Source organism: Parasteatoda tepidariorum, chromosome 7, assembly GCF_982258835.1.
Source record: "Parasteatoda tepidariorum strain Cologne lab strain chromosome 7, Ptep-v5.0, whole genome shotgun sequence".
Classification (NCBI taxonomy): Eukaryota; Metazoa; Arthropoda; class Arachnida; order Araneae; family Theridiidae; genus Parasteatoda; species Parasteatoda tepidariorum.
This window is the reverse complement of record NC_141761.1, coordinates 6138130-6210218: the sequence shown is the minus strand read 5'-3', so window position 1 is coordinate 6210218 and position 72089 is coordinate 6138130. Positions and strand designations below refer to the sequence as shown.

General features: G+C 30.5%; 1 protein-coding gene and 1 long non-coding RNA gene across 16 annotated transcripts; one reads left to right on the top strand and one right to left on the bottom strand.

Moving 5' to 3' along the window:
• Positions 1 to 32794: 32794 nt before the first annotated feature.
• LOC147806783 (uncharacterized) lies at positions 32795 to 46578 on the bottom strand. 4 transcript variants are annotated; one of them, XR_015435208.1, is made up of 6 exons: positions 46484 to 46578; positions 44172 to 44321; positions 42420 to 42681; positions 40729 to 40813; positions 38983 to 39059; positions 32795 to 33245 (listed from the first exon to the last, which is right to left on the bottom strand). It is a non-coding gene; the product is annotated as an uncharacterized LOC147806783 (long non-coding RNA). The 4 variants fall into 4 exon arrangements; XR_015435209.1 differs by having other exon boundaries at positions 42574 to 42681; XR_015435210.1 differs by having other exon boundaries at positions 42592 to 42681.
• A 112-nt stretch (positions 46579 to 46690) lies between these two features.
• On the top strand, positions 46691 to 64152 carry LOC147806782 (pre-mRNA 3' end processing protein WDR33-like). Of its 12 annotated transcripts, none has more exons than XR_015435222.1 (9): positions 46697 to 46866; positions 49011 to 49370; positions 50501 to 50569; positions 50643 to 50747; positions 52674 to 52762; positions 55900 to 55982; positions 57379 to 57438; positions 59990 to 60048; positions 63160 to 64152. XR_015435222.1 is itself a non-coding variant. In XM_087167202.1 (6 exons), the coding sequence occupies exons 3-5, from the start codon at positions 50540 to 50542 to the stop codon at positions 52734 to 52736; spliced, it is 198 nt and encodes a 65-aa protein (XP_087023328.1). In that variant the 5' UTR covers positions 46691 to 46866; positions 49011 to 49370; positions 50501 to 50539; the 3' UTR covers positions 52737 to 52762; positions 62954 to 64152. The 12 variants fall into 12 exon arrangements, 1 of the variants encoding a protein (XP_087023328.1); XR_015435219.1 differs by having other exon boundaries at positions 62954 to 64152; XR_015435221.1 differs by lacking the exon at positions 59990 to 60048 and adding an exon at positions 62954 to 63044 and having other exon boundaries at positions 46698 to 46866.
• The last annotated feature ends 7937 nt before the right edge of the window (positions 64153 to 72089 follow it).

Below are 72089 nucleotides of genomic sequence, written 5' to 3'. Positions count from 1 at the left end.
TGAGAAAATGGCGAATAATGGGTAAAAACTGGAAAAATCCAGGAAAATTGGCTTATTTCCATTGTTGTAAATTATTTTTGCAATATATTCGACAGTTTCTAGTGCGTAAGGTGTTCTATGAGTAAAATTGTGCATCTTTCTTTGTTAAAGAACGCATAATGGAATAATAATAAAAATATAATAAATAAAATAAAATTGCGGGGTGGGGTTCGAATTTCGAAGCCGTCTAACTCCCTTTAATATTAAGTTGTAATTTTGAAACTCGGACGCTGTGTTGGGGTCTATGGTCCAAAAATATGTGCAGCAGGAAATTTTTATAGGTGAATTAGGGGGAGCAGGGGGGCCCCTCAAAGTTCTATTGAATAGCTGATAGAAAGAGGACTTTTGAAGAGAAATTGTGGCCGGTTTCACGTGTTCTAGTGGCATGGTGGTCAGGATACGGTACAAGTAACTGACGGCTGGAGCGAGGGGCCGCAGGTTCGAATCCCAGTGTTATCAACTTTTCAAAAAAATTTCTTTTTTTTCTTCTTCCGATTATTTTGCAATATATTATTATTTCAAAGTGTTTTTCCAAATCATAGAGGGTCCTACATATAGGAAATAATTTTTTTTTAATTGAGAAAGTTGCGAATAATGGGTAAAAACTGGAAAAATCCAGGAAAATTGGCTTATTTCCATTGTTGTAATATTTTTTGCAATATATTCGACAGTTTCTAATGCGTAAGGTGTTCTATGAGTAAAATTGTGCATCTTTCTTTGTTAAAGAACGCATAATGGAATAATAATAAAAATATAATAAATAAAATAAAATTGCGGGGTGGGGTTCGAATTTCGAAGCCGTCTAACTCCCTTTAATATTAAGTTGTAATTTTGAAACTCGCACGCTGTGTTGGGGTCTATAGTCCAAAAATATCTGCAGCAGGAAATTTTCATAGGTGAATTAGGGGGAGCAGGGGGCCCCTCAAAGTTCTATTGAATAGCTGACAGAAAGAGGACTTTTGAAAAGAAATTGTGTCCGGCTTCACGTGTTCTAGTGGTATGGTGATCAGGACACGGGACAAGTAACTGGCGGCAGGAGCGAGGGGGCGCAGGCTCGAATCCCAGTTTTGTCAACTTTTCAAAAAAATTTCTTTTTTTTTCTTCTTCCGATTATTTTGCATTACATTATTATTTCAAGGTGTTTTTCCAAATCATAGAGGGTCCTACATATAGGAAATATTTTTTTTTTAAATTGAGAAAATAGCGAATAATGGGAAAAAACAGGAAAAATCCAGGAAAATTGGCTTATTTCCATTGTTGTAAATTATTTTTGCAATATATTCGACAGTTTCTAGTGCGTAAGGTGTTCTATGAATAAAATTGTGCATCTTTCTTTGTTAAAGAACGCATAATGGAATAATAATAAAAATATAATATATAAAATAAAATTGCTGGGAGGCGTTCGAATTTCGAATCCGTCTAACTCCCTTTAATATTAAGTTGTAATTTTGAAACTCGGACGCTGTGTTGGGGTCTATGGTCCAAAAATATGTGCAGCAGGACATTTTTATAGGTGAATTAGGGGGAGCAGGGGGGCCCCTCAAAGTTCTTTTGAATAGCTGACAGAAAGAGGACTTTTGAAGAGAAATTGTGTCCTGCTTCACGTGTTCTAGTGGTATGGTGGTCAGGATACGGGACAAGTAACTGACGGCTGGAGCGAGGGGGCGCAGGTTTGAATCCCAGTTTTATCAACTTTTCAAAAAAAATTCTTTTTTTTCTTCTTCCGATTATTTTGCAATAAATTATTATTTCAAGGTGTTTTTCCAAATCATAGAGGGTCCTACATATAGGAAATAATTTTTTTTTAATTGAGAAAGTGGCGAATAATGGGTAAAAACTGGAAAAATCCAGGAAAATTGGCTTATTTCCATTGTTGTAATTTTTTTTGCAATATATTCGACAGTTTATAATGCGTAAGGTGTTCTATGAGAAAAATTGTGCATCTTTCTTTGTTAAAGAACGCATAATGGAATACTAATAAAAATATAATAAATAAAATAAAATTGCGGGGTGGGGTTCGAATTTCGAAGTCGTCTAACTCCCTTTAATATTAAGTTGTAATTTTGAAACTCGGACGCTGAGTTGGGGACTATGGTCCAAAAATATCTTCAGCAGGAAATTTTTATAGGTGAATTAGGGGGAGCAGGGGGCCCCTCAAAGTTCTATTGAATAGCTGACAGATGGAGGACTTTTGAAAAGAAATTGTGTCCGGCTTCACGTGTTCTAGTGGTATGGTGGTCAGGACACGGGACAAGTTACTGACGGCTGGAGCGAGGAGGCGCAGGTTCGAATCCCAGTTTTATCAACTTTTCAAAAATAGTTCTTTTTTTTTCCTTCTGATTATTTTGCATTATATTATTATTTCAAAGCGTTTTTCCAAATCATAGAGGGTCCTATATATAGGAAATAATTTTTTTTAAATTGAGAAAGTGGCGAATAATTGGTAAAAACTGGAAAAATCCAGGAAAATTGGCTTATTTCCATTGTTGTTAATTATTTTTGCAATATATTCGACAGTTTCTAATGCGTAAGGTGTTCTATGAGTAAAATTGTGCATCTTTCTTTGTTAAAGAACGCATAATGGAATAATAATAAAAATATAATAAATAAAATAAAATTGCGGGGTGGGTTTCGAATTTCGGAGCCGTCTAACTCCCTTTAATATTAAGTTGTAATTTTGAAACTCGCACGCTGTGTTGGGGTCTATGGTCCAAAAATATCTGCAGCAGGAAATATTTATAGGTGAATTAGGGGGAGCAGGGGGGCCCCTGAAAGTTCTATTGAATAGCTGACAGAAAGAGGACTTTTGAAGAGAAATTTTGTCCGGCTTCACGTGTTCTAGTGGTTTGGAGGCCAGGACACGGGACAAGTAACTGACAGCTGGAGCGAGGGGGCGCAGGTTCGAATCTCAGTTTTATCAACTTTTCATAAAAATTTCTTTTTTTTCTTCTTCCGATTATTTTGCATTATATTATTATTTCAAAGCGTTTTTCCAAATCATAGAGGGTCCTACATATAGGAAATATTTTTTTTTAAATTGAGAAAATGGCGAATAATGGGTAAAAACTGGAAAAATCCAGGAAAATTGGCTTATTTCCATTGTTGTAAATTATTTTTGCAATATATTCGACAGTTTCTAGTGCGTAAGGTGTTCTATGAGTAAAATTGTGCATCTTTCTTTGTTAAAGAACGCATAATGGAATAATAATAAAAATATAATAAATAAAATAAAAATGCGGGGTGGGGTTCGAATTTCGAAGCCGTCTAACTCCCTTTAATATTAAGTTGTAATTTTGAAACTCGGACGCTGTGTTGGGGTCTATGGTCCAAAAATATGTGCAGCAGGAAATTTTTATAGGTGAATTAGGGGGAGCAGGGGGGCCCCTCAAAGTTCTATTGAATAGCTGATAGAAAGAGGACTTTTGAAGAGAAATTGTGGCCGGTTTCACGTGTTCTAGTGGCATGGTGGTCAGGATACGGTACAAGTAACTGACGGCTGGAGCGAGGGGCCGCAGGTTCGAATCCCAGTGTTATCAACTTTTCAAAAAAATTTCTTTTTTTTCTTCTTCCGATTATTTTGCAATATATTATTATTTCAAAGTGTTTTTCCAAATCATAGAGGGTCCTACATATAGGAAATAATTTTTTTTTAATTGAGAAAGTTGCGAATAATGGGTAAAAACTGGAAAAATCCAGGAAAATTGGCTTATTTCCATTGTTGTAATATTTTTTGCAATATATTCGACAGTTTCTAATGCGTAAGGTGTTCTATGAGTAAAATTGTGCATCTTTCTTTGTTAAAGAACGCATAATGGAATAATAATAAAAATATAATAAATAAAATAAAATTGCGGGGTGGGGTTCGAATTTCGAAGCCGTCTAACTCCCTTTAATATTAAGTTGTAATTTTGAAACTCGCACGCTGTGTTGGGGTCTATAGTCCAAAAATATCTGCAGCAGGAAATTTTCATAGGTGAATTAGGGGGAGCAGGGGGCCCCTCAAAGTTCTATTGAATAGCTGACAGAAAGAGGACTTTTGAAAAGAAATTGTGTCCGGCTTCACGTGTTCTAGTGGTATGGTGATCAGGACACGGGACAAGTAACTGGCGGCAGGAGCGAGGGGGCGCAGGCTCGAATCCCAGTTTTGTCAACTTTTCAAAAAAATTTCTTTTTTTTTCTTCTTCCGATTATTTTGCATTACATTATTATTTCAAGGTGTTTTTCCAAATCATAGAGGGTCCTACATATAGGAAATATTTTTTTTTTAAATTGAGAAAATAGCGAATAATGGGAAAAAACAGGAAAAATCCAGGAAAATTGGCTTATTTCCATTGTTGTAAATTATTTTTGCAATATATTCGACAGTTTCTAGTGCGTAAGGTGTTCTATGAATAAAATTGTGCATCTTTCTTTGTTAAAGAACGCATAATGGAATAATAATAAAAATATAATATATAAAATAAAATTGCTGGGAGGCGTTCGAATTTCGAATCCGTCTAACTCCCTTTAATATTAAGTTGTAATTTTGAAACTCGGACGCTGTGTTGGGGTCTATGGTCCAAAAATATGTGCAGCAGGACATTTTTATAGGTGAATTAGGGGGAGCAGGGGGGCCCCTCAAAGTTCTTTTGAATAGCTGACAGAAAGAGGACTTTTGAAGAGAAATTGTGTCCTGCTTCACGTGTTCTAGTGGTATGGTGGTCAGGATACGGGACAAGTAACTGACGGCTGGAGCGAGGGGGCGCAGGTTTGAATCCCAGTTTTATCAACTTTTCAAAAAAAATTCTTTTTTTTCTTCTTCCGATTATTTTGCAATATATTATTATTTCAAGGTGTTTTTCCAAATCATAGAGGGTCCTACATATAGGAAATAATTTTTTTTTAATTGAGAAAGTGGCGAATAATGGGTAAAAACTGGAAAAATCCAGGAAAATTGGCTTATTTCCATTGTTGTAATTTTTTTTGCAATATATTCGACAGTTTATAATGCGTAAGGTGTTCTATGAGAAAAATTGTGCATCTTTCTTTGTTAAAGAACGCATAATGGAATACTAATAAAAATATAATAAATAAAATAAAATTGCGGGGTGGGGTTCGAATTTCGAAGTCGTCTAACTCCCTTTAATATTAAGTTGTAATTTTGAAACTCGGACGCTGAGTTGGGGACTATGGTCCAAAAATATCTTCAGCAGGAAATTTTTATAGGTGAATTAGGGGGAGCAGGGGGCCCCTCAAAGTTCTATTGAATAGCTGACAGATGGAGGACTTTTGAAAAGAAATTGTGTCCGGCTTCACGTGTTCTAGTGGTATGGTGGTCAGGACACGGGACAAGTTACTGACGGCTGGAGCGAGGAGGCGCAGGTTCGAATCCCAGTTTTATCAACTTTTCAAAAATAGTTCTTTTTTTTTCCTTCTGATTATTTTGCATTATATTATTATTTCAAAGCGTTTTTCCAAATCATAGAGGGTCCTACATATAGGAAATAATTTTTTTTAAATTGAGAAAGTGGCGAATAATTGGTAAAAACTGGAAAAATCCAGGAAAATTGGCTTATTTCCATTGTTGTTAATTATTTTTGCAATATATTCGACAGTTTCTAATGCGTAAGGTGTTCTATGAGTAAAATTGTGCATCTTTCTTTGTTAAAGAACGCATAATGGAATAATAATAAAAATATAATAAATAAAATAAAATTGCGGGGTGGGTTTCGAATTTCGGAGCCGTCTAACTCCCTTTAATATTAAGTTGTAATTTTGAAACTCGCACGCTGTGTTGGGGTCTATGGTCCAAAAATATCTGCAGCAGGAAATATTTATAGGTGAATTAGGGGGAGCAGGGGGGCCCCTGAAAGTTCTATTGAATAGCTGACAGAAAGAGGACTTTTGAAGAGAAATTTTGTCCGGCTTCACGTGTTCTAGTGGTTTGGAGGCCAGGACACGGGACAAGTAACTGACAGCTGGAGCGAGGGGGCGCAGGTTCGAATCTCAGTTTTATCAACTTTTCATAAAAATTTCTTTTTTTTCTTCTTCCGATTATTTTGCATTATATTATTATTTCAAAGCGTTTTTCCAAATCATAGAGGGTCCTACATATAGGAAATATTTTTTTTTAAATTGAGAAAATGGCGAATAATGGGTAAAAACTGGAAAAATCCAGGAAAATTGGCTTATTTCCATTGTTGTAAATTATTTTTGCAATATATTCGACAGTTTCTAGTGCGTAAGGTGTTCTATGAGTAAAATTGTGCATCTTTCTTTGTTAAAGAACGCATAATGGAATAATAATAAAAATATAATAAATAAAATAAAATTGCGGGGTGGGGTTCGAATTTCGAAGCCGTCTAACTCCCTTTAATATTAAGTTGTAATTTTGAAACTCGGACGCTGTGTTGGGGTCTATGGTCCAAAAATATGTGCAGCAGGAAATTTTTATAGGTGAATTAGGGGGAGCAGGGGGGCCCCTCAAAGTTCTATTGAATAGCTGATAGAAAGAGGACTTTTGAAGAGAAATTGTGGCCGGTTTCACGTGTTCTAGTGGCATGGTGGTCAGGATACGGTACAAGTAACTGACGGCTGGAGCGAGGGGCCGCAGGTTCGAATCCCAGTGTTATCAACTTTTCAAAAAAATTTCTTTTTTTTCTTCTTCCGATTATTTTGCAATATATTATTATTTCAAAGTGTTTTTCCAAATCATAGAGGGTCCTACATATAGGAAATAATTTTTTTTTAATTGAGAAAGTTGCGAATAATGGGTAAAAACTGGAAAAATCCAGGAAAATTGGCTTATTTCCATTGTTGTAATATTTTTTGCAATATATTCGACAGTTTCTAATGCGTAAGGTGTTCTATGAGTAAAATTGTGCATCTTTCTTTGTTAAAGAACGCATAATGGAATAATAATAAAAATATAATAAATAAAATAAAATTGCGGGGTGGGGTTCGAATTTCGAAGCCGTCTAACTCCCTTTAATATTAAGTTGTAATTTTGAAACTCGCACGCTGTGTTGGGGTCTATAGTCCAAAAATATCTGCAGCAGGAAATTTTCATAGGTGAATTAGGGGGAGCAGGGGGCCCCTCAAAGTTCTATTGAATAGCTGACAGAAAGAGGACTTTTGAAAAGAAATTGTGTCCGGCTTCACGTGTTCTAGTGGTATGGTGATCAGGACACGGGACAAGTAACTGGCGGCAGGAGCGAGGGGGCGCAGGCTCGAATCCCAGTTTTGTCAACTTTTCAAAAAAATTTCTTTTTTTTTCTTCTTCCGATTATTTTGCATTACATTATTATTTCAAGGTGTTTTTCCAAATCATAGAGGGTCCTACATATAGGAAATATTTTTTTTTTAAATTGAGAAAATAGCGAATAATGGGAAAAAACAGGAAAAATCCAGGAAAATTGGCTTATTTCCATTGTTGTAAATTATTTTTGCAATATATTCGACAGTTTCTAGTGCGTAAGGTGTTCTATGAATAAAATTGTGCATCTTTCTTTGTTAAAGAACGCATAATGGAATAATAATAAAAATATAATATATAAAATAAAATTGCTGGGAGGCGTTCGAATTTCGAATCCGTCTAACTCCCTTTAATATTAAGTTGTAATTTTGAAACTCGGACGCTGTGGTGGGGTCTATGGTCCAAAAATATGTGCAGCAGGACATTTTTATAGGTGAATTAGGGGGAGCAGGGGGGCCCCTCAAAGTTCTTTTGAATAGCTGACAGAAAGAGGACTTTTGAAGAGAAATTGTGTCCTGCTTCACGTGTTCTAGTGGTATGGTGGTCAGGATACGGGACAAGTAACTGACGGCTGGAGCGAGGGGGCGCAGGTTTGAATCCCAGTTTTATCAACTTTTCAAAAAAAATTCTTTTTTTTCTTCTTCCGATTATTTTGCAATATATTATTATTTCAAGGTGTTTTTCCAAATCATAGAGGGTCCTACATATAGGAAATAATTTTTTTTTAATTGAGAAAGTGGCGAATAATGGGTAAAAACTGGAAAAATCCAGGAAAATTGGCTTATTTCCATTGTTGTAATTTTTTTTGCAATATATTCGACAGTTTATAATGCGTAAGGTGTTCTATGAGAAAAATTGTGCATCTTTCTTTGTTAAAGAACGCATAATGGAATACTAATAAAAATATAATAAATAAAATAAAATTGCGGGGTGGGGTTCGAATTTCGAAGTCGTCTAACTCCCTTTAATATTAAGTTGTAATTTTGAAACTCGGACGCTGAGTTGGGCTCTATGGTCCAAAACTATCTGCAGCAGGAAATTTTTATAGGTGAATTAGGGGGAGCAGGGGGGCTCCTCAAAGTTCTATTGAAAAGCTGACAGAAAGAGGAACTTTTGAAGAGAAATTGTGCTCGACTTCACGTGTTCTAGTGGTATGGTGGTCAGGATACGGGACAAGTAACTGACGGCTGGAGCGAGGGGGTGCAGGTTCGAATTCCAGTTTTATCAACTTTTCAAAAAAATTTCTTTTTTTTTCTTCTTCCGATTATTTTGCATTACATTATTATTTCAAGGTGTTTTTCCAAATCATAGAGGGTCCTACATATAGGAAATATTTTTTTTAAAATTGAGAAAATGGCGAATAATGGGAAAAAACAGGAAAAATTCAGGAAAATTGGCATATTTCCATTAATGTAAATTATTTTTGCTATATATTCGACAGTTTCTAGTGCGTAAGGTGTTCTATGAGTAAAATTGTGCATCTTTCTTTGTTAAAGAACGCATAATGGAATAATAATAAACATATAATAAATAAAATAAAATTGCGGGGAGGCGTTCGAATTTCGAAGCCGTCTAACTCCCTTTAATATTAAGTTGTAATTTTGAAACTCGGACGCTGTGTTGGGGTCTATGGTCCAAATATATGTGCAGCAGGAAATTTTTATAGGTGAATTAGGGGGAGCAGGGGGGCTCCTCAAAGTTCTATTGAATAGCTGATAGAAAGAGGACTTTTTAAGAGAAATTGTGTCCGGCTTCACGTGTTCTAGTGGTATGGTGGTCAGGATACGGGACAAGTAACTGACGGCTGGAGCGAGGGGGCGCAGGTTCGAATCACAGTGTTATCAACTTTTCAAAAAAATTTCTTTTTTTTCTTCTTCCGATTATTTTGCATTATATTATTATTTCAAGGTGTTTTTCCATATCATAGAGGGTCCTACATATAGGAAATAATTTTTTTTTAATTGAGAAAGTTGCGAATAATGGGTAAAAACTGGAAAAATCCACGAAAATTGGCTTATTTCCATTGTTGTAATATTTTTTGCAATATATTCGACAGTTTCTAATGCGTAAGGTGTTCTATGAGTAAAATTGTGCATCTTTCTTTGTTAAAGAACGCATAATGGAATAATAATAAAAATATAATAAATAAAATAAAATTGCGGGGCGGGGTTCGAATTTCGAAGCCGTCTAACTCCCTTTAATATTAAGTTGTAATTTTGAAACTCGCACGCTGTGTTGGGGTCTATAGTCCAAAAATATCTGCAGCAGGAAATTTTCATAGTTGAATTAGGGGGAGCAGGGGGCCCCTCAAAGTTCTATTGAATAGCTGACAGAAAGAGGACTTTTGAAAAGAAATTGTGTCCGGCTTCACGTGTTCTAGTGGTATGGTGATCAGGACACGGGACAAGTAACTGGCGGCTGGAGCGAGGGGGCGCAGGTTCGAATCCCAGTTTTATCAACTTTTCAAAAAAATTTTCTTTTTTTTTCTTCTTCCGATTATTTTGCATTACATTATTATTTCAAGGTGTTTTTCCAAATCATAGAGGGTCCTACATATAGGAAATATTTTTTTTTAAATTGAGAAAATGGCGAATAATGGGAAAAAACAGGAAAAATCCAGGAAAATTGGCTTATTTCCATTGTTGTAAAGTATTTTTGCAATATATTTGACAGTTTCTAGTGCGTAAGGTGTTCTATGAGTAAAATTGTGCATCTTTCTTTGTTAAAGAACGCATAATGGAATAATAATAAAAATATAATATATAAAATAAAATTGCGGGGAGGCGTTCGAATTTCGAATCCGTCTAACTCCCTTTAATATTAAGCTGTAATTTTGAAACTCGGACGCTGTGTTGGGGTCTATGGTCCAAAAATATGTGCAGCAGGAAATTTTCATAGGTGAATTAGGGGGAGCAGGGGGGCCCCTCAAAGTTCTATTGAATAGCTGACAGAAAGAGGACTTTTGAAAAGAAATTGTGTCCGGCTTCACGTGTTCTAGTGGTATGGTGATCAGGACACGGGACAAGTAACTGACGGCTGGAGCGAGGGGGCGCAGGTTCGAATCACAGTGTTATCAACTTTTCAAAAAAATTTCTTTTTTTTCTTCTTCCGATTATTTTGCATTATATTATTATTTCAAGGTGTTTTTCCATATCATAGAGGGTCCTACATATAGGAAATAATTTTTTTTTAATTGAGAAAGTTGCGAATAATGGGTAAAAACTGGAAAAATCCACGAAAATTGGCTTATTTCCATTGTTGTAATATTTTTTGCAATATATTCGACAGTTTCTAATGCGTAAGGTGTTCTATGAGTAAAATTGTGCATCTTTCTTTGTTAAAGAACGCATAATGGAATAATAATAAAAATATAATAAATAAAATAAAATTGCGGGGCGGGGTTCGAATTTCGAAGCCGTCTAACTCCCTTTAATATTAAGTTGTAATTTTGAAACTCGCACGCTGTGTTGGGGTCTATAGTCCAAAAATATCTGCAGCAGGAAATTTTCATAGGTGAATTAGGGAGAGCAGGGGGCCCCTCAAAGTTCTATTGAATAGCTGACAGAAAGAGGACTTTTGAAAAGAAATTGTGTCCGGCTTCACGTGTTCTAGTGGTATGGTGATCAGGACACGGGACAAGTAACTGGCGGCAGGAGCGAAGGGGCGCAGGCTCGAATCCCAGTTTTGTCAACTTTTCAAAAAAATTTCTTTTTTTTTCTTCTTCCGATTATTTTGCATTACATTATTATTTCAAGGTGTTTTTCCAAATCATAGAGGGTCCTACATATAGGAAATATTTTTTTTTTAAATTGAGAAAATAGCGAATAATGGGAAAAAACAGGAAAAATCCAGGAAAATTGGCTTATTTCCATTGTTGTAAATTATTTTTGCAATATATTCGACAGTTTCTAGTGCGTAAGGTGTTCTATGAATAAAATTGTGCATCTTTCTTTGTTAAAGAACTTATAATGGAATAATAATAAAAATATAATATATAAAATAAAATTGCTGGGAGGCGTTCGAATTTCGAATCCGTCTAACTCCCTTTAATATTAAGTTGTAATTTTGAAACTCGGACGCTGTGTTGGGGTCTATGGTCCAAAAATATGTGCAGCAGGAAATTTTTATAGGTGAATTAGGGGGAGCAGGGGGGCCCCTCAAAGTTCTTTTGAATAGCTGACAGAAAGAGGACTTTTGAAGAGAAATTGTGTCCTGCTTCACGTGTTCTAGTGGTATGGTGGTCAGGATACGGGACAAGTAACTGACGGCTGGAGCGAGGGGGCGCAAGTTTGAATCCCAGTTTTATCAACTTTTCAAAAAAAATTCTTTTTTTTCTTCTTCCGATTATTTTGCAATATATTATTATTTCAAGGTGTTTTTCCAAATCATAGAGGGTCCTACATATAGGAAATAATTTTTTTTTAATTGAGAAAGTGGCGAATAATGGGTAAAAACTGGAAAAATCCAGGAAAATTGGCTTATTTCCATTGTTGTAATTTTTTTTGCAATATATTCGACAGTTTATAATGCGTAAGGTGTTCTATGAGTAAAATTGTGCATCTTTCTTTGTTAAAGAACGCATAATGGAATAATAATAAACATATAATAAATAAAATAAAATTGCGGGGAGGCGTTCGAATTTCGAAGCCGTCTAACTCCCTTTAATATTAAGTTGTAATTTTGAAACTCGGACGCTGTGTTGGGGTCTATGGTCCAAATATATGTGCAGCAGGAAATTTTTATAGGTGAATTAGGGGGAGCAGGGGGGCTCCTCAAAGTTCTATTGAATAGCTGATAGAAAGAGGACTTTTGAAGAGAAATTGTGTCCGGCTTCACGTGTTCTAGTGGTATGGTGGTCAGGATACGGGACAAGTAACTGACGGCTGAAGCGAGGGGGCGCAGGTTCGAATCACAGTGGTATAAACTTTTCAAAAAAATTTCTTTTTTTTCTTCTTCCGATTATTTTGCATTATATTATTATTTCAAGGTGTTTTTCCATATCATAGAGGGTCCTACATATAGGAAATAATTTTTTTTTAATTGAGAAAGTTGCGAATAATGGGTAAAAACTGGAAAAATCCACGAAAATTGGCTTATTTCCATTGTTGTAATATTTTTTGCAATATATTCGACAGTTTCTAATGCGTAAGGTGTTCTATGAGTAAAATTGTGCATCTTTCTTTGTTAAAGAACGCATAATGGAATAATAATAAAAATATAATATATAAAATAAAATTGCGGGGAGGCGTTCGAATTTCGAATCCGTCTAACTCCCTTTAATATTAAGCTGTAATTTTGAAACTCGGACGCTGTGTTGGGGTCTATGGTCCAAAAATATGTGCAGCAGGAAATTTTCATAGGTGAATTAGGGGGAGCAGGGGGGCCCCTCAAAGTTCTATTGAATAGCTGACAGAAAGAGGACTTTTGAAGAGAAATTGTGTCCGGCTTCACGTGTTCTAGTGGTATGGTGGTCAGGATACGGGACAAGTAACTGACGGCTGGAGCGAGGTGGCGCAGGTTCGAATCCCAGTTTTATAAACTTTTCAAAAAAAATCTTTTTTTTCTTCTTCCGATTATTTTGCAATATATTATTATTTCAAGGTGTTTTTCCAAATCATAGAGGGTCCTACATATAGGAAATAATTTTTTTTTAATTGAGAAAGTGGCGAATAATGGGTAAAAACTGGAAAAATCCAGGAAAATTGGCTTATTTCCATTGTTGTAATTTTTTTTGCAATATATTCGACAGTTTATAATGCGTAAGGTGTTCTATGAGTAAAATTGTGCATCTTTCTTTGTTAAAGAACGCATAATGGAATACTAATAAAAATATAATAAATAAAATAAAATTGCGGGGTGGGGTTCGAATTTCGAAGTCGTCTAACTCCCTTTAATATTAAGTTGTAATTTTGAAACTCGGACGCTGAGTTGGGCTCTATGGTCCAAAAATATCTGAGGCAGGAAATTTTTATAGGTGAATTAGGGGGAGCAGGGGGGCTCCTCAAAGTTCTATTGAAAAGCTGACAGAAAGAGGAACTTTTGAAGAGAAATTGTGCTCGACTTCACGTGTTCTAGTGGTATGGTGGTCAGGATACGGGACAAGTAACTGACGGCTGGAGCGAGGGGGCACAGGTTAGAATCCCAGTTTTATCAACTTTTCAAAAAAATTTCTTTTTTTTTCTTCTTCCGATTATTTTGCATTACATTATTATTTCAAGGTGTTTTTCCAAATCATAGAGGGTCCTACATATAGGAAATATTTTTTTTAAAATTGAGAAAATGGCGAATAATGGGAAAAAACAGGAAAAATTCAGGAAAATTGGCATATTTTCATTAATGTAAATTATTTTTGCAATATATTCGACAGTTTCTAGTGCGTAAGGTGCTCTATGAGTAAAATTGTGCATCTTTCTTTGTTAAAGAACGCATAATGGAATAATAATAAAAATATAATAAATTAAATAAAATTGCGGGGCGGGGTTCGAATTTCGAAGCCGCCTAACTCCCTTTAAGTTGTAATTTTGAAACTCGCACGCTGTGTTGGGGTCTATAGTCCAAAAATATCTGCAGCTGGAAATTTTCATAGTTGAATTAGGGGGAGCAGGGGGCCCCTCAAAGTTCTATTGAATAGCTGACAGAAAGAGGACTTTTGAAAAGAAATTGTGTCCGGCTTCAAGTGTTCTAGTGGTATGGTGATCAGGACACGGGACAAGTAACTGGCGGCTGGAGCGAGGGGGCGCAGGTTCGAATCCCAGTTTTATCAACTTTTCAAAAAAATTTCTTTTTTTTTCTTCTTCCGATTATTTTGCATTACATTATTATTTCAAGGTGTTTTTCCAAATCATAGAGGGTCCTACATATAGGAAATATTTTTTTTAAAATTGAGAAAATGGCGAATAATGGGAAAAAACAGGAAAAATTAAGGAAAATTGGCATATTTTAATTAACGTAAATTATTTTTGCAATATATTCGACAGTTTCTAGTGCGTAAGGTGTTCTATGAGTAAAATTGTGCATCTTTCTTTGTTAAAGAACGCATAATGGAATAATAATAAAAATATAATAAATAAAATAAAATTGCGGGGAGGCGTTCGAATTTCGAAGCCGTCTAACTCCCTTTAATATTAAGTTGTAATTTCGAAACTCGGACGCTGAGTTGGGCTCTATGGTCCAAAAATATCTGCAGCAGGAAATTTTTATAGGTGAAATAGGGGGAGCAGGGGGGCCCCTCAAAGTTCTATTGAATAGCTGACAGAAAGAGGATTTTTGAAGAGAAATTGTGCCCGGCTTCACGCGTTCTAGTGGTATTTTGGTCAGGACACGGGACAAGTAACTGACGGCAGGAGCGAGGGGGCGCAGATTCGAATCCCAGTTTTATCAACTTTTCAAAAAAATTTCGTTTTTTTTCTTCTTCCGATTATTTTGCATTATATTATTATTTCAAGGTGTTTTTCCAAATCATAGACGGTCCTACATATAGGAAATATTTTTTTTTTAAATTGAGAAAATGGCGAATAATGGGAAAAAACAGGAAAAATCCAGGAAAATAGGCTTATTTCCATTGTTGTAAATTATTTTTGCAATATATTCGACAGTTTCTAATGCGTAAGGTGTTCTATTTGTAAAATTGTGCATCTTTCTTTGTTAAAGAACGCATAATGGAATAATAATAAAAATATAATAAATAAAATAAAATTGCAGGGTGGGGTTCGAATTTCGAAGCCGTCTAACTCCCTTTAATATTAATTTGTAATTTTGAAACTCGGACCCTGAGTAGGGATCTATCGTCCAAATATATGTGCAGCAGGAAATTTTTATAGGTGAATTAGGGGGAGCAGGGGGGCTCCTCAAAGTTCTATTGAATAGCTGATAGAAAGAGGACTTTTGAAAAGAAATTGTGTCCGGCTTCACGTGTTCTAGTGGTATGGTGATCAGGACACGGGACAAGTAACTGGCGGCTGGAGCGAGGGGGCGCAGGTTCGAATCCCAGTTTTGTCAACTTTTCTAAAAAATTTCTTTTTTTTTCTTCTTCCGATTATTTTGCATTACATTATTATTTCAAGGTGTTTTTCCAAATCATAGAGGGTCCTACATATAGGAAATATTTTTTTTTTAAATTGAGAAAATGGCGAATAATGGGAAAAAACAGGAAAAATCCAGGAAAATTGGCTTATTTCCATTGTTGTAAATTATTTTTGCAATATATTCGACAGTTTCTAGTGCGTAAGGTGTTCTATGAGTAAAATTGTGCATCTTTCTTTGTTAAAGAACGCATAATGGAATAATAATAAAAATATAATATATAAAATAAAATTGCTGGGAGGCGTTCGAATTTCGAATCCGTCTAACTCCCTTTAATATTAAGTTGTAATTTTGAAACTCGGACGCTGTGTTGGGGTCTATGGTCCAAAAATATGTGCAGCAGGAAATTTTTATAGGTGAATTAGGGGGAGCAGGGGGGCCCCTCAAAGTTCTTTTGAATAGCTGACAGAAAGAGGACTTTTGAAGAGAAATAGTGTCCTGCTTCACGTGTTCTAGTGGTATGGTGGTCAGGATACGGGACAAGTAACTGACGGCTGGAGCGAGGGGGCGCAGGTTTGAATCCCAGTGTTATCAACTTTTCAAAAAAAATTCTTTTTTTTCTTCTTCCGATTATTTTGCAATATATTATTATTTCAAGGTGTTTTTCCAAATCATAGAAGGTCCTACATATAGGAAATAATTTTTTTTTAATTGAGAAAGTGGCGAATAATGGGTAAAAACTGGAAAAATCCAGGAAAATTGGCTTATTTCCATTGTTGTAATTTTTTTTGCAATATATTCGACAGTTTATAATGCGTAAGGTGTTCTATGAGTAAAATTGTGCATCTTTCTTTGTTAAAGAACGCATAATGGAATACTAATAAAAATATAATAAATAAAATAAATTTGCGGGGTGGGGTTCGAATTTCGAAGTCGTCTAACTCCCTTTAATATTAAGTTGTAATTTTGAAACTCGGACGCTGAGTTGGGCTCTATGGTCCAAAACTATCTGCAGCAGGAAATTTTTATAGGTGAATTAGGGGGAGCAGGGGGGCTCCTCAAAGTTCTATTGAAAAGCTGACAGAAAGAGGAACTTTTGAAGAGAAATTGTGCTCGACTTCACGTGTTCTAGTGGTATGGTGGTCAGGATACGGGACAAGTAACTGACGGCAGGAGCGAGGGGGCGCAGGTTCGAATCCCAGTTTTATCAACTTTTCAAAAAAATTTCTTTTTTCTTCTTCTTCCGATTATTTTGCATTACATTATTATTTCAAGGTGTTTTTCCAAATCATAGAGGGTCCTACATATAGGAAATATTTTTTTTAAAATTGAGAAAATGGCGAATAATGGGAAAAAACAGGAAAAATTCAGGAAAATTGGCATATTTCCATTAATGTAAATTATTTTTGCAATATATTCGACAGTTTCTAGTGCGTAAGGTGTTCTATGAGTAAAATTGTGCATCTTTCTTTGTTAAAGAACGCATAATGGAATAATAATAAAAATATAATAAATAAAATAAAATTGCGGGGAGGCGTTCGAATTTCGAAGCCGTCTAACTCCCTTTAATATTAAGTTGTAATTTTGAAACTCGGACGCTGTGTTGGGGTCTATGGTCCAAATATATGTGCAGCAGGAAATTTTTATAGGTGAATTAGGGGGAGCAGGGGGGCTCCTCAAAGTTCTATTGAATAGCTGATAGAAAGAGGACTTTTGAAGAGAAATTGTGTCCGGCTTCACGTGTTCTAGTGGTATGGTGGTCAGGATACGGGACAAGTAACTGACGGCTGGAGCGAGGGGGCGCAGGTTCGAATCACAGTGTTATCAACTTTTCAAAAAAATTTCTTTTTTTTCTTCTTCCGATTATTTTGCAATATATTATTATTTCAAGGTGTTTTTCCATATCATAGAGGGTCCTACATATAGGAAATAATTTTTTTTTAATTGAGAAAGTTGCAAATAATGGGTAAAAACTGGAAAAATCCACGAAAATTGGCTTATTTCCATTGTTGTAATATTTTTTGCAATATATTCGACAGTTTCTAATGCGTAAGGTGTTCTATGAGTAAAATTGTGCATCTTTCTTTGTTAAAGAACGCATAATGGAATAATAATAAAAATATAATAAATAAAATAAAATTGCGGGGCGGGGTTCGAATTTCGAAGCCGTCTAACTCCCTTTAATATTAAGTTGTAATTTTGAAACTCGCACGCTGTGTTGGGGTCTATAGTCCAAAAATATCTGCAGCAGGAAATTTTCATAGTTGAATTAGGGGGAGCAGGGGGCCCCTCAAAGTTCTATTGAATAGCTGACAGAAAGAGGACTTTTGAAAAGAAATTGTGTCCGGCTTCACGTGTTCTAGTGGTATGGTGATCAGGACACGGGACAAGTAACTGGCGGCTGGAGCGAGGGGGCGCAGGTTCGAATCCCAGTTTTATCAACTTTTCAAAAAAATTTTCTTTTTTTTTCTTCTTCCGATTATTTTGCATTACATTATTATTTCAAGGTGTTTTTCCAAATCATAGAGGGTCCTACATATAGGAAATATTTTTTTTTAAATTGAGAAAATGGCGAATAATGGGAAAAAACAGGAAAAATCCAGGAAAATTGGCTTATTTCCATTGTTGTAAAGTATTTTTGCAATATATTTGACAGTTTCTAGTGCGTAAGGTGTTCTATGAGTAAAATTGTGCATCTTTCTTTGTTAAAGAACGCATAATGGAATAATAATAAAAATATAATATATAAAATAAAATTGCGGGGAGGCGTTCGAATTTCGAATCCGTCTAACTCCCTTTAATATTAAGCTGTAATTTTGAAACTCGGACGCTGTGTTGGGGTCTATGGTCCAAAAATATGAGCAGCAGGAAATTTTCATAGGTGAATTAGGGGGAGCAGGGGGGCCCCTCAAAGTTCTATTGAATAGCTGACAGAAAGAGGACTTTTGAAGAGAAATTGTGTCCGGCTTCACGTGTTCTAGTGGTATGGTGGTCAGGATACGGGACAAGTAACTGACGGCTGGAGCGAGGTGGCGCAGGTTCGAATTCCAGTTTTATCAACTTTTCAAAAAAAATTCTTTTTTTTCTTCTTCCGATTATTTTGCAATATATTATTATTTCAAGGTGTTTTTCCAAATCATAGAGGGTCCTACATATAGGAAATAATTTTTTTTTAATTGAGAAAGTGGCGAATAATGGGTAAAAACTGGAAAAATCCAGGAAAATTGGCTTATTTCCATTGTTGTAATTTTTTTTGCAATATATTCGACAGTTTATAATGCGTAAGGTGTTCTATGAGTAAAATTTTGCATCTTTCTTTGTTAAAGAACGCATAATGGAATACTAATAAAAATATAATAAATAAAATAAAATTGCGGGGTGGGGTTCGAATTTCGAAGTCGTCTAACTCCCTTTAATATTAAGTTGTAATTTTGAAACTCGGACGCTGAGTTGGGCTCTATGGTCCAAAACTATCTGAGGCAGGAAATTTTTATACGTGAATTAGGGGGAGCAGGGGGGCTCCTCAAAGTTCTATTGAAAAGCTGACAGAAAGAGGAACGTTTGAAGAGAAATTGTGCTCAACTTCACGTGTTCTAGTGGTATGGTGGTCAGGATACGGGACAAGTAACTGACGGCAGGAGCGAGGGGGCACAGGTTCGAATCCAAGCTTTATCAAATTTTCAAAAAAATTTCTTTTTTTTCTTCTTCCGATTATTTTGCATTATATTATTATTTCAAGGTGTTTTTCCAAATCTTAGAGGGTCCTACATATAGGAAATATTTTTTTTTAAATGGAGAAAATGGCGAATAATGGGAAAAAACTGGAAAAATCCAGGAAAATTGACTTATTTCCATTGTTGTAATTTTTTTTGCAATATATTCCACAGTTTCTAATGCGTAAGGTGTTCTATGAATAAAATTGTGCATCTTCCTTTGTTAAAGAACGCATAATGGATTAATAATAAAAATATAATAAATAAAGTAAAATTGCGGGATGGGGTTCGAATTTCGAAGCCGTCTAACTCCCTTTAATATTAAGTTGTAATTTTGAAACTCGGACGCTGAGTTGGGCTCTATGATCCAAAAATATCTGCAGCAGGAAATTTTTATAGGTGAATTAGGGGGAGCAGGGGGGCTCCTCAAAGTTCTATTGAAAAGCTGACAGAAAGAGGAACGTTTGAAGAGAAATTGTGCTCAACTTCACGTGTTCTAGTGGTATGGTGGTCAGGATACGGGACAAGTAACTGACGGCAGGAGCGAGGGGGCGCAGGTTCGAATCCCAGATTTATCAACTTTTCAAAAAAATTTCTTTTTTTTCTTCTTCCGATTATTTTGCATTATATTATTATTTCAAGGCGTTTTTCCAAATCATAGAGGGTCCTACATATAGGAAATTTTTTTTTTTTAAATTGTGAAAATGGCGAATAATGGGTAAAAACTGGAAAAATCCAGGAAAATTGGCTTATTTCCATTGTTTTAAATTATTTTTGCAATATATTCGACAATTTCTAATGCGTAAGGTGTTCTTTGAGTAAAATTGTGCATCTTTCTTAGTTACAGAATGCATAACGGAATAATAAAAAAATATAATAAATAAAATAAAATGGCGGGACTGGGTTGGAATTTCGAAGCCGTCCAACTCCCATTAATAGTAAGTTATAATTTTCAAACTCGGTTTCTGAGAAGGGGTCTATGGTCCAAACATATCTGCAGCAGGAAATTTTTATAGGTTAATTAGGGGGAGCAGGAAGGCCCCTCAAAGTTCTATTGAATAGCTGACAGAAAGAGGACTTTAGAAGAGAAATTGTGGCAGGCTACTCGTGTTCTAGTGGTATGGTGGTCGGGACACGGGACTAGTAACTGACGGCAGAGGCGAGGGACGCAGGTTCGATTCCCAGCTTTATCAACTTTTCAAAAAAATTTCTTTTTTTTTCTTCTTCCGATTATTTTGCATTATATTATTATTTCAAGGCGTTTTTCCAAATCATAGAGGGTCCTACATATAGGAAATATTTTTTTTTAAATTGAGAAAATGGCGAATAATAAATGGCGTTAAAAACTGGAAAAATCCTGGAAAATTGGCTTATTTCCATTGTTGTAAATTATTTTTGCAATATATTCGACAGTTTCTAATGCGTAAGGTGTTCTATGAGTAAAATTGTGCATCTTTCTTTGTTAAAGAACGCATAATGGAATAAAAATAAAAATATAATAAATAAAATAAAATTGCGGGGTGGCGTTCGAATTTCGAAGCCGTCTAACTCCCTTTAATAGTAAGTTATAATTTTCAATCTCGGTCTCTGAGAAGGGGTCTATGGTCGAAACATATCTGCTGCAGGAAATTTTTATAGGTGAATTAGGGGGAGCTGGGGGGCCCTCAAAGTTTTATTGAATAGCTGACAGAAAGAGGACTTTTGAAAGAAATTGTGGCTGGCTTCTCGTGTTCTAGTGGTATGGAGGTCAGGACACGGGACTAGTAACTGACGGCAGGGGCGAGGGGGCGCTGGTTCGAATCCCAGCTTTATGAACTTTTCAAAAAAAAATTTTTTTTCTTCCGATTATTTTGCATTATATTATTTTTTCAATGTGTTTTTCCATATTTTAGAGGGTCCTACATATAGGAAATAATTTTTTTAAATTGAGAAAATGGCGAATAAGGGGTAAAAACTGGAAAAATCTGGGAAAATTGGCTTATTTCCATTGTTTTAAATTATTTTTACAATATATTGGACAGTTTCTAATAAGTAAGGTGTTTGAGTAAAATTGTGCATCGTTCTTTGTTAAAGAACGCATAATGGAATAATGATAAAAAGGGTAGCCTTTCAAAGTATCAGGCAGTACAAAACTCTCTTCCGTGTGCTATTATTTAAGCTCTAACGTTTCCTCATTTTTTTAAAAAAAAAATTTCTAATGTGAAGCTAAAGCGTTATTTGCTCCTTCCTTACTCACCTTTTTTATTTTTATTTTCAATGCTTTTTTTTCTTCTGACTAATATCCACTTTGTTGCATGCAATGCTTTTGTTGGGTGGGGCGAAAGAAAGTTCATTGTAGTGGTGTACAATGGTGTCCCACCTCGGTTGAGGTAGGGTAACCTTTCAAAGTATCTGGCAGTACAAAACTCTCTTCTGTGTGCTATTATTTAAGATCTAATGTTTCCTCATTTCTTAAAATTTTTTTTTCTAATGTGAAACGTAAGCCTTATTTGTTCCTTCCTTACTCACCTTTTTTTTTTTTTAATTTCAATGTTTTTTCTTCTTCAGACTAATATCCACTTTGTTGCCTGCAATGCTTTTGTCTGGGTGGGGCGAAAGAAATTTCATTGTGGCGGTGTATGATGGTGTCCCACCTCGGTAGAGGTAGGGTAGCTTTTCAAAGTATCAGGCAGTACAAAACTCTCTTCCGTGTGCTATTATTTAAGCTCTAACGTTTCCTCATTTTTTTTTGAAAAAAAAAATTTCTGATGGTAAACCAAAGCGTTATTTGCTCCTTCCTTACTCACCTTTTTTATTTTTATTTTCAATGCTTTTTTTTTTCTTCTGACTAATATTCACTTTGTTGCATGCAATGCTTTTGTTGGGTGGGGCGAAAGAAAGTTCATTGTAGTGGTGTACAATGGTGTCCCACCTCGGTAGAGGTAGGTTAGCCTTTCAAAGTATCAGGCAGTACAAAACTCTCTTCCGTGTGCTATTATTTAAGCTCCAACGTTTCCTTATTTTTTTTAAAAAAATAATTTCTTATGTGAAACCAAAGCGTTATTTGCTCCTTCCTTACTCACCTTTTTTATTTTTATTTTCAATGCTTTTTTTTCTTCTGACTAATATCCACTTTGTTGCATGCAATGCTTTTGTTGGGTGGGGCGAAAGAAAGTTCATTGTGGCGGTGTACGATGGTGTCCCACCTCGGTAGAGGTAGGGTAGCCTTTCAAAGTATCAGGCAGTACAAAACTCTCTTCCGTGTGCTATTATTTAAGCTCTAACGTTTCCTCATTTTTTTAAAAAAAAAATTTCTAATGTGAAGCTAAAGCGTTATTTGCTCCTTCCTTACTCACCTTTTTTATTTTTATTTTCAATGCTTTTTTTTCTTCTGACTAATATCCACTTTGTTGCATGCAATGTTTTTGTTGGGTGGGGCGAAAGAAAGTTCATTGTAGTGGTGTACAATGGTGTCCCACCTCGGTTGAGGTAGGGTAACCTTTCAAAGTATCTGGCAGTACAAAACTCTCTTCTGTGTGCTATTATTTAAGATCTAATGTTTCCTAATTTCTTAAAAAAAATTTTTTCTAATGTGAAACGTAAGCCTTATTTGCTCCTTCCTTACTCACCTTTTTTATTTTTATTTTCAAAGTTTTTTTTCCTTCTGACTAATATCCACTTTGTTGCCTGCAATGCTTTTGTGTGGGTTGGGCGAAAGAAAGTTCAGTGTGGCTGTGTACGATGGTGTCCCACCTCGGTAGAGGTAGGGTAGCCTTTCGAAGTATTATGCAGTACAAAACTCCCTTCTGTGTGCTTTTATTTAAGATCTAACGTTTCCTCATTTTAAAATTTTTTTTTTCTAATGTGAAGCGTAAGCCTTATTTTTTCCTTCCTTACTCACCTTTTTTTTTTTTAATTTCAATGTTTTTTCTTCTTCTGACTAATATCCACTTTGTTGCCTGCAATGCTTTTGTCTGGGTGGGGCGAAAGAAATTTCATTGCGGCGGTGTACGATGGTGTCCCACCTCGGTAGAGGTAGGGTAGCCTTTCAAAGTATCAGGCAGTACAAAACTCTCTTCCGTGTGCTATTATTTAAGCTCTAACGTTTCCTCATTTTTTTAAAAAAAAAATTTCTAATGTGAAACCAAAGCGTTATTTGCTCCTTCCTTACTCACCTTTTTTATTTTTATTTTCAATGCTTTTTTTTTCTTCTGACTAATATCCACTTTGTTGCATGCAATGCTTTTGTTGGGTGGGGCGAAAGAAAGTTCATTGTGGCGGTGTACGATGGTGTCCCACCTCGGTAGAGGTAGGGTAGCCTTTCAAAGTATCTGGCAGTACAAAACTCTCTTCTGTGTGCTATTATTTAAGATCTAACGTTTCCTCATTTTTAAATTTTTTTTTCTAATGTGAAACGCAAGCCTTATTTGTTCCTTCCTTACTCACTTTTTTTTTTTTTAATTTCAATGTTTTTTCTTCTTCTGACTAATATCCACTTTGTTACCTGCAATGCTTTTGTCTGGGTGGGGCGAAAGAAAGTTCAGTGTGGCGGTGTACGATGGTGTCCCACCTCGGTAGAGGTAGGGTAGTCCTTCAAAGTATCAGGCAGTACAAAACTCTCTTCTTTGTGCTATTATTTAAGATCTAACGTTTCCTCATTTAAAATTTTTTTTTTCTAATGTGAAACGTAAGCCTTATTTGTTCCTTCCTTACTCACCTTTTTTTTTTAATTTCAATGTTTTTTCTTCTTCTGACTAATATCCACTTTGTTGCCTGCAATGCTTTTGTCTGGGTGGGGCGAAAGAAAGTTCAGTGTGTCGGTGTACGATGGTGTCCCACCTCGGTAGAGGTAGGGGAGTCCTTCAAAGTATCAGGCAGTACAAAACTCTCTTCTTTGTGCTATTATTTAAGATCTAACGTTTCCTCATTTAAAAAATTTTTTTTTTCTGATGTGAAACCTAAGCCTTATTTGCTCTTTCCTTTCTCACCTTTTTTATTTTTATTTGCAATGCTTTTTTTCCATCTGACTAATATCCACTTTGTTGCATGCAAAGCTTTTGTTGGGTGGGGCGAAAAAAAGTTCAGTGTGGCGGTGTACGATGGTGTCCCACCTCGGTAGAGGTAGGGTAGCCTTTCGAAGTATTAGGCAGTACAAAACTCTCTTCTGTGTGCTATTATTTAAGATCTAACGTTTCCTAATTTTTTTAAAAAATTTTTTTCTAATGTGAAACTTAAGCCTTATTTGTTCCTTCCCTACTCACCTTTATTTCATTTTTAATTTCAATGTTTTTTTTTTCTTTCACGTCCTTTGCTTTCATTGACAAAAAAATGGTATATATTACAGGTTTATATACTTAAAAAAAGAAAACTGTTAATTCAAAAATCAGGGAAATAACACGATTGGGTTGAATAATTAATCTTCATTTAAATTCATTGTTTTATTCTTTTCTTATAGGATAACGATATTATGTAGAGCGGAGCTGAAACACTTAATCCGTAAAATATTGATTCTTTTTTATTTGAAATAAACCATATAAAATGTCATTTATTCAACAACCATAATTTATATAAACAAAGGTAATTTTTATTCCAATACAAATAATTAACCTCAAATTAAAGTTTAAACAATTAAAATAAGGAAAAAATATTTTTAATACAAAAGTTTCATAAAAAAATTCTATAAAATTTTATTATCAGTAATAAAAACTACTTTAATTAGAAAAAAACAACAACATATTTTTAAAATTGGGATAATTTGTTTCCATAACATTTTGAGAAGGGAATAGTGTTGAGCAAAATTTATCTAGTTGTTTCTAATCAAAATCATATAGGATAATCAAAGTAATTGTGGTAATTAACTTTTTGGAAACTTCTTTATGCATTATTTTTAAAAATGTTTAAGGTATGCATTTGTGAAAATTTTAATGCTTAAACTTTGAATTCTGCTGAGGGAGGAAAAGAATTTATCTGACCATCAGAATTATAATTTGTCAATTAAATAACTTTATTTTCCATTTTAAAATGGCAATGCCGATTTAAAACCAGATAAATTAAACAGGAACAAGAACACATTTAACTTGAGATTGCAATAATTTTATTTAACTTTCACTTTCTACTATTTTCTTCTCTTTTTTTTAATGCTTACTTACTTTTCCTCTACGTGCCTTTGGGCACTTAAGGCCTCTAGCATATCCCTCCAACGCCTCCTGTCTCTAGAATTAGATCTTGCTTCCTCTCAGCCAGATATTCCACATTCTTTTAATTCGCCCAAAAACATGCGCTGGATGCTAAGTCTGGGTCTTTCTCTTGTTCTTTTACCATCAGGGGCCCATGTAAGCGCAACAGATGTAATTTTTTCTTTGGGCATTCTAATGATATGTCCGAGCCAGCTCCATCTTCGTTTTTTAATTTCATCTTCTATTGTTTTTTTTTTAGCTTTCTTTAATAGATTTTGACTTGATACTTTTGAAGGCCAGAAAATTTTAAAAATAAATCTTCAACATTTATTTTGAAAGGTTTCTAATTTTCGTATTTCAATCTTAGTCTGTTTCCGGGTTTCTGCGCCATATAATAGTACTGCACTAACAATAGCTTTGTAAACAACTATTTTTGTCTTTATTTCAATATATATGACTGAAATTTATGTAATCCCTTAAAACATGTTCTTGCTTTGATTATTCTCTGTCTAATATCTTCGCTACTTCCACTTTTTTTTTTTTTTATCTACAATAGAACCTAAATATCTAAATGACTCTATGTCATCTATTTCGTTATTTTCGATTTTAATTTTGTCATTTTTCTCTTGATTTATTCTCATTACTTTAGTTTTCTTCTTGTTTATGAATAAACCTACACTATTTGAATATTTGTTGAATTTGTCTGTTTTAAGCAGAAGGTCTGTACGCTTGGATGAAAAAAGTACGATGTCATCAGCAAAATCAAGGTGTTCTGAAGTAGTTGTGAAATTCCACCTTATTCCTCTTTTTTCATCTTTCAAGCTGTTTCGCATAATCCAGTCTATCACCAGTATAAATAAAAATCCTGATAAAATACATCCCTGTCTCCCGCCAGTTTTTACCAAAAAGAATTAAGTTAATTCTCCATTTACTTCTATATATGCTTTGCTGTTATAATACATGTCTTTGATTATGTTAATATATTTCTCTGGTATATTATAAAGTGATAAAATTTCCCATAATTTCTCTCTCTTAACTGAATCAAAGGCTTTACTGAAATCAATAAAGTTTAAATATAAAGAGGTGTTAAATTCTAACTTTTTTTTTTATAGTTTTGAGATTTATATTTTTTTAATCATGAAGATCTTTATTCTAACCATTGTTTTTGAAGAGGTAGGATTACCAGCTCACGCATAGAAAGCGGAATCAGATCTTTTTAAACCTCCCAAACAAACATTACTCCTAGTTGCAGAACTTCTCCGTTTCTCTCCTCATCTGAGGATGACAAAGAAAGCGCTGACTGCAAATCTTGGATGAGTTTGCCAAACAGTTAGCAAAAACATCGGTCATCGGCAAATGTGATATGAGTAGATTAAAAATTCATTGATTGCGTTAATTGGGAACAACTAAAATAGATATAGCCCCCATCTTTTAACTACTTCCCATACCAATTATTTTGAAGAAAAAAAATGCAAAAAATGAACATATTTTTTATTTTATTTTATTAATAAATACGAGGAACTAAAACAAAAGATATAGCACAAGTTTTAAATTGTTATTTGAATTTTTTCATGTGTAAGAAACATTTCATTTAAAATCAGTTTACTATTCCGAGTTATTTCGGGCAAATGAAAAAAGTTAAATATTAGTCTTTGTATGATAGTTCTTACACAACACATCGTGATATTTTTCAAACGTCAGTGAAGGAATAGATCATTTCGTTTTTACTCTTATTGGCTATGTAAATTCAGCAATCATCGTTTATACAATCGCACAAAACACGTGTGCAGTCCAACATACAAATAAAACTTGGCAAACAGCAGGTTTTTCGCTTCCGACCGAGCAAAAACGTGATAAAACAAAACGAAGTGACAAATTCTGCTAAGCCCGAGTTTTCTCGGGATGACAAATAATTTGCAATACATACACGAGTTAACTCATTATAATTAGGGAAGAGGTTAAGCAACGACTTTAGTTATCAGTTAAGTGTTCATGAAATGCCGGTCGAAATCATTCTCAGTAATTATGGCAGATGAAATATTACAAATTGTTAGAAATTCAATTTATGTAAAGAAAATAGAAATTTCTTATTTCCCGTCTCAAAAATCATCATCAGTTAATCTATGTAAAAATAAAAAACGGCAGTTTCATTTCTTATTTAGGCGTGATAAAAATTTTAATTTATAACTGGATAGAGTAAAGCCCATAAGCAGAATATTTTCAAATGTTCTGCAACAGAACTTATTAATTTATACAAATGTTCTGCAAGCATTTCACTGCGAAAAAAAGTCAACTTTACGTTAAAATACTATATTTTCACTTATTAAAATACAGGATCATACACAGATACACTGCATTATTTTTTAAACCAAGGCAAACATTCTCGATTTGTTACTTTTTCAATCACTTTTGAAGTACAACTTTTGTTAATGACAACGATGATGATGATAAATTATAAATAAAATACCTATGATATGAAGATCCGAACATTAAAATAAGGGCTGCCTTAAAAATCTTTCGAAGGGACAAGTGCCCAAATGGTGCACCATTTGCAAACACAAACATTCGCTGGTTGTTGTTCCAACAACTTCTTCATCTCCATCGAAAGCATTTGGTCTTTCAGAAACAATTCTGTCAATCGTGGATCCCCACGATTCTCAAATTGCTTTTGAAATGGGAATGGAAAATATAAAAGTCATAAACTTTATGAAATTGGAAATCTCGGAATTTAATTCTTTTACGGCTTGATTTAGAAGCTTTCTTGATAAAATAGGTGATCGATTTCTCCTGCTGTCTGTTAAACACTGATACACCCATTTTATAAAAATGTTATAGCCAAAAGCTTATTCTTTAATTTCCTCCTCAGAATGGCAAAGATACGGGAGAGGGAGAATACTGATAAATGTGCTGAAATTTGTGCAGGGTGTCAAATGTTCCTCTTTTAAAGCAACATCACTCCAGGAAAACAGCAAGTGGTCAAAGCTAAAGAGAATTCTATTCAAGATACAAATTGTTCTGCAGGATTCCGTTTGTTCTGCGACGTACGTCACAGTTTTAGGCACTTTCTGCTTTTGGGGAGTAAAGTAACAGATTAATTAAACAGTTTTGCGATTTATCAAAGAGGATTTAGATAAAATAATTTTAAATACTGTAAAAACATTTTAAAAAAAGCAAAATAGTCAGTTTTTAGCATATTGTTTAAAAAATTAAAGAATGTGCTGAGTTTTTTTTTAAACGTAATTGAGTGTATTGATTTTTCCGTGATTTTAAAGAATTTCCAGAAGATAGAGCAGGCAAATATATTTTTTGAGAGAAAAATTGCTTGATGATTAATTAATTTAATTTCTTGAAACAAACCCATAAAATGAGGGCATTTTTAAAAAATTGCTTGATCTCTATTTTGTTTTAGAGTGATGTTATAGAATTTACCGGGGCTAAACGTACTAAACATATATCATGCAAAAACAAACATTTATTATTTTAGTTTTTTAGTAAACGAGAAGTTATTTTTGTATTTTTCCCTTTATTAAATTTTTTCAAAACAAATTCGCAAAGTTACATACTATTTTAGTAGTTCAAAAATTAATCAAACGTAAAATAAAAGTTTATTTTAGATTTATTTGGAGAGCTTTTGATTTCAATTAATTGAATGTTAAACTTTAAAAGAACTGTATTAAAACTGTTTTTCTATTAAAACTTTTCATAGTTTTCAAATAAAAATTATGCTTTTATAGTCCTTTAAGGCAATATTCTAGAAAACTCTGCTTCTGTCAAATAATTAATTTTAGAAAAGAATCTGTTCATTATGATTTCAAATCTGCAATCTATTATCTTTACTTTTAATAAACTGTATTGTCCAAAAAAAATAATTTTTTGTATAAAAAAAGGCAAGTATAAAAAGTTTAGAAAAACATTATTGAAACTTTATTTAGGAACAGTGTTAAGAACATTAAAAAGAAATCTTACAGTAAGAAATCTCAATATCTTTAATATTGACCAAATATGTTGGATTGCTTCATATTAACAGGAAAAAAAAGTCATACCTGGGCAAAGTCAATTAAATCAATTTTCATCATAAGAACTCTCTTGCTTCTGCGTCATTAACTCTTTGCCAAATATCACTGACTCCAAAGAGTTGCATAGTTTTATTAACATCAACTTCAATGGAGTCAGTTATTTAGCCATATCTTTTTTGATGACTCAAAGGATGATACTTCACACACTAATTATAAGGAAAAAGTGCTCTAAGACCCAAAACATTTAAAGTAATTTGAAATAAGCTTGTGTGTTTTAACTAAGTCAAAGAGCAAGCTGAAATACAATTGTAAGAATTACAATACAATTACTTACAATTGTAGAAATACAATTGTAAGAAGAAATATTTAAAGAGCAAGAAAAAAAGTGCAAGTTGATGCAAAATTACAAGTTTGCAAGGAGAGAATAATTTAATAATTGGATTCATATTGTAAAGAAACCTTATATAACAAGAAACTAAACCAAATTCTAAGCACGAAATTGGTTTATGTAAAGTTTTTGATGTTACCTTTTCTAATGGAAACGAATATTTAGCATATAATAAATCATTTAGGAATGATAATTCTGTGGAAAAGAGTACTTTCATGCTTAGAGCATTAAAAATAATCTGGAAAAAAACTTTATGTTTAACAACTCACATATTATGAAATTGAATCTCAAGATAAACTGTATTAGAAAAAAAAAATTGTGAACGGAAATTTAAATATAGTTACTTAAACGAACGATTAATAAGAAAAGCAACGCTGTAAAATTATAACTTTATCCAAAAGAAAATAGTTCATAATAATAATCCTACAGCAAGAAAATATTAAAGTCAGAAACCTAATATTTGTAAGTTTTCACAATGTTGTTTTTCTTCTTCAAATCAACAGAAAATAAAAGGTATACCCTTCAAAGTTTTCAATATCAGAACATTCTGGCCTTCTTTTCATTAACTAATGACTAAATATCACCAACTCCAAGGAGTTGCACAATTTACTATTATCAACTTCAACGGAGTTAGTTATTTAGCCATATACATATATGGCTAAATGATACTTCATACACTTATCCCAAGGAATGATACCACATGAAACATTTAAACTAATCTGAAATAAAATTGGGATTATGCGCATTAACTAAACCCAAGAGAAAGCTGAGAGATGGAAAAATATATACATACGTATTAGTATATATATATTTATGAACTTAAAAGGCATATATTTTTATAAACTGAAAAGGTAATAGCTGTGTGAGCAACCAATAATAAATAAAATGAAATAACAAAAAAAGTACTACTTAGTACTTTTAGGTATAGTATAGTAAAAGTACTAAATGAAGAAATGTTTCTACGCAAGAATTAGAGAAAATACTCCAGGAAAAGAAAACTAAGAATAAAACCAAGAAAATATTAATACCAAGTCTGTAGGTTAAATTTGAAAGAAGAGATCAAGAACGCTAGATTAAGTTCTTAATAAAATATCTCATGGATTATAGCACAAATAAAAACAAAGAATAGATACTTAGAGTGAACCACACATGTACCAGTAAATTAAGATAGCTGCAAATCCAAATGCATTGTGACAATCCTGCATTACAAACTGAAATACATTAGTTTCAAAATAGCAACTCAACAACTACAGGTTCAAAAGAAAACTTTCAGTAGCAAGGAAAACAGCTGGTTAATCATATTATGATTCTTTGAATTAAGATCATTTTAATTAAATTAAGATTAAGGAATAACTGAATTATGGAAATGTCACCATTAATGAAAGTCAGAAAAATACAAGTGCAATTTGCAAATTCAAGCACAAGGAAATATAATTTAAGGAAGAAAAAAAAAGTAATAAATTCAGGCAGATGCCAGAATTTTTTTTTACAAGAAACTAGGAAAACTGTATATCCAAAGACTATATTGCAATTTCATCTTTATCTCAAGACCACAAGCTATAAATTGAAATCAACTAATACCTTAACCATGGAATTTATAATAGGCAGAAAAGTATGAAATATAAAAGTTCCAGGCAAATGCTAGAAAGAAATTATAAAGGCAAAGAGAACTTCCGGTCAATAGATCATACTACAATTTCTTCATGTGTAGAAAATACCAGCTGTAAATTAAAATCAATAAATAATTGAAGCAAAAATTTAAGAAAAGCAAAAATATTAAATATAAAAATTCTGGGCAAATGCCAGAAAAATAATCAAAGAACCACATAGAAATTTATTTTTCACCTTCAAAGACCACAAGCTATAAAATTAAAATCAATAAGTATTTCAAACATGAAATTTATGAATGGCAATAATATATATATATATATATATATGTATTAAAGTTCCAGGCAAATTTATAAAAAATTATTCGATATTTACAATATTTTCCCTATGTTAGAAGCACAATGAACATGAAAAGAATAAAATTATGAGTGAATAATTAAGTGTGAGAAAACGTTTAGTTTTGAATAATAAATTAAGAAGAAGATTTAGATAATAAAATAACATAAAAAGATTAAAGCTTTTTATGTTGCAGCCCACTTTCCCGAAAAATTTGTATTACCATCTAAAAATTTATAAAAAATTATTCTCTATTTACAATACGTTCCCTATGTTAGAAGCACAATTAACATGAAATGAATACAATTTATAATCATAATATACAATCAGTATATAAAAATAAGATTTATAAAAAACACACTTTTGTAAAAAATGACAAAAAATTTAATACACAATTAGCTGCAGATAAATCTTTGTAAGCCTACTTTTCAATTAAATGAATTCTTTCAAAAAAGATTTTAATAGTTTTTATTTACTCTCTGTCTGTTCAAAGTCATTTGTTTATTTTTCTTGATTTTTTTTTGTTTATTATTCTGCTTATTTTTCCTTGATAATAGTCTTTTACCAATGAATACAATTCGCAATCTATACAACTTTCAATTTTTTCACTTAAAATTATAAATTCCCCCCTGGACTTAAAAAAATGCAAACATACAAAAACATGAAATAGAAAAAAAAATCAATCTAAAATTAGAGACTATAAAAAGAAGAAATCAGATATTATAAAAAAGAGAGAACAGGTTGCATAACAAGTAAGCTGTAGCAACACTACAGTAGTCTGTAAAACCAAGGCCAAATATTAAATAATACATTCCCAAAATTTTTACAATAAGTTGAAAAGCTTAAGAGCTCAGAGTAGATTTTTCAGAAAAATACTCGAAAAAGTAAATAAAAAACTAATAAACCCCAGTAAATTTTATTAAAATCTTTTAGATTTAAAACTAATAATAATATAACACTGCAATAAATCTTAAATAAAATATTTTTATCATTCAAAATTTTTTTATTGTAAAAAATGCCTTTACAATTTAGGAAATTTTCTGCAAAATTCATGACGTATAAGCATTTTCAGAGAAATGCTATAAATATTATTAAAATATCTAAAGCAGAATAGTTATATAAATATAAAAAGCAAACTGGTATTGTAAATAGAAAATTATAATTAGAGAAGATGAAAAATAAGGTTAAATAAACAATAATAATAACAATAAGACCCAGTTTAAAATCAGGAAAATATCATAGAATGGATTCAATTAAAATCAAACAAACCTCTACATGACAAAAATTTACATTATATACAATTATATTTACATCAACCAACACTGAGCAGGGTGGTCACTTAAATCCAGTTTCAAATTTCCCTAATTTTTTTCAGGTTTTTCCATGTAAACATATTAAAATTTCCAGGTCATCAAGTTTTATTCTCATAAAGTGTAGGATAGGTACAAGAAAAGTCTCCATATTATGAAATATTTTTCTTTTCATTCATTTTTTTTTTAATATTTCCAATGGCAAGACAAAAATAAAAATAAATGAACAGGAACAAAAGTAAAGATGACACAACAATAAATTGACCGAAGTTAATGCCTCATAAGTTCTCTGGCCTTCCAATAAAGTCCAGTCTCGGAGTCGCCCCTAACGACTGCACAGTGGCGGATGTGGTGTGGATAGGGATATTAGAGTTACAGAGGGGGCAGTAAGGGCTTGAGAAGATCCAAATACGGTGAAGGTGATCTGCAAGACAATCATGTCCGGTTACTATTTTATTTAAGTAAGATATTGTTTCTTATAATTTGTAACTTAGTAAGATATTGTTCTTTTATTTTTAATGTTTGGATAAATTTTTAAAAAATTAAGACAGATGTGGAGGAAATATCTTTAACTAGTAGAATACATTGTTTTTAGAGAATAAAAAATGTTTTAATATGATATATTAAGTAGTTTTTTCACAAAGTGTACCAAATGTGAAATAAAGAGTGACCAAAAAAAAAAAAAAAAAAACCTTGAATAAATATTGTTTCATATATTTTCATTAAGCAAAAGAAAAGGATTCTAAACAATTATATCCCAAAATTTTTTATTTTCACAGTGGCTTCCAAAAGTGTTCGCACACTTATGACTTTTATTGAAATAGGGCTCTTTTCATTAATTAAAATGAATATTTCAGAATGGGTATTTAATAATAAGATGTATAATCTATTCTTGGCAAAACTTCATAGAATATTTTAAAAACAAAGCAAAAGTTTATTTTTAAGAAATCAATAAAAAAATAACAAAAATTTTACTTTACAATCATTGTACACTTAAATGCTTTCGGATTTCAGAATTAAAATTAGTGTCTATTACTTTAATTTTTTTATTTAATTATTTTCACCTAATTTTTATTTATTTATTTATTTGCAATTTAGTATCAAACTTTTGTTAGCAAAATTATATTTTAACCAGGAGGCTCTGCCCCCTGCTCGCTAACCCCCGAGAATTGCTACGCAATCCTACGTGGTTCACGCCGTGAACCATGGCTAGCTGCACTCGCTCACCAATGAACACAATGTTCTAGCACAAAGACATAGTATATTATCATCAAAGACATAGTATTTTATCACCAAAGACATAGTATTGTACTTATGTAGAAGAATTCTATCAATGTTCTTATTGGCTTTTAAAAAAGTATATTAGCTATTTAGATTGTACATGGTGATAAAATCAAAATATTAGCTAAATGAGAAACATATTAGCAAAATAAATTATCAAATATTGCAGTTACTCACCTAAATTCAACTAAATGTGTACCTATAATATATTAGTTAATGCTAGAAATTCTGAAAGTTTTAGAAAAAAATTTATTATTTAAAAATATAAACTTTAAACCCTAACTTTTCCTTGTGAGATAATAACCCTCAAAAAGTCTTTCATTTTCAAGAACACAAAAATTTGTTTTATCGCCAAATGAAATATTTTTTGGTGATCAGCATTATTGAAATCAATTTCTATATTAATTAACATTTGTGATAAAGTGCATAACATTTTAGAACAAAATAAGGATGTTTTACATACAATAAATTAAAATGCATAGCTGTTAGCATTACCCGAGAAGTACCACGTGGAGGTTGCCATGCTGCATTTCTAATCGGGGAGTTTTGATTTTGGCAGTTCCCCTTGCCTACTGCCAATAGAAGTTTCAATTAAATTTTTTCCAAAAAACATTTTTTTCTGCAAAGCTCTAAGAAATTAACACTAAGCATTTAGAATTTCTTTGAAAACACAATTATAGATTTGGCATCTTGGAACAATTACTGAAAGGCTGTCAAATGACTTAACTCTTGACAGGCCAACATAAAGTTGTCCATGACTAAAAACTTGTTCAGTCAATACTATACTGATTTTATCAAAACTCTGACCTTGTGACTTATTTGTAGTCATGGAGAAGGCCAGCCTAATTAATTCCTAATTGAGTTTAAATTAAATATTATCATGTTTTTAGGGCATGAATCTGAATTGAACAACCTGATAATGCTCACTCTGGTTATTGTTTCCGTTTTTGAAAGCGCTATATGTTGACCCACCTCATGTGACAGTTGCCATGTGACATTTTTAGCAGCAATCATTGGTCGATTTTCTAACGTTGCCATTCGAGGAGTTGTAATGAGGCTTTTTTTTGGTGCTGTGTAAGAGAAATATCCGTTTTTAAAAGCGCTATATGTTGAGCCACCTCATGTGACAGTTGCCATGTGACATTTTTAGCAGCAATCATTAGTCGATTTTCTAATGTTGCCATTCGTGGAGTTGTAATGAGACTTTTTTTTTGGTGCCGTGTAAGAGAAATATATATATAGATTTTTGCTGGCTAACTCCATAATATTTTCTTCTATCATTTATAAGTGACTCGTAGTCATAATTATACAACAGACAACATTTGAAAGATGATTATTTGTCATCATAAGAGGTAAATCAGTAATGAATATTGCTAAATTAGTCTATTTTGTCCCATTCCATTGTGCAACATGAGGCAAAATGCTTCATATCAGTGTGATCTGAGATAAAAATTATAAAATTTGCGAAAAAATTCATAAATTCCAATTTGAAAGTCATAAAAATTTCTGCAAAATTTAATAAAAATATTCTGCTTAAATTTCATTTTCGATGAGGCTTTACTTTGCAAAATCAATGATAAATAGATCCCTAACGTAGTAATAATGTTTAATCGGTTAATGGAAACAAACTTAATACATTGGGTTTTGATGTGCATTATGAAACAGAAAAAATGAGGAACTTTATCCAAAATAGTTGGAACAGTTAAGCATGGTGGCGTCTTTGCATGTTGGTGTATATCACAGGGATAAGGTAATTAGTCATTAATTGATGGCATAATGAATTAACCTGTTTATTTAAATATTTTAAGGTACAATTTACAATTATCAGCCAAAAATTTGGTTATTGGAAACTTTGTTTTATATTAAAATTGCTACTGGTAAATTTAATTGGTAAATATTCTAATTATACTAAAAATTAGAATATTTACCAATAAGCAGAGTTTTTTTTAAAGTGTACGATGACTTTCTTAAAAATAAACTTTTGCTTTGTTTTTAAAATATTCTATGCAGTTTTGCCAAGAATAGAGAAGATTTTTTATTGATATATCCATTCTGAAATATTCATTTTAATTAATATACAAAGTCCTATTTCATTGAAAGTCATTAGTGTATGAACTTTTTTAAGAGACACTATATTTATATTTCAATATAAAGCTATTTTGTACTTTATATTATTTAAACAGAGCTCTTTATAAAATTCATTGATCCTATTTTATTTAAACCAATATCTAAAGTATACCTAAAGTAAAGTAAACCAATACCTAAAGTACCAATGAATAAATAATGTAGTTTGTTAGGAATTAGCATTATTCTAAGAGATAGTCAGAATACAAAAATGAATGTAGTAAATGCAGAATTGTCAAATTTCTTCTTGCGCACTCTATAAGAAAACTCGATAAAATTCTTTAAATCTTATTCATTTTGCCTTCTTAGTTGAAATAAAAATATTTAAAGAATTCCAATCTAACCACATAGTTCTTTAGTTTAAATTAGTCAATTGTTTTTACAACTAGAAACCTGCCCTTGTACAGTACAGAAAAAACAAAGTTTTGTTTTCTTTCTTTCCAAGAAAGACACACATAGAGCCTATGCAGAATATTCGCCGAATGCAATAAAATTGTAAATTCAGCGAAAGAAATAGAGTTTTCGCGAACAATTTTTCCATAGTTAAGAAAAATATATATTCCCATGGATCATGAAAATTACATCAATATGATTTTTTTTTTAATAAATCTTGTTTATTTTATTCGATTACAGTAATTTTTTATGGATATGTCATATAACAATTAGAATTATATTAAGTCCAGATAATTTAAGCAACAAAAAAGCAAAGGGAAAAAAATTCAGATCACATGACTGTTGCTGCATTACGCGATATCATGCAATAGAACTCATTCCTTTGATTAACACTTTTTATATTTGAACCTTTAATAAATGTTTGGATAATTTATTGGCTAGTAATTTGGAGTGTTTAGTGTGGGGCCTGCACATGAATAAAAACTTTTGAGATCTTACTTTAATACATCATTTAACATATTTCTTATACATTTTTCAGTCTTTGCCAGCTTTTTAAGGTAAAAGGAGAAACAGTTTGAAAAATATCTCTAGATTGCAAACAACACTTACAAACGTTTAACATTTTAATTACTACACATTTCGTATTTTGAAGCAAAAATAGAATATTTACCATATTACTTCAAAATAGCGTGAAAACTAAGCAAAATTCTTCCCAATTTTCTCATTTCCCAGGTTTTCTGGATACCCGATAAATGGTTATCTACTGTAGTTGGTACTTAAAAGAACCTTTCTATAATTAAAATATGAAATAGGAGGGTAAAATGAAATTGAGAAAATTAGAAGAAATGCAACAATTGAAACGATTCATTGTCAAACATTGCTGTTAGTGATTGCAAGAAAATGTGTGATTGATCGGCTTTGCCGAGAAATAATCCACTGATTTCATTGGCTGAGTGCACAAAAGCTAGTGCTATATAAAATCTTTTGTTATAATAACCAACCTTTGTTGTATAACCAAGTAATTTTTGGAGAATTTTATAACGCTAAAAGTAAAAAATTTTGTCAAAAAAAAAAAGAAAAAAAAAACTATCCCAATAGCATTGAAACAAACTAGAACAATAAATGGATTCAGCCCACAGACTAAAAGGAGAAAAAATCCACTTTTATTATCAGAAGCAAATATCCTAACCTCTTCCCCCACAATCTTTGCCCATTCTGAACTATACAGTCCCATCTTCTCCAAAGAGGTCAAAGGTTTATTCACTCATTTAGCTACTATGGGAGTTTAATGTGGTATTCTAGTTTAACAGGGTTATGAAGCAAATTTTGATGCAAGTAAGGTATTGCTAAGTTGATGATATTTCAACTGTTTGGCAATAAGTGTCCATCTAAAAAAAGGGGGTTAAACGGATGGTAAAATAATTTGAATTAAGAAAAAAAATTCCTGCTTTTCCTCAAAATTCCCTGATCTTTCTAGGCTTTTATCCAAATTTCCCTGATTTTCTCTAGTACAAAAAAATTCCCTGATAATTCCAGGCTTTCCAGGAGGGTAGCCACCCTGATATAGCAATATAAAAGTATGAAAGAATTGTTCAAATATTTTATGCAACATAAAATAAGAAATTTCTTTTTCGTTGCATGAAATATATAACAGGGTGCATAGTCAAATCTTTCAACAAAAAATAAGCACCTTTTAAGTACTTTTTAAGCACTAAAAGAATATTTTTAAGCACTATATACATTAATAAAATGCAAAATAGCTTTCAGAGACTTTACATGATCATTATAAAATAACTAAGTTTCTGATTTAAAAAAAAACTCTTTTTCTTTCTTGATTATATAAACCACCATAAAAAGATGAAGAGTATTCGCATTGCTTGAAATACAGCAAAACAAAAGTATCGAAGAATCATTCAAAAATTTCATGCAATGGAAAATTAGAAAATTGCACTCAAGTATTATTATGAAATTAAATATAAACAATTATGTTTTGTGGTATTAGTGCTTTAGACAAAAATTTTACAAAACAGAATATAGCCACTATGAAGCATTTGTTTATGATAGACTATAATTCAACTCTCATAGCACAATAATTGAATAGCCTCAATAAAAAAAATCATTAGAGATTTAATTCTAACATAAAACTTAATTTGAAAAGTTTGTTTCTGAGATTGAGTTTTGTTATCACTCATTGCAAAATCAAAAGTTAGCTGCTCCATAAATTTTTAATATAACTTTCACATGTTTATAGTATGAGGCATTAAGAAATAAATACATTCATAAACAACTACTATGATAAAACAACCAAGAAATGAAAACATATACACATAAAATGTGCAACTAGAAAACAATTTAAATGTTACCTGCAATAAGATTTTGTTGTTCTTCATGGCAAGACATCTTGTATTGTTCAAAAATTTTGTTTGGAATTTTACCAAACCTAAAAGAAAAATAAAATTTAAACATTTATTTTTTTAATGTAATTTTTAAAAAAAATTTAATGAATCATAAATTAATTTAAATTTTATACTAGTTTTAAATAAGTATAACTTAATAGAGCTTAAAATAATTTAAAATTAACATACATATATATAGAAGAAATATTGTTGTTTCAAGTTTCTAGATTCAGTAAGAAATAAATTATGCTTCTTTCAACCGAAGTGGAAAAAACAGTTTTTAATTGCAATGAAGTTCAAATAATAGTATTAATTTCCAAGCTGTTTAATACATCATTATAATAAAAAAGCAACACTTAGGAATAAAAATAAATTTAATGCATTTCTAAAGAAAATAAAATTATTGTAGAGCTTTAATATTTTACTTACATGTTAGAAATGAAATATAAATTTTTATATTTTTTAAAAAGGCAGTTATTATCATATTTAAACAGTTTATGCCATAAACTGTTAAAATATCATAATCAGTTTTTTAATGCTTTTCAATTGACAAATCACATACTAAAGATTGCGTACTACTGCAAATAACAAAATTTATTCACAATTACAAATAACATACTTATTTTTGTTCATTGAAAGTTGTTCAGTATGCGTATTTGTAGTTGTTCAGTACTAAATCTATAGTAGTATTTGTAGTTGTTCAGTACTAAATCTAAATGATTCATGTATTTTAAAATTCTGTACAAAACTAAAATAAATAAATTGAAAATAGTTATTTTATTTATTCATTTCCTCCAGTTTCTCAGTTTTTTTCTTTTCATAAAAGTTTTTCCCACTTTCTTTCAGTGAAAGGCTGTTTCTGGACAAAATGAATGGGACACAAATTTAAAAGTCAACATAAAAACATAGCTCCCAACATGGATAGAAAAAAATCCAGTAGATTTTACAAAATAATACAAATTTCATGATAATTGTTGCATAATGAACTATACACATAGTTAATTTTAGGAATTTTTATGGTCATCAAAATAGAAAAAAACTGTAATACTTTACAGTTATGATTTTATATTAAATGAACATTTATTCTGTTTATTCATAATTTTTAATAGTAACAGGCATCAAAGATAGTTAAAAGACTTTTTAATTAATTTCAAAAAGGGATTTCAGCATAAATAAAAAAAACTGAACATTTTAAAGCAAAAAAAAAAAGTCTTAAACTGATTTGTATAAATGAGACTCGCTTTATTATGTGTCTATTCAATATCTATTCAAATTAAATATCTGTGTAAAAATGCTATTTCAATAGGGATTTTTTTATGAAGCTCCTTGTTTAATTGTATTGCTTGTCAATTGGCTGTTAGAAGATACAACAAATGTAATTCATTACAGAATTAATACTTGTAATACATTATTTTGTTCCTTCAGTCAAATTACCAGTGGGCGATGTTCAGTTTATAATATCAGGTATTTTGTTAAGTACTTCTTTTGTGATTGCTTCAAGATTTTAAAATAAATATTTTTTTTAACTTTATAATTGCAGTTTAATCTTGTTAGTTTTTACCCAGCAACAGAATGTATATATGTTACTGCAATAAATGGCTAAAATATATACTTGGTCATGTTGAGTATCACTGCTCGGTATGTCCTACATCAATATTTTTTTAAGGTCAAGTGCCACTGCCCATGATGCATTGAACCTTAAAAAATATTTACCTTTTCATTATACCACTTTTCCTTTTAACACTCAGGTGTCATCCAATAAGATGAACCAACAATTAGTAAAAGTTGACTATGATCCCTAAAATAAACAAATAATGTCTTAATACCTTAATAACCTCTTAATATTTAAGTGAACAAATAACATCATAATATTTTAGAAAAAACAATTAAGCTTAGTTATAAAAAGCAAATAAATTTATAATTCAACAGAAAAAGTCTCAAAATAAGGACAAAAGAAGTTTAAATACTAGCATGTATAATTTAGACTTTGTTAAAAAGATATTTACACTTTTATTAAAAAAATATATACATATTAAGCTTATATTGAATTATTCAAGTGCTTTTAAAAATGCTATATATTTTTGAGACATGCTAATTTTGAATGTAATTAAATAAATTCTACAAAAAAATTCCAAATTTTAAAAAAAGAGAAAAATCAGATCTTTTTTCCTTTATAGACACTTTATGGTTATGTTGCAACAGTTATTGCACAACATAGAAGTTTGTGTCACAAACCCTTTAACAACTACAGAATTTTCTTAGTTACAGAAAATATTTTTAATGATAGCAAATGCAAAGTATTAATATTTTAATTAACTAAATTTAAAATAAAATTGTTCACCACTACATGCAAATGATTTAAATTAATGTATGAAAAGTCTGATACACAAAAGCTCATAAGTTTGAATTAACATTGAACAAAAAATTTATTTGTTTTAAAATTTCTGCTTTAGTTTACTACCACTAGGATAAATATAGCATTCATGATCACCAAGCACACTACAGGATAAAAGAGGCCTTCTAAAATGACTATCCTTCCTTCATATTTTTAAATTTTAATATTACAATAAAACATTTTTTTTCAAGGTACCGAAGTAAATTGATATATTTACTTTGGTCAATTCATAATTGTAATACATCAATTTCCAAAGTAAATTGATATATTTACTTTGGAAAATCAAATAACTTAAATTTAATATTTCATAAGAACACTAATTTTGACAATGCAATAGCCATTGTTAAGGTGACATTTAATGTTATCGATGTAGAAAAAATATAGAAATAAGTTTAAAATAATCATACCATTACTTAATAATTTGAGTACACAAATATATACAATTTTTTCCACACACATAGACAATTAAGAAGAAAACAAATTGAAGGGGTAAAAATTGTATTTTAGACTTTAGGAAGCCTTAAGAGTTTCTGAAATCCAAGGCAAATATTTAGAGATTACATGAAAAAAAAGAAGAAAAAGTCAAAGTACAGAAAAAAAACAACATATAAACCAATGTTTTATGTTTTTCAGTCATATAAACAAATTATTTTAACATAGCATATATTAAGAATAAACTGGTACTGTAATTAAGTTACAGATAAAATATGCTTTAATAAAAAAAAAAACCAAAATTATCGCCATCTGTTGATACTTCCATCAGTGTTATCTACCAATTAAAAAGTGCTAACATCATATATAAGAAACCAGAAATTCAAACGGGAGTTTTGAATTGATTGAGATATTTATCCATTAGCTGGGTACCTTCATCAAAATGGTTACAAGTTTTTCAGCATTAAGAAGGACAGTTACAACTAATCTGATTTATCTTAAACTAATTAAAAGTAAACTTTAAAAAGTTAAGTTTTTTGAAAGTTTAAGGAAGCTGTTTAAATTAAGATGGACTAACCAAATAAAAGGTGGACACAAGAATTCAATTTTTTCAAAAGAATAATCTATTGCTGAAGTCTTAATGAAGTTTGGCTATTTTGTTTCTCACCCAGTTAACAGATTAATACAGAAAATATATTAAAATAATGTTCTATAAACATTCAAATATATACAGGCTCGTGGGCAGTTACAGTTTAACTTGAATCTGGTATTTTCTCTGCTAAGCCAAAATCCCCAACAACTGCGGTCATCTCATCTTCATTCAGTTTGATGAGGACATTCTGTAGAACAAAGTATCACTACTTACAAATCATATACAATAATAATAAAAGTTAAAACTTTCAAATTTTCTTTATAAATGAAATGTATATTAAAATAAAAATAATAACGCATTTTTATGTCTCATATATTGCAAATGCGCAGCAAATTAGAACATTATAGTAACTTATGAAGATAAAAGATTTCAAATGTTTGAAGTAAAAAAAATTGTGTTAAAGTTGCATGCACAACGATATGTCAAATTAAAGACATAATTTGCAATGAAAGAAATAATGTATAATTCTTTATAATATATATATATATATATAATGTATAATTCTTTATAATATATGTATAATTTGGTATAATTCCTTAACTTTCAGAAAAAGAGAACTTTAGTGAAAGAAAAGTTTTGCCTTAGCCTGAAACCTTTTAGCTAAACTGAACTTGCGCTGGGAACAGTTTAATCTCAATTCATCTTAGACACTTTGATGCAAGTGGGACGCCAGTGTCCCTTTCATATATATATTCTAATTACAAACCCTCTAATTACAAACACATATATTTTGGTATTTTTAAATTATGAAAATCAGTAATAGTTACGAAAACAAATTGTTAGAAGATTATCACAATTATATTTACACTAAAATATAAAATCCAAAGAAAGTAGTTATTACTTTTTAATCACATTAAAATTGATCAATTATTGATTTTGTAAATTAAAGAAATTTCAATGATAAATAACTTCCTTTTAAATATATATAACTGCAATTAAGTGCAAATTTGAAAAATTATTGTATGGAAGTGAGCAGTGTTTGGAAGATTTAATCTTTAACACAAGAAAAGACATAGCTGTATATCATAACCATAAATTATTAAAGTGCTAAATATAATATTTTTTACTCATTTTGACCTAAATTAATATTAAATAATAAAAAATATGTTTAATAAAAATTGTGCGTCAAAGAGTTAAATGTCATAGTAGTTCAATTAAGATTTACAAGTATTAAAAATTCGAATATACTAAAAAAATATTGTTTAAGCACTTCAGGTCTAATTAATTTTTTAAAAAAACCTTAAGGGAAAAAAGGGGGGAGGGGGAAGAAAAACATCGTGCTGGGGCACTATGTTAAGCATGGCACAAATTTAAACTAAAAAACTATTTTAGGTAAATTTAAAATTTTTATTTTGTTTAATTTATAACATTTAAAAAAATAACTGATTATAATTTAATAATTTTACAGCCAACATATTCTCATAACCAGTAGGTAAAATTATAGAAAAAAAGATAAACTCTAAAAAAAATTTTCAGTTATTATCCTTACAATACACATACAGTTCTCCATAATTATGAGATGTAAAAATAATTTTAATAGCTGGTAATTTCTTACCAGTGCACACACTAAAATACAAGTAAATAAAATACTAATCAAACAAATCTGATGCCAGCAACACAACAATAAACACAGAATGAAAAGAAAGATGAGGTCAAATCATAACAGATGTTTCATACCTTTGAAGTAAGATCTCTGCGAAAAACACCACGTGAATGTAAGTAACATATGCCATGAGCTATATCTAATGGCAGTTTAATTCTTGTCTCCCATGACAACTCAATATGCTTGTTCTGAAAAAGTTGTTCCAAGCTTCCACCATTAATGTACTAGAAAAAATTTACAATATGAATCACCAAATAATTTAAAATAAAATTAAATACAAGCTTTGCAAAATCTTTGGATAATAAGATAAATATATCAATATTTATAAAAAATCAAATCGTAAAAATATTTAATACTATCATAAACTAAACTATTTTTTCCTAGAAGATAGTTTGTTATTTTCTTAAATATAGAAAAAGTTTTAAAAAAATAATAAATATATCTAAAGAAATGTTTTTGGCACTAATATATATAAAACCATAGAAGCATTTACTAGAAAAGATCCTTGGTGATGCCCTTAAAACAAAAGAATTTCACCAAGCTACAAAGGGATAAAACCAATGAACAGTAAAAATATAATAGTAATTTATTTCTTTTTAGTTAATCTCAAAAATTTAAAACCATGAGACAAAAATTTTATCATTATGAAGATATCACTCTTGGTAATGAATGATGTGAATAGTTAAGAAAAAATATACTTTTCAATTAAGATAATTCATAGTTACTAAAATATTAAAAAACAAAACATATGATGAAATTAGGTGAACTTTCTTCTTGGTATTTCATTCATAAATTACATAAAGTGATATAAAAAAAAAACAGAATAAGTCTTGCAATTTTCTTTTTAAGTTACAGTTCAGATTGAGATTATTTTGTATTTCTCCTACACTTAAATTGAATATAAAAGTTACAACTAGAAAAAAAACATAACTGATTTTCTAAAGAACATAATAAAAAACTTTTTCAACTTATTGAAGATATTGGCATAGGTTCCACACTTTATATTTGCGACTGTTAAAATTAACTCTAATAGTAAAGTGGAGTATTTGTATTAGTATTTATTGACTAAAAGTGTCAAATATTACTCAAACTTACAGTAAAGTAATGCTTGACACTTAAAATAATTTTATAACAAATTATGAAACTTTAAAGATATTACATAGTTATGTCTTTTTAGAAAAAACTAAGCACCTCAAACAAACAAACCTCTTCCCATCTTTTAAAGCTAACTAATTTGTATCTGATAAAAATAAAGCCAAACTTAAACAATATCACAATTTTTCTTTCACTTAAATAGTTCCATCATCATAATTGGTAAATTTATTTTTACTCATAATTATATCAGTAGGGATTATTCTTATAAACACTAAATGTTATTCATTGATTCTGATTTCACGATACCAAAACCAGTGGCTTTTCCGCACCAAGAAAATGAAAATAGCTAAAATTAAAAACGCTGGGCAAAAATCATGTATATTTTAACATTTTGAAGTCAATAGAGGTAACCCCTAAAAACGACCAATAAACATTTTCCCAGTGGCAAAACTGCAGCGACGTGTCGAACTGGTAGCAGAATGTTACAGAACCTTCCTTTTGAAAAGTAAAAAGTTTCCTTTTCTACAAACATTTATACTTAAAATTTTGAATCATTTCAAATCAATTTACGACAATTGTAACGTAAATCCATGTAATATTTCAATTGTATTTTCATAAATAGTAGTAAGACATGCATGCAGGGCCTTTGGAAATGGCCCCGTCACTACTTCATTTATAATAAAATATATCAATAAGCATATATATATATACAGGTGGTTATCAAAATAATGGAAACACCCTAGGTTTTGAAGGCTTGAGAATTCTGTTCTGCCGTAAATGTTCTCTTTATGAAGGTATCTCCTAACTGTAATTGTTGACACTGGAAAATCCAGATGCTGATTGATCTCTGCGGTCACTTTGGCTGCAATTGTTTTCTTTTTAGACATTACAATCCGCTTCAATACCCATCGGTCTCTTTCATTCAGTTTCTCTTTCCGTCCACTATTTTGCTGTGCTGAGCTTGTTTTTCCACGCTATGTGTATGCTGTCAGGACTTTAGACACCGTACCTCAAGAAAGGCCTAAAAGCTGGGATGTTTCGTTCACTGTTGCTCCAACTAGTCGGGCTCCTACAGTTTGGCCTCCCTGAAAATCTGTGAGGTCTGAAATTTTACGCTTCTGACAAAAAATCAAAACGTAGACAACTCCGCTAAAGCTCTCTTATACCACCTAATATATGTACATTTTATATTTAAAATAAACTGAAAGCTAAGATTATATTTTAATGCTTTTGAAGCGAATTCTTAAATGACCCTTTTATTCACAAGTGTTTCCATTATTTTGATAATCACCTGTATATAAATACATATATATATAATTAAGCTCCCTTATATTGAGCTGAAGTTTGGTTTTATTTAGAACACTTGTGGAGAAGAAATATTTTCAGCTTGTAGCTTACTTATATGCGAAGGCTGTTTTATTCTTTTGAAATTCAAATATTATAGAGAGTCAGATAAAAACACGAGAAAAAGTGCTTTGTATGGGAGTAAACAAATACTTGTGTATGAAAAGCTAATTTTACAGTTCCTTCTTTTTTATAAGCTACTACGAAGTTTTTTTAATGGTTTTAGTCCCCTAGAAAGTAGTATTTAGACCAGCTTCTCGGGACAGATTCCGCAGAAAAGTTGCTCCTATCATTATGAGCTCACGCTTGATTTGAAAAGATTTCTAATATGCAAGTGCAAATTTTTTTTATAATATAATACATTCGAGTTGAACTGTAAGAAATTGTAGTGGCAGTTACAGTAGTAACTCTATTTAATGTATAAAAATATAGTTTTTATTTAGTATATAATGTTGTTATTATAGCATTCCTCTTTCTAAACTGAAAGATGTTCTTTTAAATTCTTATTATAATTATAAAAATATACATAATTGCAATTTTGAATTTTAGGAAATTCTAATTAATAATTATCTTGACAATGTAAAACATTTAGTTTGTTCGAATTGATAGAATACATCGAATTTTTTTGTCACTTCTAGCTAACTTATTTTTGCACTTTTAATATTAAATATGTTTTTAGAATTATTTTTGATTTAATACATTTAATTTTCGAAATTATACAATTCCGTTAAGGAATATTTACTCTGAGGAATTAATCTTACTTTATGATATATTACAAGGCTTCATTTTCCACCCTCTGTTATAGAACCAATAAATCTCTTGATCATTTTATAATGACTAATATAATCAAAAAAAGAGTTCTTTGTCAGACATTGTCGATAACTCTCTCCACATTGGTGACCTTCGAACGTGATTTGCTCACGCAAGTAACGCCCACTTTGCAATCTCTTAACGGTTACGCCTACTTCGATGGATAGTCCACATTGTACGGTTGACTTGCTATTTGTGAATGCATCATTCACCTCCTGCGCTGTTGCTTCTCAGTCTCGTCTCGAACAGTCACACAACGTCTACACTCTCAACGCCTGCATACTCTCGACTGCTAATGGCAACACAGGAGCGACTTCGATTGTGATGTTAATACACCTCTCACATTCAGCACTCAAAAAATCCGGAGACTCTCTCCCGGTCTTTCACAAGTACATCAACTAGTGAGATCTGTTCATCGAATCTTATCCCTGATAAAATTCTGGTGGGGGAGTACTGTAGCGTATCTACCACTACAAAATTACAACTACAATTCACTAGTATATAAGACATGTTAACTCGACTCTATGTCGGGGTACCTTTTCATAGATGACGGTTGACATTGTCGATAACTCTCCCCACAGTACTTAAAAGGTGAAATTTTTTTGTTGAAAAATTTGGCTATGCGCCTTGTAGTAGTGATACTTGTACTTAAATTGAAACTTGTTGAATGATAAAAACTTGTTGAATTAATTTTTTCAATGTTTTAGACAAATTTCTTTATTTACTCTTTTTTTTTCTTTTGATATACATAAGAAAAATTGCAAATCTTAATTTCTGCACTTAATTTTACAATTCAATTTCAATGAAATCATTAAAAATGGAATGCAGATTAGTTTCATATGTTAACTTTTACAATCTGAATGACATTTTTTAACAATCTAGAAATTTAAAAAAAAACAAAAAAAACCCACCCAGTTTTGCAAAAATTTCCCGGTAATTCTTTGGCAAGCCCTGTTAATTATAACAATTATATCAATGCTTACATTATACATAATAATGTTTTTGACATAAAATTGTTTTTTAATATTTTTTGATTTTTTTTTTGGGAAGGTATATTCGATGATAAACAATCATACTATTTTTAAAGTCCTTAATTTTTTCAAAGAGAAAGTCCTCAAAAGTGCTTAAATTTTGCTTTGTTTAAAGAGTGGGAACCCTATATTAATTTTAGTTTTTTAGATAAAGTATTAAAAAAGAAGAATATCTGTAATTTTATCACGATCATGTAAAGTCTTTGAAAATTATTTTCATAACCCCTGTTGACTTCTACGATAAAAGGAATGATTTTAAATTTAATATAAATAAACTAATTACATGGAATTCTAATGTGTCTAAAAAAATTTATTTAAATATCATTTTCAATCAAATAGATGGAATTAAAGGGATTTTTAGCATTGTTTATTTATCCAAAAAACAAATGGACAAACTCCTTCAAAAATTTGATTAAAAACAATTGATATTCTAATAATGAAATTAAGTTCTATAAAAAATCATTGAGTAATTGTGTGTTATAATTATTAATAAGTTTATTTACACAAATTTTTTTTTTTTTTGTTATTTAAAATTTACATTTTTACCATTTGTAAATCTGTTGCTATAAATCTTTTAATATTCAATTAAGGATTTTTTAAACTAATGTTATTTTTTTCTTCATTGTTGCTTAGGTACATGATGTCCACGAATGGCTGCAATTGATTACCTTTTCTAGTCATTTATGGGTGGTGCAATCGAATTACAGGACCCAGTTCATGACATGAAAAAGCAGTCCACATCATGATGGAGCCACCATTAAGAGTGCCTTCTTGACAATTTGTGTCCTTGACTTGCAAGGCTCTGTTAAAACAAAAGGGAAACTTGTTTTTTTTTGGGGGGGGATGAATGTCAAGGGTTGCTGGTAGAAACATTAAATTTGTTTATATGCCAGAAAGAACAAAAACTCAGAATGAAATATTTAAAGTTATGGATGAGATAAAAATATTTTTGATGAAAGTTATTATGAACTAATCAATGGGAAATATAGACAGGTACCTAATTATGTGACTCGGTGATCCAATATTTATATAGTATATATATAACCTTAAAATTGGAATAAGATAATGATGACTTATATTTACTGGCATGTATGCACTGGTTCTTAAAGTAAAAATATTTTTTAAAGAAAATTTGTAATTTTTAAGATATTTAATCTCAAATTTATGTCAGTATAAGTTATATTAAATTAGAAGTCTGTTATAATTTAATATGGCCTAATATATAGTTCTGTTAATATATAGTTTATATATTATATATATATATATATATATAATATATAGTTTATATATAGTTATAGTTTAATATGGCCTAATATATATAGGCCTGTTCCATTTTCTTGTTACTTCTATATTCAGATGGTTGTTGGTTTTGCACAATCTGACCTACAGTTTTCTTTTCTTTTTTTTTAGATAAAATATTTTCTAAATTTTGCAGAATTTATTTGCTAGGATTTTCTTTTTCTTAATACTTATTATTACCAGATCACACACATAAGATTTGCCATGAGCAATAAATCAGGAAAAGATATAAAGAATCTTGAATTAGATCCTGAAAATTAAAAAAGACACAAATGTCTGTCTGCTAGTTAGTTATCCAGAGTTGTTAACTTTGTGTTTCTAAAAAAATTCTTTTTTATTACAACCCTGTAACTGAGTTTTTACAACTTATATCTTTGTTAAATATTTCAGGGAAATTTACTTAATTTTTGATAGATTACTGTCAAAGATTTCATTTTAAAATAAACTTAATTTGCATTGATTCTTCAATTTTCAAATTTATCTCATTTAATCTCTTGAAATCTTTATTTAATTTGTGTGAAATTTTTCTTCCTTCTAAATAATGTTGTACCTAATTTTTGATGACCTTCTAAATAATGTTTATAAAACACGTAATTTAGGTATACACAGAGCTGTTGATATGGAATAAAATTCTCATTTTGCAATGTTTATAAATTTTTCTTTTAAAAGATATTTGGAAAGGAAAAATTTCTTTATTAAAATAAATAACATTGTTATTTAAACAAAAACAAAAAAACAAAAGGAAACCTTCAATTTTTTTAAAAAATTTTTACATCTATTTTTTTTTTTTTAGATGAATACTTTATTATGTATATCTTTTTAAGGCTCGAGTATGGCAGATAGACTACAGAGATCGAAGAGTAATGCAACCTGATGCGGCATATTGCACAGAGGTATTTATTCCTTCAAACTATCGTTTATAACTTTTTTTATATTTTTTGTTGCTGAATTATTTCTACTTCTCAGATGACACCACCACTGAGTATGCCTGACAACCCCATAAATGCAGTCACGACAAAATTTGTGCGTACATCAACTAACAAAATGAGATGTCCTATATTTTGTGTGGCAGTAAGTTATTTGCAATAAACTTTTGATATTGTAATCATAGTTTTAAGGAGGAAATATGTAATTTTATCAGGAATGCTACTCTACATTTCTGTTCTCACAGATTTTAATTTAGAGTATGAAATTTCAGAAATCAAAATTGAGTACAAAATATCAGGTTACAGAAAAGTCTGTGTGTTTTCTACTTTTTAAATTACATATTGTCTAAAAACATTTTCTCACTATGTGAAATTGAAGTTTACATTTCTGATTTATTTGATTTTTTTTAGTTTTATTTGATTTTTGTGACAAGTTTCTTCAGTTAATTTTGTTTTAAAAAGTTTCTTTATTTAAATCTTTTAAAACATTTCTTTATTTGATTCTTTTAAAAAGTTTCTTTTTGTGATTTTCGTATAACTTTCTTCTGCATTTATTACAGAGATTACTCAATGTACGTAGTTTTAATGTATGTTCGAGGAGGGTTATCTCCTTCTAACATATATTCTAAACGTTTAAATTATAAAAAATGAATAATGAAAACTTTTTCATAATTACCCCCTAATTCCCGTTCAATTTTTCATTAATCAAGTAATGTATATATAACTTTGGCGGGGGTTTTGACCCCCAAAACTACGCCACTGATATCACTCAACGAAAAATTAGTCAGACTAAATTTATTTTGAATGATAATTTATATATAAATTTAGTTGTTATTCATCTTTCATTATGCATATTTTGAACTAATGATTTCATACATTCATCAGTCTTAATACACTCATCATGATAATACATTTATCAGTTTTAACTAATTTTTCTGACTAAATGTTTGAATGAGAGAAGCAAATTGCAAATATTTTGTCATTTTCATGGAAACTTGCATGATGATTATAGTAATTGATTAGAAATGAATGTAACTAATAACAGATTATAATTAAATGTTTATCAACTATTTGTAATCAAGTAATAAAATATTATCACAATTTCTCATTACAGGCAGTAATCATTGCTTATAATCATAACAAAAAGTGGTTACAGATAATCACAATTACAAGTAATCAAAATCTATAATTGCAAGTAATCAGCATTTCCTGTTATCATAATTTGAGTTTAGGAGAAATCATAACTCTCAGTAATTATAAACTTATTATAACCAATTATCTTTAATACAAGTAATTATAAAATACAATAATTTCAGTAATGCAATCCTAATTTCACGTAGGTTTAATTACATTTTAATCAGGATTGTTGGTAATTGATTACTTTTCTACACAATGCATATATTGCATATTAAAATGAATGCTATTGTTAGGTATATTAAATGGATACTTTTAAGGATATATGTGCAAACATAGTTATGTAAATACATTGTACACACTAATACCTATGCATGTTATTGTACGTACATAAATGGGCAATTCTATGGTGACTGGTGTTACATTTTGATATGTTTTCTTATTTTTTAAATTTTTTCATTGATAAATTACATTGGAAGGACATTGAGTAATGTGTCTTATTTTTATTTTAAAATGCTCCTCCATCCATATGCATTAATAGGATGGTTTTTTATGATTTAATCTAGAGAAAGCTTTAAACTAACAGGAAGCATTTAAAAAAAATAATGAAATGACCTATAGAAAATGGCAAATAAAACGAAAAGCCCTTGTGACTGATGTTACAAATACAAAATATATTAAAATTTATCTAAAATTTTTTTTAATCAATAGTATAAAATATTTAAAAACTGCAATTTTTGATTTTATATCTAAAACAGTTGATAGAAAAAAATAAATTTGTTAATGGAGGGAGGCTATTCTAAGTATACAATATGTAAATACATAGAGATACCTTGCACGGCATAGGTAAATGTACATTGTGTGTGTAGGGATATTGTGAAATCACTTACTTTATAATTAATTACGCGCTTGTAATAAAGAATATCCTAAATTTTAGTGGACACCTGAAGGTAGAAGACTGGTGCATCTAGTGGTGAATTTACTTTATGAAATGGATTAACTTTTAATTTTGAAGCTATTTTACAGGTAAAATAATAGTTGTTTTCTAATTTTATGTGATATATCTCTCTTATCCATTTCTTATGAATTAAAATTTAGTTTATCATAAAATTTATATTCACGTATGTTGCTTTTTATTCCTACATGAAATCAATGTTCATTATTGATATTTCACTTTTTTATTAATATTTTCAACTCCCTCTTTCTCTTTGTCAGAAATTGTCACACTTCACTACCATTCTTTGTCACATATTGTCACACTTTACTACCATTCTTTGTCATACTACTGCACAATCACCTCGTATATTACTTAAAGATAAACTGTTAAGTCAAGGGAACCCAAGTTAAAGCTCTCTGTTAAAGAATAACATTTATGCATTTTATAAAATATTTAATGATTTTTATCTAAATGCAGGACTAAAAAGCAAAGTTTTTTCATGGAGTACTTGCATACCTTTTTTTTTTTATAAAATGAATAATTTTTTAAATTAAAAATTAAATAAAAAGAATAAAATTATAAATTAAAAACAATTTAAGGCAATTTTACAATGCTCCATAGTTTTTTAAAATTTTTTTTAATTTTTGCAGTATCTTTATGAGCTGTATTTGTATAAACCAGTGATACAAAACTTTTAAGGGGAAATTGTTTGTGCATTGCTCAGGGAAACACGCAATTTATAAGTGCGTAAAAGAGAAGATAAACTGTATATTATTTTTAAACTTTTAATTCCTACTTCACAATTAGTTTATATAGTGATCATTTGTAATATTAATTAATTTTTTTATAAATTCTAAAATATGTAAATTTTTTACAGTGCCTTTGATGACCACTTATATTAATTGAGGTTCTCATTAATTGAAGAATTGAAACAATTCCAAACATTTAACCATTCAGTACTTAGGAACAGTTAATTTAGGTAACTTTATGCGTTCCTGTTCAACGGTTTGAATGTCACTCTGATTGGGACTATTTAGAGAAATATTAGCTTCCTGAAAGGAATTATTTGAATCAAGTTCTTTGTTTAAATTCTTAATGATGTTCTAAATTTTGTTCTAGTTATTTTTTTCTTTGTACTCTTCTATACATTTAAATTCTCTTCAGTGGCATCAATTTTGACTAATCCCTCAATCTGAGTAATTCTTCGAGATCTTCCACACTTATGACCGGTTTTAGAATGTCACTTTCGATTTTTGCAATTATCTTTGTCACCGAAGCTCTAGTGATGATTTGCCTACTACTGAGAATATTTTACATCTGCACTGTGGGCTGTGCGAGCCTGGTGTGTAATTCGTAATCATCAGCTACCCCTGGGATTCGAACCCGATCCACCTCATGAAGATTCGAGCGTTCTATCTCCTGAGCCTCCGTTGCTGTTTAAAATAATTTTATTTTTTTTAAAATTATACCTTTTATTTATTTTTCTTCATAACTTTTAATGGTCTTATATCAGGTGGGCATGATCCAGATAATCTAATATCCATATTCATTGATGAATGATTTTGTGAGAGAAAATAATAAATGTTTCTAATGTGCTAATATGTCAACTATACTGAAGATTTGTTTTCATTTTTGAATTGTTTCGAACTAATTTTTTTTTCAGTTGATAACTTCTCACTGCTTAAACTTATAATTTAAATTTAAGCAGTACTGTGCTTTTCTTCGAAATTAAACCGCAATATATTATTCAATTTTTAAAGTGTTTCAAATAATTTAACAGTCCAAACAACTTAAATTTGTGTAATTAAGATTACTGCTATAGTTGATATTATTATGGAACTCAATATTATGAATTTAATACAATATACTGTTTAATGTTTTAATAAAATTGATATTATTATACCATTTTATATTACCCCCGTTATAAATCATTGTTCTTAAATTTCTCCTGTTGTCCAAATATAGTTGATTCTTGTTGTTGTCGGCCATTGAGACAGAGCTGGTGCAATTGTTCTTGTTTTCCATCTTCAGCCAATAATTCTGCCACATCTGCTTATAGGGCGAACCCATTCATTTGTTTACAGAATTTTGACCTGAACCACAGAATCTCCAATTCAGTACCCCAGGGGTATTGATTTGTTATGGAGAACTTTGTGACCTGACAGGTTTAACATGCACCAGTCATCATTTACTACACTCGCTGGCTGCACTCACAAATGTGAGAATTTAAATGTTTTATTCTGAAAACCTTAGTTATTTATAGAGTTATAAAAATTTGTACTTTATATTTGCCATTTACACCACAGTCATAAAATATTTCATTTCCATATAGTTAAGGTAAAACAGTAGATTAAATATGTGGGGGCATTTTGCAAGATATTCTCCATTTCAGGCTTCTTTTTTACCCTCTGAAATCAAGCTGAAAAATCTATCGATCATTTTATAATGGCTCATATAATCAAGAAAAGAGTTCTTTATCAGAAACTAGTTATTTTATCATGATCATGTAAAGTCTTTGAAAATTATTTGCATTTTGTTAATGTATATAGTGCTTAAGAAAAATTTTTGATTTCTTAAAAAGCATTTAAAAGGTGTTTGCTTTTTGTTGAAATATTTGATGAAACTTATGTCTTGTGAGTAGCATAATTTGTTTGTATGACATCTTTAAAATCAACTTTTTTTAGTTTCCACTGAAGGAAGCAATATGAGTTATAAAATGTGCCCCATCGTCGTAGCATTTTTTTTATTTAAAAATTCTCTAATTAAAAATGGATTGTTATGTGTTTCAATTTTACTTAATTTTTATTCAATAGTCTGATAATACATTTCTGAAGCGACAGATTTAAAATATTTTACTTGAACAAAATATCTAGCTTGAAATAAAATTGTATTTGCATATGCATATGTTTATAAAATTTCAGTATGCTCCAATTTCCTATTTTTCTGGCTTGATTTGCAACAAGAAGAGGAAATCCCTAGCTACTATAAAATTTCCTTTCTATGTTGTAAACAAAAATACACATAATCTTCTTATAATTGCTTCTCTAATGCTTGCAGCTATATAACTTTAAAAAAAAATACAAAAAAGAAAAAAAAAATTTGCTTAAGCAGTTAAAAAGTAAAAATATTACATTTGCTCATATATGAAATTGTTGCATTATAGTACACTAAAAATTTATATATTTTATTCTATGTGCGTTTTAAATGTTTTATATTATTATTTTAGATAATTTGGATGTTCTGTCACTTTTTTGTTGTTTACAAAAACTTTGATTACACATGGTTCAGAACCTGAGGATACTTTATTAGGTATGAATGTTAATTCTTTTTATTTGTTATTTTATTTGAACTGATTAAATTAATGATACTTTAATAGTAAATTCATTAAACCAGTGCTAAAATTAACTAGGTGTTATGTTACAAAGTGCAGAATATATTGTTTCATCCAATTAATTTTTGGATCCCATGTAAATTTTGTAATGGAATGTCGAAAAATCCATCAGGAATTTATTAAATATATATGCACATAAATTTTTTAATATTAGGTTATTTGGGGTTAATATTTTTAACTGTTTAATCTGTTCAAAATGAAATTGTTGGTGTTCATGTTTTTGTTTTACTTATGTAAAAACATATTTTTACAGAATTTATATTATCATGTTTCATATTAGCTTAAATAAATGAGGCTAATCTGAAGTAATTTGTAACTGATTTTTGGCACCCAAAAAATTGAGAAGCCAGTCCTAAATATATGCTTGATTCTTTGTTTCGGTTGCTAAATATATTTTTTCTTTTCTTTTATCTTAACCTTCCGAAGGTTTTTTTAATAATAAAAAAGAGTAGACGTTAGGAAAATACCCACTAATCTATGAAGTGATATTTATTCTGTAAAAATTATTTACTACATTTAAAAAAAATATTTTATAATATTTTAAAAGTTAAATTATAATAGTATTGTAATTATCAAAAACTACAATTTTTGCGATCAAAACAATTGTAATGAAAAATATTTTTAAATATGATTTTAAAGGCAGGCTAGATTGAATTTACTTCTTTTTTCCTTACTGCATTTTTTAAGGTTTTAAGAATACATTTAATGCAGGGTAATATGAGCAAAAAATGTTAACTTTTAATTTCATTTTGGATTTGTTTTGTATGGGCCAGAAAAAATCCTTTTTTTTTTCTTATTAAGAACAATTCCGTTTTTATTTTATCTGCTTATGAATAAAAAGTATTTAATGTTTTGAGTATTTTTTTAAACTAAATCCTATCAGAATTATACAAGTTAAGCATTGCACAAAAATAAACTTTTTCTTGTTCAAACATTAGCTTATTTAATGTTTATTTATTTATTTTTCTTGCCATGTATTATAAATATGTTTGTAACAGGTATAAATAATTGGATCATTTCTTAACAATGAACACAAAATCTTTTTTATCATTCTGGAAATTGCGCAATTTTTGCATTATGTTTCATATTACCCTCATTATTCTTTGATTTCATTTTAAATATCCTATTCTATTTAAATTGGACCTACTTTTTTATGAAAAATCTTTTATTTTATTTCTTATTAACAGAAAATTAATGAACCCAATTAGTTCTCATTCAAAGTTTTTGGTACTTCATTAGATGTTTTATTTTGAAATTTAAACAAACTAAAATTAAATTTTTGCAATTGATATTTAGTATAAATTTATATTGCAGAGGAATGTAGCCTTCTCCCGAACCAAGTGCCGATAATTGAATTATGAACACAAGCTTTAGGTGTGTATTTTGCACTTGCATTTGTGAACAATAACAGTGTAATTATTTATCACTTTTCTTTTTTTTTATGATTTCATTTGAAATTTAAAATCTAGTCATTATCGTAAATAACAGGAGTAATCTGCTTACGCATTATAATGCGTCAATTATGGCCAAGGTTGTAGAGGAGATGTGAATATTAAGTAATCATGGTGCATTACTTAGACATGTAATTCTCAAATGCAGAAAAATGAAGGAAATGAGCGTGCTAGTAGATTTATGTCGACAGAATTACAAACAGATTTTAAATGTATATGCAGTTTTAAATATATATATACCCGTCAATGACGATTTCTCAATTTTAGCCTCTTTTCAGCTTGGTTCTATTTAATCTTCTATATTAATAATGTTAAAAAATCACGGTATTTAGAGGTCCTCTAATATTATTGCCTTGAAATACCATGTTTCAACAACTTACCAAGTCATCTTTCAACAAAAAAGAATAAGTATTTTAGAATTGTTGGAAAATTCTTTATGTATTCTCTCTTTATTAAAAAATCATAAAAACTCTTTTGAGTGTTCATTATGTTTTGTTTTGCTGCATGAAAACTTGAAATTACTAAGATACTTAGAAAAGTGCTCAGGAATTGTGATGAAATAAAAAAAATTATCATTAAAAAATTAATTGTTAAGCTTGTTGGAAAAAATACCATTGTTCGCAGACTGCAGGGATACCACTACAGAGTCAAAATTTGGCATGTTAAAAGGTTTCCACGTGTTTGTTTATAATCTTAACAAGGAGATTTTTTTTTAAAATTTCAATTTGTTCACGAATTTTTCAATTTTGAAAGCTTTTTGTGTGAATTTTTTCTACCTTTTTTTTTTAATTTTCATTGCTTTTGCATTACATTTTGCTTTTTCTGCTCAAAAAGTATTAGACTTAGAAACTTGAAATCAAGAAAGCGTGTAGAAATGTGTACAAGGAAAAAAAGTATGATTCTATTGTTATTTCGAGAATTTACTACAATTTCAGCAACTGTTAAACTTGAAGTAAAAAAAAGATAACTGCTGAAATGCAACTACAGATTTAAAATTTAGCCCAAGTTTAAATTCTAAGAAAATATTTCTACTTTTACAAGCATCGTGTGCATATTCTTAATGATATTAAATATTTTTTTTTGTAAATAAATAATTGATCAATTTATGATTCATAATCAATTAATTATTCTTAACATTAATTAATAGATTATTAAGTAATAAAAATTAATTTCTGGCAATTTTTGAAAAAAAATATTATAAATTTAAGAATTGTTTAAGTTTACTTAATGTGTAACACATTAAAATTGATACATAACTAAATTGTGTTATTTAAAGTATGTCAAATGAAATTATTAAAAATGTGAGTGATTTTGTTTCCATTGTTCATCTGAGATGAATATTCTATGTTGAGCAGTATAGGCTAAATACAAAATATTTGTAATGTAGCATCTCTAATTTAGTAGCAGCCATTGTTGAGCAGAATCTTGTATCTATTTGCAATTTAAAAACTTCTTAAAAAAGGCTTTAAGCAATTTTTTCAATAACAAGACCCTATTTGCACAAATTCTCATAAGTAGGACTCTGGTTGAAAGAGTATGACTTACCGCTAGTTTTATATTCACAAATTATGTGTAGTTTTTTTCACAATTTTACAAAAACAGGACCTTTTACAATATGTCTGGACAGACCCCTGATAACCTTTCTCTATTTGAATTGATATAAATTTTGTAAATGAGTAAAATTACTTTTTATTTATCTGTTCTGATTGAGTCACACATACTGTGTTCTTGTGGCTAAACTTTTTTTTTTAAAGTCCAAATGATTATTTCATGCAATATTATTCTCATAGACTGCACCAAAAATTCTTCTATGTATCCCTCTCTCTCAAAAAAGAAGTATAAGCGACCAGACCTAGTTCATGCTATTAAGGCTAATCATTTAATGACTGGAACACCTTTTTAGATCTGTTTACCAAAACTCTGCAAAAAAGTAACCATTTTTAAACCGGAAGGTACAAGAAAAAAGGGTCGTCCACCAACTGGGTGGCTGGACGCAGTTGAGAAGGACCTAAAGATAATAGGAATAACTAACTGGAAGGCTATGGCATAGAATAGATCAAGATGGCAAAAACTTATTGGGACTCCCTTGGCCTGTCATAGGCTGTAGTGCACAGAAAGAAAAAAGGTTTATTTTACAAATTCAAGTGATCATCCGTTTCGTTATGTTAGCAAATGTTCTTGCATGAAGCTAAAATGATTGTGTATTTAGAAACCGAAATGTTCCACGTGTTTATGCAAAATATTGACATTTAAGAAGAAGTAAACAATGGTGAACAAGAATCGTTTGGGGGGATTGAAGAGCAAAGCGAGCAGGGGTCCAAGCCTTCCAGTAAGATGAGAGTAAACAAACAAAAATAACAAAATGTAATTAAATTTGTTTGCATTTTCATGGGAATTTCAATTATAATGGCAATTTTTATATCTCCGATATAATGATATCTTCTAATTTATGATGTTTTTGTCCAATTTCACAGCGTCATCATATCAAGGTCCTACTGTATGTATAAAATATTTTTCTGAATAAATTATGGAGGTAAGTTATAATAAATCTGAGTATCCAATTACATCATTGCTTTGTTGCCAGTGTCTTGCTTATTCAAGTTCTAAATTTCTTTGTTTTTTCCATCATTAGTGAGAATAGTTATGAATGTGCATATTAATAGATGAATAAAAAGTTTGAGATTTCGCATTCGAAATAGGGAACCCACTTCTAGTGTAAGGAAATTTGGATGTAATGTTTCCTAAGGATCAATATTTTCTAAAGTCTATGGAAATCTATTGGGAAACAATAATACTATATTATTTGTTTTCTTATCATGATGCTTTAATATATGTTAATTTTAGGTGTTGCTAGCCTCACCCTGTTCATCATGGTGTGTAGCGTTTTTAAAAAGTGTTTAAAGGTGCCTATTTTCGATTTTCGTTATTTAAAAGCCTTTTAAGGTTCTTTTTCCATAGGGTGTTTTAAAAAGTACTTAATTTTCCCTTTTGGAAAAGGAGATTTTTTTCTTTACCCTGTCGGTTTTTTCCTCGTATTATGCAAAACGTGGTTTTCTTATACTTACTTTTCACATTGTTCTGTACAACGTTTTCACAATTCATTCAACCACAACCCATTTTAACAATTAACCACAATCCAACTGTCAGTTTGAAGAAATACTTGTGAGTCCGTTTAGCGTCTACTGAGCTGAGTTCAGTGAGATTATTGCGTTCAGTATCATATTCCAATATATCATCTTTTCCAAACTGACAGGTAATATTTAAAAGAAAAATTAAATAAATGTAAAGAAATTTTAATGATAAGTAAAATTTCATATTTTTAGAAATATATATATATGTTACAATTTTTGTTTAATTATACATACTTTTACATAAAATTTTCTTTAAAATGGACTAATATTTTCAAATATAATAATGTGCATAATATTTCTATTCAGGAATATATCTCAATATGATAGATTGAAAAGTAACAAAATTCATGCCAATTTAGTTTCAGAATTGCCTATCAACCTGAACATTGTAATTGTACCTGAACATTGTAATTTTTTCAACAAAACTTTTAAAAAGTTTTAATAAATACAAAATATATCACCTTTCTATAGATCCAAGAAATTTTACTTTTTTGTCTAATCTATTAAGATTTAATAGACAAATTGAAATTGTAAAAATTTGATTTGTTGAAGTGTGGAACTATCCACAAATAATTCTACCAAGTGATTAAAGTATCTTATACATTCTAACTACTTTTTTATTTCAGAATTTTTAGGACTTTTAAATATTATAAAGAAAAAAACTTGAATTCAATAACCACAGAATTTTTAAAATTGAGGAATTGAATTCAAATTTATATTTTTGGAAATGACATTTAGTTGCATTTAAAATTAGTAATACTTCAATCAAAAATATTAAAATCTTATTAAAAAAATAATTAATTTACAATTTTAAACTAAATTTTAAATTTTTTTAATAGGCTCATATTATGAAATTATTTCATTTGGGAGTTAAATAACTAATCTAATTTTGAAATTAATAAAAGAAAAAAAATATTTTATTTAACATATGCTTCTTTTAAATTGCATTTTTTATTAAATTTTAATCTGTGATTTGGAAATCGTGTTTTTGAAGTTTTTTATGCTACTATGCAAAAAGCTTTTTTTTTTTCTTTTTTTTTCATAACTATTGTGGCAGGGTTCCCACTCAAATTTCAGAAATAAAATCCCCATACTTTGTCAGGAAAATTTTTCAAATTTCCAGAATATATTTTTTTAATATGAGGCAAGATCTCATCAAATATATAATTTTTTATACAATAAATTACAAAATACTTTTTGATCAAAAATATATCACATATTATTTTTGTAAAAAATGACATTTCAGTAGATGGTTTACCATGTAGATTTTAAAATACACAAGTATATAAATTATAGATAGAAGCAATATTTTAAGCACAAAATCTGAAAAAAATTAAGTAACATGGTAACAAAGTAACATAGTTCATCAATAAATCTATTATTAAAGAAAAAAGTAATCTTACATCTGATTAAAAGCCAAACTTAATTTATGCAGAAAGATTAAAAATATAGTATTAGAACTGAAAATATTGTTAGATTGAAGAAAAAATTTAAAACAAATTTTTGAACAAAAAGTAGTTTTTACAAATTAATGATATAATTTTAGTTTTAATCCAAAAAAGTTTAACCATGTTGCAGTAAAGCTTTTACAACCTATTAACTTTGTGAAACTTATTCAACTCATTGGCTAATTATCATTATTTTCAAGAATCATTCCAGGTGTTGGCCAAAACTTGAAAAAACTTTACACAGACCTGAGAAATAATCAATTTTAAAATTGATGATAACAATTAGTAACCAATGAGGCTCCAATGTCTAGCATATATTTTTATTATTCTGTGTAAAAATTTTGCTATTATTAAATTTTGTTAAAAATATTAATTTGTGAAAAATATTTTTGTTAAACAATTTCCTGTTTCAAATTAGTTAAAAATACTTAGTTTTTAAAAATTAAGCTTGCTTTTTAAGCTTTTTGTTATTTTCTAATCATAAATTGGCTGCATGATGGCAGACTAAATAATTTTAATATATTACTTCATAAAAAAAAAATTTCTTTCCAATTTCTGTCCAAAATAATGCTTCTGTCTGAAATTCATCTAATTGTCTACACTAAAAATCCACATGTTAAGCTTATTTGAATTTTATTTTTTACAAAATTTGATATTTTGCAAATTTTCTATCAAGAAATAAGTTTTATTGCCAATTGAACAAAAATATATTTTATTTCTGACAAAATATTGCCTTTTATAACAAAAGTGTAATTCGGAATTTAATTTAAATTTTAATGAAAATTGTGGAAAAGTCAGGAGATTTTATTACTAAGTTTGAGTGGAAAATTACCATAATTCTTATTATATTCATTTTTAGCTTGTGCAGATGCCAATAGACTAGATGCCATTCCAAACCAGTAAATTGAACTGTCTTCTTTAACACTTAATTTTAAGACTGATGAAACAAGGTAAATACGTTCATCATGTTAAATATTTTCAAAATGATAAGTAGTTTTTCATTGCATTCCTGCCAACATTGGAGAAATAAAATAACAGTGATTTTACAAATTGTCCCAATTTTAGGTTTACAACTACTCGTGTTCAGCTCTGTCGCCTTGTAGTTGTGAAACTAATCCAGAAGACAAGGGAACTCCTGGATCAACTATTGGAAGAAATTTGCTTCAAGGAGAGCTTCTTGGTGGAACCAACCTGCATTTAATTTAATGTGGAGGAAAACCACGAAAACCTCCCACGGTTAGACAGATGACAAGGGGACATAATTATACAATATTAAATAATTATACAATGATAACTCGTTATGTATATAATTTTACAACATACAAAAATTAGGGTTGTATACTGAGAGCAATTAAAATAATTATTTTAATAATTGTTCTCACTCGGTACATTATCTTACAAGTGACGTATTACATCCTAAGCTTACAATATCAGTCTTGTGAAATTGAGGAATGGTTCCTTCAATGGTGTGAACTTTACTGTTTTACCGTAAAAACACAGGTTGAGAATTGTACTCAAACTGTAAAGGTAAAGAGTTCATGAACAAGGTTAGTACCCAAATCCTAAAACAAAAAATAAGCACCTTTTAAGAGCTTTTTAAGTACTCAAAAAATATTTTCAAGCACTATATACATTAACAAAATGCAAAATAATTTTTATGGACTTTACATGATCATGATAAAATAACCAGTTTTTGAAAAAGAACTCTTTGATAAAGAGATTTTTCGGTTCGATATCAGGGGGTGGAAAATGAAGTCTGAATTTGAGAATATCTTGAAAAATGGAGCAGAGTTTTATAATTTTTTTAAAGGAAGGCTGCAAGACGTTCCGAATTCGTAAAATACTTTTTATATTGAAGTTTTAGCAAGCTAAACTCCTTTAAAAAAGTATGTTCACCATCCTGTAAATATATGAGTTCATTGTTTTATCTGTAAATTTTTTAATTTGATCTGTAGTGTTGACATTTAATGTTAAAAACATATATATTTTTTAATACTTTATTTTAATTATACTTGCGTTTTTTGTATTAATGGATATGTAAATATTTTTTTAATAAAATTGTTTTTTGAAAATAGTTAAGCTTATTTTTTGATTTGTTGCATACAAAACTTCCATGAAATTACTGAATTGAAATTAGTAAAAATGAAATTGGTAATACTTAATACTCTGAGCCAGGGGTCCTCAACCTTTTTGTACCTAAGAGCAAATACCAAAATATCGATCGAATGGCGGGCACCATTTATTTTTTTAAGATTAATTTGAAGTTGTTAGATATAGGTAATAATACACACTACATGTAATGCGCAAAAGATTTAATTTTAAAAATTAATTTAATTTATGAATAATTAATATTGTGTAAAATAAATTATCACTAAATAACTTGCAAAGCAATATATAAAAATTACTTATAAAATATATAAAATACAGTCAATGTGATCTTTGGCATTGCATTTCACTGACCAGCACTTCAGAATCGGGAGAATATGACGAAATTCCTGCTTGCAAGCAATCGGCAAGGTGTTCATCTGTAAGTCATGATCCATATTTTGATTTTATGATATTCATTGTCAAAAGTAATGATTCGCACAAGTATATGTGGAACTAAAAAACGACTTTTTTTTATATGCTGCTCTTTTTAAGAATGGAAATTTATTTCTGTATTCCAGAATTTCCCGTTTTTCAGATTCAGATATAATAGTTTTGAGGCTAATGTGATTCTGGAGATCCAAAATTTCTATCTCCTTACTTGAAGAAATTCTGAAATGTATGTTGCTATTTCGGTTACGTTTATTTGGATTTACAAAAAAAAAGGTGCCTATAAGCTCCTTATGATATTGAATTGTTGAATTCGCTTTTCAAATTGATCTTGAAGTAATTGGAGGTTGATGACAAATGTTGATCAGTCAATTTCATTGTTGTCTATAATTTTTTTCATGTTTGAAAAATTCACAAGAGACTTCATTTTCAAATGTGATATCCACAAAACCAGCTTAGCTCTGAACGATATCATAATCATTCTTGATATATGTTTGTCCTTCCCTGCAGCTAAATTATTTAGTTTTTCCATTATGTCTGTTACGAAAGACAAATCTGCTAGCCGAAGAGGATCTCTAAGTTCTAAAAATATTTGATTTTTGGCAGCAAGATAATTTTTTATTTCTTCAATTAAATTTATAAATCTATCAATATATCTGTGGGGATGCAGGTGTTTTTCCTGCGAATTCTATTATGGTTGTGTTTAACATCAATATTAAAAAAGCAAAAAAAATTGCATAGCATTTTATGAGAAAACTGAAATATTTTATCGTTAGGCACAAACAGGGGGCACACCAAAACCGACCGACGGGCGCCATGGTGACCGTGGGAGAGTAGTGCAGGTGTCTCCAGGGCCCGACTTAGCCTAATTGGGACCCCCTTTGCTTTACTACTTCAGTAAAGAAGAACCGAACTTTATGGAGGTATTTAAATTTTTCTCCTCACTATAGGTAACAAACTACTATACTACTTTTTTTTTTTACAAAAAAAGTAGCACTCTACACTTCAAACTACGAATAAATGTGGTGACTGCAGTAGTTTCACAACTTGTAGTGCTCTAATTCCGACCACTGAGTTCAAAGGATTTAAACTATGATTGCAACCTATTAAGAAAGTTCATATATTAATTGCACTTTGCATTCAGGAGCAGTGTTAGAACCTGTTTCGCTACTAAAAATTTAACGAGTGCAAGTAATTGTAATTATAATTGTGTCTTAAAGTCACGAATATGATTTTAATTTGTGTCTGGTATTGAAAAGCCGATCTATGTTTGGGTTTACGTCTATCTATGCTCTATTCCTAGTTTTTTTTAATTTCGAACCCAGCCTAGAAGACAAAGAAAGTTCTAGATCGAGAATTGGGATAAACTAGAAAATTTTTTTGATAGAATTTTATATGGAGAGGAAAACCATGAGAATCTCTAACGGAGCCTTAATGGCAAAGGAATTATAACCTTTGATCATTTGATTTAATTATAATTGTAAATGATAATGATATTCGTTTTATTTATAATTATTTATTCTGATCGTATCTTATACTAACCAGAAATCCGGTTGGCCTATACTCGTACAAATCCAGAAGCCCCTTTAAAGACGAAAAAAAAATGTCCATTTTTGGGTTATTTATTAAGACTCTAAAAATGAGAACTTTTTTTTACTCCGTCTACTATATGGAATTAGCAATTAATATTCCAAAATATTAAGTGAAGGGGCCGGGATAGCCTGTTTGGTAGGGCACTGGGCCCATGTCCAAGAGGTCGTGGGTTCGATCCCTGCCGGCCGAAGTGTAGTAAATGGTGACTGGTGCACACTAAATCTACCGAGTCACAAACTCCTCCATGTTTCCATAACAAATCATATCTCTGGGGGTACTGATCCAGGGGTTTCCTTGTCTTCTGGATTGGGTTCAAAATTACAAGACTACGGAGTTGAACATTAGTAGTCGTAAACCCAAAAATTGGGTCGGCTGTTCAACGACGGTTATAATATAAAATATTAAGTTAATACTTTTCAAAGAAGGACAAAATTACAGTATTCTTGAAAAGAAACTATTATAAGTTTTGTTATTTTCACTTTTATTATATAAACAAATTAATCGTTTCTTTCTTTGAGGTGTGAGGTATTAAAAAGAGCAGAACGGTAAAGGAAAGAACATGATAAAAAGTATAAAAAAAATAATAACAATTTGCCTCCAAGGGCGTGTGATATAAATTAAACGAGGAATTGAGTATAGTAAATTCAAAAATATTGTGATTCATTTTAAGAACTTTTAATACGAACTCGTAAACGTATTTTTTCCACTCGATATTTTTTTTTTTTTAAACTATCAGACTTTGTTTATCATCGAAAGCAAACCACAAACCCCTTTGAGAACCTCGTTTTCATTTTAAAGATTGAAAATTAGCAAAATATAAAATGCTTTATTTTAATTAAGTAATTTAAAAACAATTCTTACACTTATCAATGAAGCTCGTTAAATTTAAGATAATTTGAGAAGAAAATACTTCTTAATAATTATTTTTTATTTTCTATTATTTATGGCAAAATTTAAATTACAAAATAAATTATTTTAAATGGCAAAATTAGAATAAAATCTACGGAGTAGTTCATAAGAAATCAAATTTTGAGCATACGGTTTTTTTAAATTGGATAACTCAGAAACCGTTTAACCGATTTCGTTCAAATTTTGTCTCATTTAAAGTTACATGCTTTAAAAAGATGTAAAAATTTACACATCATACAATTTTAAAAAAATTGACAATTATTAAACAAAATAATGAAAAGAATTTTTTTTTTTTTTTTTTTTTTGGAAAATATAAAATTTTATAATTGTGTGAAAAAATGCTTTGGCTTGCTTGATAAGTCCGCGAAATACGTAAAAAGAAAAATTAATATTAAGGGACCCAAACGTAAGTCTAAATTATTGGAACCCTATTTTCCACAATTATGGCTACTTTGGTGGTCAAAAATCTATGTCCGTTAACAAAAAAAAAAGGTTCATTAATTAGAAGAAAGTGCGTTTTTTTTTTGTTGTCTGATTTCGTGACTTAATAGTTAACACTAATTCATTAACATATTAAGTTCCGATTCAAAGCCCTATTAATTTAAACTAAGAATTAATACTTAAAGTATGTATAAATCATCTCTTAATTTATAATTTAAAGAGTAAAAATTTCCACAGTGTGTGCATAATATTGTTTTTAGAGAGATCGCCCCAGAGAAAAGTAATAATCCGTTGACCACAAAATCGTCGATTCGTTTCTGATTTAGTGTAGCTTATTTATCAGATTAGCAATCAATTTAATCTGACACAACTCGTAGGCAATCATTAAAAATAAGCAATTTTGAAGTACGTTTATTTTTTTTATAAATGACTTAGTGAAATCAGTGTTTTTCAAGTATTCATTCTAAATTTGAATTTTTGGATAATTCAAAATTTTTTTACCTTCTCCTCTGAATTCGAAGCACTTTCGAGTGTATGTGGGTATTAAATAAATGAAATAATACTTTAAAAGTGAGGAATATCATTACTATTCTCATTACTTTCATTATTTTTTTAAGCAAGCACTTTAAAAAAAAACTGTGATTTAAATATCATTATTTTTAAGAATGTTACATGTCAAAGAAAGTTACATGTTTTTTTATTAGAGTTATAAAATCGCTTTAAAATTGTGTCATAGAAATAAAAATTAAAAGAAAAATTTTGCTTGAGAATGAGAACGATATTTTAAAAGACACAGTTTTTGAAAGACACAGTTGACAGACACAGTAAAATTTGATGAGTAAGTTAAGCATCTGCTAGCAAAAGAGGCATATCGTATTGAAAGAAATGAAGACCCCGTTTTGAAATGGAACAAAACTAGATGCTTAAATAAAAATAGTCGCACAGATGAGAATGTGGTTTGTAAAATGTGTTTCAGTTGCACCGCAAATAATGATTTAAATTTGATTTAAAATAATTTCGATCACCGTGATATATAAATTCTTTTTTGCATTAAGCTTCTATCACCTCGTCGTTGTTTTTCTTTCTTTTTTTTAGTGTGATTCACTCCACAATTTCAATTTATAGTGTGATAAATATTTAAAACTATCACATTTTTAGTCAACCTAAATAAAGTGGTTATTAAAATCCATTTGATTTATTATTATTTGTTAACAGGAACTGGTTTACAGGAGGGTATTCGAGGTGCGTTCTCAAAACCCCTACTCGAGCTTGTAAGAAAAGTTTTGTTCGAGAATTAAAAATGAGAATTGAGTTTTTTAAAAAAGAATATATTTCTCTTTAAGTTTAATCGGTGTATGATTATGTTATTAAGCGTTAAAGTTAACTTTCAAGCTATTTACATTATATTGTCAACGTTATTTTAAAATGATAAATATATTTAACGTGAGTTGCAAAAAATTGTGTTAGATACGAGATAGATCGTTATGATTCATAAAATTATTATCTCCAATAAATTGAATACTAAGTGCTTTTTGAAGAAAATAATGAATTTTACGAATGATATTTCAGAATGCAATCGAAACTTTGATCGACGTCATTCTCACCAACATCTTTAACTGTGTCAAATAAATGTAAAAAAATTTTTTTCCGTCATAGTTAAGCTAAATTCGAATTTCTGTGTGATGCACTTTTAAATAAAGCTTCAGGTTGTAGTTACAATTTGTAGTACTTTAAAAATTAACTGTTGGCTATAATTTTATTTTATTTTATAACCGTCGTTGAACAGCCGAACCAAATTTGGGTTTATGTCTACTAATGTTTAACTCCGTAGCCTTGTTATTTTGAACCAACCCAATTCAGAAGACAAGGGAACTTCTGAATCAAGTATCAGGAGAAATTTGCCTTCGTGGAGGACTTTTTGATGAAGCTAACCAGCATTTGCGTTATATGGAGAGGAAAGCCACGAAAACCTACCACGGTTAGCCTGTGGGCAAAGAGACTCTAATCCATGATCCATCTACAACTGAGGATATTTTACATCAGCGGTGCACAGGAAACTATTTTATTTTTTTATTTTATAACCGTCGTTGAAAGCCGACCCTACTAATGTTCATATCCGTAGCCTTGTAATTTTAAACACAATCCCAAAGACAAGGGAACTGCTAGATCGAGTATTGGCTTAAATTTTGCCTTCGTGAAGGGCTTTTTGATGGAATTAACACGCGTTTGCTTTAGATGGCGAGGAAGACAACGAGAACCTCTCACGGTTAGCCCTCTAACCCATGATCTGTCTACCACTGAGGATATTCTCGCGTCAGTACTGTGGTCGGTGCAAGCCATCTCGGAGTTCGAACCCGGTTCACCTCATTGGAAGGCGAACGCTCGATCCCCTGAGCCATCGGGGCTGAACAAGGAACTATTTTATTTAATACAACCGTCGTTGAACAGACGACCCAATTTAGGGTTTACGACTACTAATGTTCAACTCCGTGGAATTGTAATTTTAAACCCATTCAGAAGACAAGAGAACTCCTGGATCGAGAATTGGGAGAAATTTTGTCTTCGTGGAGAACTTTTTGATGAAGCTCACCCGAATTTGCGTCACACGGAGAGGAAGACCTCGTGAACCTCCCACGATTAGCCTGACGGCAAGGGGACTCTAACCCATGATCCGTCGACCACTGAGGATATTTCATGTCAGCACTGTGATCGGTGCAAGCCGGATGCGGAATTCGTATCAACTGGGATTAACGTTTTACGGCATTTTCAGAAAATAAGCAAAGACAGCGGTTGCTTTAGATAGGCTAAACTTGACCTAACAGTAACTGCTGAAAACTCATCAGCTATGAAAATAGTATATTATTCGCAAAAAAGGCATCATTTCATATGACCCTACGAAAAACAGCCAAATGTAAACCTAAGAAACCAATGCCTAAAACCGAAACTGAGAGCAGGATACTTTAAATGCAGGTTACGCAGTCATATTTCCATCATCAAGGAAGATTGGTTTGAACTATTTTGAAAAGCGCCTTTAACCGTTCCCTCTGCGGATCCAGAGAGAATTTCGGTCGCCGAGAGTGATGTCCTCTTCTCCTAAATTGATAGATTCCACTTATCTTCAAGACTGAAATTTGCAACCATATGCTTTTTAAAAATAAAATTATGAATTGAATAATAAATATAATTTTATTTTAAAAAAGATATTTCCGATTTTAATGAAACTACAGAAGTCTTCTTGTTGTTGTCTCTAATGCCACTTGCCAGTATCCAAACCTGCTGGAAGTCAAGCGAACTTAAGGCAGAAGGTGCGTTTCTTGTTTTCCGGTAGCGCCATCTATAATCAAGAATACATCAGTCACACACACGCGTCACAGCCTGTTAATAGGGAGGAACCATTCATCCATCCATGTATTCATCCACAGATCGTTATTTTTACCTGAAGCAGGGAAAGACCCATCTCCAATTCAGTACCACTAGAGTTATTGATTTGCTAGGGGAACATGAAGGACTTCATGACCCGCTTCATTTAACGTTCACCAGTCACCATTACAACATAGAAATTCTTTGGCCGGAAGGGATCGAATTCACTACCCCTCGGACATAGGTCCAACCCACTGCCAACCAGGCTATTCCGGCCCACTTAAGTCATTGAGGCGTCATCGCCTAGAATAGTTGAGGTACCTGGGTCTCCTGACCCTCTTTCAGAATAATTGATGCGCTGGGCATGGCTAACAGGACTAGTCTAGCAGAACAATAGTACAATTTACATAAAATTTAAAGAGAAGTTTCAGATTAAATAAAAATTGAGATAAAAAAGGGTGAAGAGGGCCTTATTAAGAGGACGTTATAGCCAATCCGAAAGAAGATCTCTGCTCGAATCGACTCACAGAGAGCCTAGGCTGATAGAGATGATAATTATGCAATGATTATGAAGAGGAGCCGGCAGGTCAAGAAGACACCTTTCTTCGAAGAGGATGATGAGAGAGAGAGAGAGAGACTACATCCTCCCCAAAACTTCCGACATCCAGGGAAGGAGAAGAGGGAGCACATCAGGGAGGAACATAAACCACACTCGGATCTGTTTCCCCCCCCCCTCCAGCTGGGGCGTCTTTTTCAGGACGTCCGTGCTACCCTCCAGAGGGTGTTGCATCAACAGGGGCACTGGGAAGAAGCCCCTCTTGCCCTCACAGCAACAACATGAACAGGGTATGCATAACTGCCAACATTGAACTAAACCGCATTTGAGTTGCATGGAGAGGAAAACTTCCCACGGTTAGCCTGACGATAAGGGGACTTTAACCTGTGATCCGTCTTCCATTGAGGATATTTGAATAGGCGGAGGGTATCGCAATCCGTCTTCCATTGAGGATATCGCAAAAGTATAAAGCGTTCCGAACTTAAAAGGCTATGATACCTTTTCCGGCCAGAGATTTTTCTAAATTATTCTCACTCTCAGCAAATGTCATCCTCGCAGGAGATGCCAAACACACCTTTTGGAATAATAATTCTAACAATGT

What these genes read in the sequence shown, in the direction of transcription:
- LOC147806782 (XM_087167202.1), top strand. Translation starts at nt 50,540, where the DNA reads ATGCAACCTGATGCGGCATATTGCACAGAG. An exon ending in ATGCGGCATATTGCACAGAG is followed by an intron (nt 50,570 to 50,642) that starts GTATTTATTCCT and finishes TCTACTTCTCAG; the next exon opens with ATGACACCACCACTGAGTAT. An exon ending in GTCCTATATTTTGTGTGGCA is followed by an intron (nt 50,748 to 52,673) that starts GTAAGTTATTTG and finishes CCTAAATTTTAG; the next exon opens with TGGACACCTGAAGGTAGAAG.